This window comes from Jatropha curcas, chromosome 8 (genome assembly GCF_041381405.1).
Source record: "Jatropha curcas cultivar XTBG-Jc1 chromosome 8, XTBG_Jcur_1.0, whole genome shotgun sequence".
Classification (NCBI taxonomy): domain Eukaryota; kingdom Viridiplantae; phylum Streptophyta; class Magnoliopsida; order Malpighiales; family Euphorbiaceae; genus Jatropha; species Jatropha curcas.
The window spans coordinates 27800259-27869628 of NC_143158.1; the positions used below are offsets into that span (position 1 = coordinate 27800259).

Sequence of the window (69370 nt, forward strand, 5' to 3'; positions counted from 1 at the left end):
TTAGAAAAGTTGAGGAGAATTGCTACTACAGGCCTCCCTGAAGGAGGAGGATTACGCGCCACAACTTGGAAGGTAGACTTTCTAAGTACTGTTTAATTATATTGTTTCCCTTATATTTCAAAATTTCAAGCTGAAATTAACTGATGAATTTTACTTCAGTTGTATTATAATGAATGCATTTTGTAGTGGGTCATAATTGTGAACTTTATATGCAAGCGCTGACAATGTTACTTCTATGGATTAAATTGAGAGAAAGCCTTAAACCATCCTTGGGAATTCAAAATTTGTGACTGTGGATAATCAGATTTGTAATGTAAACATTATTCTTGCCTTGTGTTTTTCTTTTCGACGATGGGGTGAAATGACCTATACTATTGTTCATAGGACAAGATTGCTAGAAAGAAAGAGATAACGGTGAGGCTCGTAGAAATACGATTGTGTCAGGGAAGGTCTATGGATTTGCATACAGGCAGAGTAGATCATTTCGTACTTAGTAAATACTTTAGAGCATATGTATTACAAATAGTTTTTGAAATTTGAAGTTTGTTCTTAGTATAATGTACAACTAATAACAATTTTCACAGAAAATAATTACTTACAGTACTAAATTAAAACTAATCTTTAAATACTCCATTTTCGAGTGTTTCCTGAATATCCTCAATTTCAAATGTTGACAGCTTCTTTTAGGTTATTTACCTCCTTCCCGTGACTTGTGGGAAAAGGAGCTGACTGATAATAGACAAAAATATGCCAAGCTAAAAGAGGAGCTCTTGTTGAGTCCTGTAAGTTTTTGATTGCTGTATGCTATTTGCTTATCAACAAAATTCTTAATTTTAGTTAAACAGATGCATTCTTTATTGCACATATTCAATTCGGTACTTTTTGGTTGGTGCCTTCAGTTGTTACCTTGCACTAACCAAAAGCTTAAATCTAGACAGTCAGAGCTCACTAAGGAAAATGATGATGCATTGAATTCTGATGGCTTAAATCGTGAAGGTGACGTTGCTGGACCACTTAAGCGACAAGGAATTTCTCATGAAGATCACCCCTTAAGTGTTGGTAAGGCCAGTGCTTGGAATCAATACTTTCAGGTAAAATTTCTGTCAATTCTAAGGCATCCTCAACTCCTTGTACTTAGCTGGAGCCATTAATCATCATATGTGCACACTTTGTTTATATAGCATACGGAGATTGCAGATCAGATTGACCGTGATTTGCAGCGCACACACCCAAACATAAAATTTTTCTCTGGGGACTCATCATTCAGTAGAAAAAACAGGGTAAAATCTGGCACCACCGACTCTTTTTCTCATCTTTCAATTTCATTCTTTTCAGCTTCTCTGTCCTTTACTGCTTTTAATTGTAGCGAGGGAGTAAGAAAAAGATATGAGAATGAATTCTCCACGACTGAATCTGTAACCTATTTTCTACTGCAGAATGCAATGAGGAATATTCTTCTCCTATTTGCAAAGCTAAATCCTGCTATTTGTTATGTCCAAGGCATGAATGAGGTCTTGGCACCAATATTATATGTATTCAGTACCGATAGCAATGAGCAAAATGCTGTAAGAAATACTATAATTTTTTTTTGGTTCTAAATTATTTGAAATTTTTGTTTTTCTATGAGATAATTTGCTTCACATTTCTAAGAATATACATTTAAAAAAACGAAATCAAACTATTGTATATTGAATTTATCCTAAATAGAGAAATAACTTTATTTATTCCGTTGTTCAATCCTTCAGGCAAATGCAGAAGCTGACAGCTTTTCTTGTTTTGTTCGATTGCTAAGTGACTCGGTGGATCACTTTTGTCAACAGTTAGATAATAGTCCAGTCGGTATCCTATCCACACTTTCCCGGTTAACAGATTTGCTAAAATTAAATGATGAAGAATTATGGCGGCATCTTGAATTCACAACCAAGGTAAATTAGGTTTGTAATAGATGATAGTTTGGAACTTTTTGCTTACATTAAATAATAGTATAAATTACTTTCACAAAATTTACATGTATTCGAGCTTTGACTAATTTTGTACTAGTCATTTTATTTTTCTCGGGTGTAATTTGTGCCAAAGTCTTTTCTACAACTCATACAGTCATCATGTTTGCACTGTGCTAATTTTCGTTTTGATCATGGAAAGCTTGATTGTACCTAGTCACCTAATTCCAGGTTAAGCCACAATTCTATGCATTCAGGTGGATCACATTATTACTTACTCAAGAGTTCAATTTCCAGTCCATCTTAAGAATTTGGGATTCTATTCTGAGCAACCCTTCTGGCGTTCAGGTCTTTCTTTCACTCTCTCTCTCTCTCTCTCTCTCTCTGTGAAACTCTTATTTGTACGCTCTCGCATATTGACTGAAATTGCTCACTTGAAATGAACCCAGCCTGAATGAAAATTTATGGAAAGCGAAATTACTTTCTGCAGGATATGCTTTTACGGATATGTTGTGCAATGTTGCTGTGTGTGAAAAGCAGACTATTAGGTGGGGATTTTGCAGCAAACTTGAGGCTTTTGCAGCACTATCCTGAAATCAACATAGAACATCTACTCCAGGTAGCGCGGGATCTTAGTCCTCAGGATGCTTCATGCTATCCCTTGTCCATGTAAATGAACGTCCTGACATTGTCTTTGTATTCACTTTTGTCTCTTTCAATAGTAATGTAATGATAAACAATACTTGAGGATATGGTAAAACTAGAATTGCCCGAGTTTCTTACGGAGATTAAGCATTTTCTGTTTCAAAAAAAAAATTGTTTTTTAAACAAATGAGACCCACTTCCTTTTTTCTCCTTAAGAAACTATAAATTCATACGTCATACAACCTGTAATTTTTCACGTCAATTCGGATTCTGATAGAGCATATTAATTTTATCTATAACTAAATATAGTTAAATAAAAATTTCAATATTTAATATCTTATTTGAAAGATGAAGCTTGAAAGTACCAGTTCTTGATGTCGGCCGGATGGGTGGACTGGTGGTTGTTGTTTGACCCAGTAGAAAGCGTGGAACTTCTAAAGAAAAACAAATGCAAGCTATCGAATGTTTTTTTTTTTAAGATGAATATAATATATAATCCAACAATGGATTCAGTAAATTTAAAAAAAAAAATAGACGAATTTTCTTGTAAATTTAGTACCGAATGTATTGGAACATCGCTGGCGCCAACATACGTAGAATGAAATAAAAATAAAATAAAATCAAGTTGCTACAGAAAAACTATAATATATAACATAGTAGTTAATTAACCTGCTCCATCGCCTAATCACTTACCTGCAAAACAATTGGCTTGTGACCTTTTCATTTAAAATTGCTTCAACTTCCATTCCGCGAAACTCTTCATATTCAGTTTTTCCAAGAAGAACAAATTATTACGACCAATCCCACTAACCGTCATTCTTCTCTTTCTCTTGGTCGTTTTCATATACATTATTTTATTTTCTATGAATATATTTAAGAGTTTGAAAATGTTTATATATATCCGTTAGCTGAGGTACTATTTGATATAGATTTGAATCAAGCTTGGTATTCTGTCAACAATGGCTTCTGTTCTGCTTCATGGAATACTCCATGTTACCATCTTCGAGATTGATAGGCTTTCTGGTTCAAGTTGCTGCAACTTTTTCTGCAAGGTACACATATATGTTAGTTAATTATTGAATCATCTTTATTATCAAGCAATGTAACATATACACCAAGTTTTATCCTTCCTCTTGTTCTTTGTACACTTATTTTTAAAGAAAGCATGCATGCATGGATTGTATTCAGAAGAGATTAGAATTAGGTTTCTGCTTATTTCTTTTTAGGGTTTCTTTTTTACTTGATCTTGTATTCACATTTCTTTTACTACAAGTTAATAAATATTTTTGTCTTAATATTTTTTTTGGAGTGTTGGGGAAGGGGATTCAAATTGACTCTATTGCAAGGTAACACATGCATTTACCACTGGGTTATGCCTTGGTTTGTTTTGTCTTAATATTTATATTTAAACTTTGTTAGATTTTATAGTATAATTCATTAGAAATATTTTTTTCATTGAGTTTCGATTTCATAAGGATGTTTCTTTTTTTTGTCATTGTCATGAAAATTTCAAAAATATTAGTAATTTTCTTATAATTTCAAAAGTTAAATTGTTGAATTTATTTTAAATTTTAGCTCAATAAATATTGTGTCTTTAAACCTGCAGAGCTAGCTGGATTTATGTTCTAGTAGTGAAAAAGAATATGGAAATTCTATATCTCACTTTATCATTTTATTATATTAACTGCCTTTTGCGGTTGCTAATAGTTAGAGAATTAAAAACTTAAAAATTGTTAAAACGAATCAATTGAAGTATTTAATTAGCTACATAAACTAGCTTTTTTCTTGCAGATAGTTGAAAAATGTGAAGGGACTGTTGCATGTGGAAAAAGTATCTCTAAAATATATGCTACGATAGAGTTGGAAGAAGCAAGAATTGGCCGAACCAGAGAATTAAAACATGCAAGTTCTAATCCACAATGGCATGAATCTTTCCATATTTACTGTGCACATATGGCTTCCAATGTTACGTTCTCTATCAAAATCAAAGATCCAATTGGATCACAAGTGATTGGAAGAGCTTCTTTGCCTGCTATGCAAGTTTTAAATGGAGAAGCACTAAACACTTGGCTTAGAATCTTGAATAAGAAAAATAAACCTTTACGTTCAAAGATTCATGTCAAACTACAATTTTTTGATGTCAGTAAAGGAAGCAATTGGTCTAAAGGAATTACAAGCCCTAACGTTTTGGGTGTACCTCACACATTCTTTCCTCAAAGAAATGGTTGTAGGGTTACCCTTTATCAAGATTCTCATTTTCTTGATAATTATGTCCCCAGGATTCCTCTTGCCGGGGGCAAGTGCTATGAGCCTCATCGATGCTGGGAAGACATTTTCGATGCGATTTCTAATGCAAAACATTTTATTTACATAACAGGATGGTCTGTATATGTTAAAATCAAATTAATAAGGGATTTAGAAAGGCGAAAAGATGGAGAAGATGTGATTCTTGGAGAACTACTAAAGAAGAAGGCTGAAGAAGGTGTTAGGGTTTTAATGCTTGTTTGGGATGATAAAACTTCTTGTAAGTTATTAAAGAAAGATGGAGTAATGGCTACCCATGATGAAGATACTAGAAGCTATTTTCATAATTCGAAAGTCAATTGTGTTTTAAGCCCGCGTAAACCAGAAAATTGGAACAATATTATACAAGATATCGAGGTCTCCACAATTTTCACTCATCATCAGAAGACTTTAATAGTAGATAGTGAAATGGGAAATGGAGAATCGGAAAAAAGAAGAATTGTGAGTTTTATCGGGGGAATTGATCTTTGTGATGGAAGATATGATAATCAATTTCATTCCCTTTTCAGGACTTTGGATTCTGATCATAAGAATGATTTTTATCAACATAGTATAGCGCATGCTGCGATTGAGAAAGGCGGACCAAGAGAGCCTTGGCATGACATACATTGCATGATAGAAGGACCTGCTGCTTGGGATGTTTTGTTTAATTTCGAGCAAAGATGGAAAAAGCAAGGTGAGAAAGGTAATTTGCTTGTTCCGGTTAAAGAACTGAATGACATTTTTACACCTCCATTTCCTGTAATTTCACCGGAAAATCAAGAAAGCTGGAATGTTCAGGTTTTCAGGTCTATTGATGGTGGAGCAGCTTTTGGTTTCCCTGAAGATCCAGAATCCGCAAGAAAAGTTGGTCTTGTTAATTGGAAGGATAATATAATTGATAGAAGCATTCAAGATGCTTACATTAATGCTATTCGAAGAGCACGGAATTTTATTTATATTGAGAATCAGTATTTTCTTGGAAGCTCATTTAGCTGGAGGAAATCAAATGATATAAAGATTGAAGAGGTTGGTGCTTTGAATCTTATACCTAAAGAATTGTCTTTAAAGATTGTAAGTAAAATTGAAGCTGGAGAAAGATTTGCGGTTTATATTGTAATTCCAATGTGGCCTGAAGGAGTACCAGAAAGTGGTTCTGTTCAAGCAATATTGAATTGGCAAAATAGGACAATGGAGATGATGTACAGTGATATAGCTGAAGCCCTCCATGCTAAAGGGCTGGACTCAAATCCAAAGGACTATTTGTCTTTCTTTTGCCTCGGCAATCGTGAGACGAAGAAGACAGGAGAACATGAACCTCCTGAGAAACCTGAACATGATTCAAATTATAGTAGAGCTCAGGAAGCTAGAAGGTTCATGATCTATGTTCATGCCAAGATGATGATAGGTAATATAAACAAAGTTAAATTATTCCATATTCTAACTTTATTAGTTTGGTTAATTAGTTTGTCATTTCTATATGTACATATTTTCCTGTTGCAGTTGATGATGAATACATAATTATTGGATCGGCAAACATCAACCAAAGATCAATGGATGGGGCAAGAGACACAGAGATAGCAATGGGAGCCTACCAACCACACTACTTAGCCACCAATGAGCAGGCTGCAGCCAGGGGTCAAGTTCATGGGTTAAGAATGTCATTGTGGTATGAGCACTTAGGGATGCTTGATGACTCCTTTAGCCAACCTGAGACCTTAGAATGTGTTAGAAAGGTTAACCTCATTGCTAGCAAGTATTGGGACCTCTACACTTCAGATAACTTAGTACATGACTTGCCAGGCCATTTGCTTACTTATCCTATTGGGGTTACTCACAATGGAGAGCTTATAGAGATTCCAGGAGCAGAATTTTTTCCTGATACTAAGGCGCATGTTTTTGGATCCAAATCTGAGTTGATTCCTTCTATTCTCACTACCTAATCAATTATAAAGCCAACACGTCAGATGAGTTGGTGATAGGGAATAACTTGTTAGTGCTGTTTATTTTTCTGACACATTGTTCAATAGCATATTTTATAAATTTTTATAACCAATCTTGATCTTTTTTCTTTTTTTTTGTAAAATAATTTTCGATGTTCTCTATTTTATGTGTCTTGGTTGCTGCCTTGCTTCATCACAGAATTGAATTAGTAATAGAATTATAAAAATTAATTTTCAAAATTCAAAATTTATAGAAAAAACTAAAAGAAAACTAAAATTCAAACTTTTCTCTGATATTTTCAAGTTCTACAAACCAACTACTGCTGAAATAAAACCCAAATATGGACTGGATTGGTCAATTTAATTGGGCTGTACAAACAGATACAGGTCAACTAAACGAGGAAACTTCCTATGAATATTCCAGCTAGCGACAAGACGAAGTCCTTGTGGTAGTCTATATAGGTCCCCACCACCCACCAACGTATGATAATTTCAAACCAGAACAATTTCCAAAACCTGTTGTATGAATCGGTAAGTATACTGAACTAATAAAAAATAATTGATATCGAGGAAAAAAATTAACAGAAACAACCTTTTTAAACATCTTTGCGTACAGGTAAGTCTTATCCGGTTCCAAACGTAAATGGATTTCACATCAACAATGTTATCGTCTAACCTTATAATTAATCAAATATGCCACACTTTCTATTGTTTTTCTTAATCTCCACATCAATTTATGATTTGCTATAGATGAGAGACTCCAACTTCAATGACATTCTTAATTTCATTACTAATTTCTGCAATTTCAGTGCCAGCTCCTTGGTTTTGAGATTCCACATAATTGAATTTAAAGTATTATGTGAAATCTTTAGTTTTTTTGCATCAACGTCCAATCTCTCGAAAAAGAAAAGGTTCTATCGAAACAATTATTTATTTCAGGGTACCTTTAAATTGCTCTTGATCTCCAATGTTTCCATTATTGTAAAAGTATCCTAATATAAGAATTCCATGCTTTTTGAAGAGTACACGCATGCATTGAAGCAGTTTCCACATCCTACCTAACCGGAAAATACACTTCCAAGTTCATGAACTAGTGGAAACATCAGTCACTCTTCTCTTTTTCTTTTAATGTATTTTTGTCCATGGAAAGAAGGAAAAGGAAAAAAAAAAAAAAAAAAAAGGAATTCATTTATGATATGAAAATTGTTTTTTTTTTTTACTTGTTTTGTTGAATTAATGAAAGATAAAAATTTAGCTTTAAGCAATTTCGGTAGTTCTCGGAAATTCATGCAAAATTATTATTGATTTAGTGGCTTTTTTAGTAGAAAATATATTTAGTATTTACTAAATTTCGGATTAAGAACATGATTGTTTATAATAGAAAAATAGTTCACTTTTCAATTAATAAAATTAAAAGAATTTAGTAAGATTATAAAAAGTGTTAAAATTTAGAATTTTTTTTTTAATTATTGGACCATTTTAAAAATAGTTGTAATTATTCGTATTTGATACAGAATAAAATGAAATGAAACAATTATTAATCAACTTTAACTTAATTACAAAAAATGAATGTTCTACGAAATGAAATAACCACTGCTGAAAAGTTAAGATGAAATTATGCAAATTTGAGAAATTTGAGTAATGGCTAATGTATAGTTAATTATGTAACCAATCATCTTTTTTCTTTTTCTTTTTTTCCAAACTGAAATCAAATCAATCAATCTACTTTTCTTTCAATTTTCAACTGAAAAAACCTTTTTTAGCAGAAAGATGGTGCCACAACTATTCTGTTGATAGTTGTGTGGATTAGGACACTTTCAATGTCGACATCATGGGGATCTAGAAAGAACTCAAAAAGCCTAAGAAAAAAGAAATGCACTTGCACCTTTTTTTTTTTTTTTTTTTGTATTTTTGGATTTTACAAAAATGGGAAAAAAGACTTTCACTTTGTTATTAGTTGTCAAAAAAATAGCATCCCTATCTACTCTTTTAAATAGGAGTTGTTGCTTTGCTTTCTAGTTGCTACCATTGTCAATAATGAGATCTTTGTCTTATTTCACATAAAATTGATTTGCAAAATATTTGATTTTCTTCTTTATAGTTATTACTATCGTGAATCCAATGTTTTCAATTATTTTTTACTTTGGAAATCAATAGAATGCATTTAATTTCTATGTTGAAATACTTAAGTTTTGTTCGGCAAAATTAATTATTTCTGGCACTTATACTAATTACTTAAGTTTTATTCCGCAATAATTTTTATATAGCATTTAACATTTTGATCAAAGTCAAAACACGATCACTATTATTCATAGTGTTCGATAATGTCATATTATTTTATTTGAACGCCCAATTAACAACTGCTAAGACAATTAATAGCTATTAAAATAGTTAGTCGTTTACAAAATCCCATTTAAAGGGACTTCACGACTTGATCCTGTAATCACTAGGATGGCATCTAATGCACTTCAATCACTAGATCAAGCTATCTTGGATTACAATTTTAAAATTTTAAAGATAATTCAAGCACTACTAAATTATATTTTGTTAATATAATTGTATTTAAGCTATAGAAAATGAAATAAGATATCCCATTTCATTTCATCCATAAAACCTATGATTTTGTCTTAATTAATTATGTTAATGATGATATGTTTTTGTCTTAATTAATTAAGCACCTCTGCCCGGAATATATGACCAACGGTCGTTGGGAGTTGGGACCAAATAAATAAATTACTATCATTAATATAATAAATTACGCACCTTTGTAAAATCAAGCACTAATTCCATTGGTTGCAAGTCGTTTTCCTATCTTCAATTGGATCTTTGCCTCTAAACTAAAACAAAACCTCCAATATTTTGGCATTGGAGACACATCATGGATGACTCAAACCAAGCATATCAACCAAACACAACCTTAACGATTTGGACATAGCACCATCATCATGTGCACGCTTTTATTTGCATGTATAAAATATTAGAACATGGGAATTAAATCATCTTGAACTTTAATTAAAAAAAAGTTTCTACTTTCGTATTAAATTGAATGTATATGTCTACTTTCAAATTCGAATTCGTCACCTGTATTTAAAAATTTACTAGATTTCAACTATAATAACGAGTTGAAAACTCTAAAGTGACTCTTCAACGTAATAAATTCGTTATCTAATATTTGAACTCGAGATATTTGATTGATTAATTAATTAAAGGGAGAGCACTACTTACCACTTCATCACAATTAATTGTAATGTATCCGTTAAATTTGAAATTTGTCATTAGTCTAACAAAGTCTAATGGCCAAAAAAGGGCATATAAGGAAACATTTGTAATATACGGTTGGGTGACCGGGACGTGGCATACAAGCGCAGGCGACATTAATCTGTCATTTTAGTAAGACTAAGAATAGGATATTCCAGGTCCAGTCATTTCCTAACAAAGAAGTGACATCAGCCAACACAAAGCTTTCTCCGCCGTGTGGTACACGACCAAATGTTAATGAAAGTCCATCTTCAATAAGAAACGACCAAACCGCATAAAAACAATTTCCAATATGTTACATAATTATACCTATTTTCTTGTTTAATACGAGAAAACCCCAAGAAAATATTTTTTTTTCCTATTTTCGTAATTCAGGATTCAAGTCTATGTATATGTAGAAATCATTAAATATGTTAAGGATCTATAATTTTCAGAATTTAAGTGAAAGAAGATGTAAACTACCCCTGTATATTGCAAATGAGTCGAGCATAAGATGAATTGTTTGAAATTCGAATGAAAAAAAAGCTCATTTAATGAGATTAATGAGTTGAGCTCAAGCCTATTTATCGAGCTTGAGCTCGATAATTCTCGATTTAGGTCGGCTCAGCTCAGTTTGACTCGTTTATAATTCTATGGTTAAATATTTTATCCATAAAAAAATGATAGTTTACTTTCTTTTTTGAATGTTCTAAAATAATAGTCCTATTTATATTTTTATAAATATCTGTATTTTTTTTTACTTACCTGCAATGCCCTTTTTTATAATAATGTGTGTGAATAATTAACAATGATTGAATTTGCTAAATAGCGAAAAATTTTTTAAGATAATTAAATTTAAAATTTTGATATACTAACCATTCATTGTATTTGAAAGTTCAGGTCTCAAAGAATAATTAATATATAATTTTTAGGATCTCCAAGGGGTATATATGAAAAAATAAGAAAAAATTATAGTTAATTTAAATAACTATTTTAAATTATGTGACAAAAATTGAATTTTTTTTTAATTCATAGGAGACCAAATACACTGAAATAACACTGCGAGCTACTCTTCTCTTGACTCATCAAATTGGTGAAAATAACTGTGGTCGAGAGGTTTCGAACTCGAAACCGCTCACTCTTCACATAATTGAGAAGACTAATTGGTAAAAAAAAAAAAAAGGTTTAGAGTTTAGGGACGAAGGGAGTGACATTTTATTATCTTGACACTTTTTTAACTTTTCACAACAATTGGGAAAATGATTGAACCACTTTAATTCAAGAGACAGATAAGAGTACACGACTAAATTATCTTTTAACTATTTACCAAAAAAATTATCTTTCAAAAATAGAAGAGACAAAATTTGATGGACATGTCTAGATAGTGGCAATGTGTATTGAAATGATCAATACTACCTTCATTTTCTATTAATGTCAATTAAGTAGAATAAAAAGAAGTCAAAAAGTGTCAAAATTAATGGAGTGGAGAAAGTAATCAAGCATTCAGTTGAACTACTCACTTCGTTCCATTATATTCATATTCGACAGTTTTTAACTTTTTATAAAAATTAAAAAAAAATAATTGAATTGTCTTATTTTTAGAAAAAAGTGCTATTAATATTCATTTAATTGAGATAAAATTTAATATAAATATTTAGATAAGAGTAAAGTTGAAATAAATAATTAATATTATTTTAATTTTCTAAACATGTCATTCAAATGGGCAAAAAAAAAAGTTTAAAATTGTCAAATTTAATGGGACAGAAAGGGTAGTAAAGTGTACTAAATTTCGAAGCCGAGTTACGTATAAACTTAGATTTTGAAATTTTAAATCACCGTTATTAAGAGAGTTTTACATAAATATAATTCTAATTTCAGTGCAAAAATAGTTGTAGAAAAAAAAAACTTTTTAGATTTTCAAGTATATAATGTGAATCGGATACATCTTTTTTAAATTATAAGGTAGATTTATAAATAAAAAGTTACGAACTTTACTTTAAAATAAAAAAAAATACAATCTAATAATTGAACTTTTGTAAATTTAATTTAATATAATTTAATTGCATTGTATTCATTATTTTTTTTAAAATTTGAATTTTAGAATTTGGATTTCTGAGATCAGAAAACACCACCAATTCAATTTTTTTATCTTAATAATATTAAAATAATAATTAATGTGCCACAAGGTTGTGATTGGGAGTATTTTACAATTTGTTGACATTTTAATTTTCCACTGCCACCCACCATTCTCTTTATTTATTTATCCCTTACACTGACTGTCCCCATGTAAAGGGCAAACCCCACAAAGCATATTCTCCTTTTCCTACACTTTAATTCAGTTTTTTTTCTTTCTCTCTTCTTCTTCTACTCCATCATCCATGTCCTCTATTCTCTGCTCACAAGGAGTGGTTCTGGCCACAGCCATGGCTGTTTCCGGCACCGTAATTCTCCTCGCTCTCCGCCTTCAAAAATCTCTCCCCGCTTCTCTTTTAGACCAAATTCCTCAATCTTCACATCAAGTTGTTCTACGCTCTTGTATCTCCTCTGGTACGCCAAAAGAATAAAATATCTTTCTTGATTTCTGGTTTTTTTTTTCTTTGTTTTTTATTTGGGTTCTTGATTTTCTTTCTTTCTTTTATTTTCTTTAGAGGGGAAGAAAAAGAAGAAGAAAAGAGTGCACTTTGCAGAGGATGTGGTGGATCCAAGAACGGATAGTAAGGAGTTCAGAAAGCAACGTGGTGGCATTATTCCTGGCAAGAACTCTTCTGCTCCATCGAAATTGAAAAAAATCGGTGGTGGACCTGGTGGTGGAGCCGCTGGCGGTGACGGTGGTGCTGGCAGTGCTAAAAGTAGAGGAATGCCTGCAAATAGAGTGGCTCTTTATAATGGGATTCTCAGAGATCGCGTGATAAACCGATTGGCTTATTCTTGTTAATTTTTTTTTTCTTGTGTGTGTATAATATTTTGTTTTGTTAATTGATTTTTAGTGCATAGTGTACATAAATATATTTTTTTTTCCTAATTTTTCTAGGTGGTTATTACAAGTTGGGAGGAGAGAGGGGTCCATAGTTCTGTAATTGGCATGGTTTTCCTCATTAGCTACTAATTGGAATTGGATATATATGGCAGTGGAGAGGAGTTTGTTTTGTAATTTTTAGGTTAATTAACAAAATTAGTTGAATTTTTGTTCATAATTTTGAAAAATATAAAGAATTCTGGCTTTTCTTGCTGCTTTTGTTCTTCCAACTTCTGTGGTATATACTTCGTCCGTAGCTAATTAAAGAAAATTCATATTTACACATACATGGAAATTAAATTTTCTTTTTCAGCCACTTTATGTGCATTTAAAAATTACTTCTAATATAATTTCCAGTGGTAAAATGGGATCACAATGATCATTTTTCCTTAATCAGAACTTTTCAGTTTCGAGTATGGAGTTCCTTTAAATACTTGAAAGCGCTTTTCTCCTTTTGCAGGCTTACCGACGCGATATATATATATATATATATAAAAGAAATGTGGATTGTCTTGTTTGATTTCAATGATATTTGTTAAGAATGTTTATTTAATCTAATTCAACTCAATCCAAACTCTGTGGATAAAACTTGATATATTTATGAATGATAGATTAGGACGTACATAATTTAAGTCAATTATTTTTTTTATATAAAAAATAGGCTCCTTTTATTTATTTTATATGTACTTATCTAATTTGATTCAATGAATTAAAATCCGACCCATTTAATACAGGAAAGTTACCCAGCAGATATTATTTTTTTATTGGAAAATTGAATACGAATATTGCAAAATCGGACTTGAACTCTATTCATGATCATCTCTAACATTTATATGTTTTTCTAAAATCAAGATAATCTACTCCTAGATTAGAGAGGAAAATCCATTTAGAATCAAGCAGGACGCCATTAATCTCTTTATGAATAAAAGAAAATTCAACTCAATGTTTGCTTTTTCCATAATAATATGATTTATTATAATAGTTGTCAATTGTTTTAAGCATTAGCTAAAATTTAATTAAGGTTAGCGTTTCATTATCTATTCCTTTAATCTCTAAAACCTTGTTCGACAACGATTTTTATATAGATTACAATTTTTTGACTAAGTCAAAAAGTTGCTTTTATTATTTGCACATTTTTTTTGTCCTTATAGCAATTTGAATTCGGAAGATACGTTTTTATAGTTTGTTTTTTTTTTGAAAAGAAAATATATATTTTCATTAGAAATGGGAAAATGCAGCCAATTGCCATTAGGTAGGTTTATACAACAGATATTCACATGGCAATAATTTAACCTACAAGCCATCACTGAAATCTTTGAGCTATCCATGAACTTGAATCAATGTTCACATCTACTAACTATTCCCAAACCAATTTGAGACTTTTCACTCGTTATTAAATGTGAGAAAACTGACAGGCTCAAAGCATTTTCAACGCTAACGTGGATTACTGAGTGATGTATTATATAATAAGTGTGAACGATGATACGACTGAATGTCTATTTATAAACGTTGAACTTTAAAAATCTCTCTCCAACAATGCACTACTTTCACGTTATTTTCTATCCTCTTTTTTCTTTTCTTTTCACGGGCCCATAATTAAATATATAATCAATACTAAAAAGCAATGAGTGCCGACATCATCTAACGGTCTCCCTAGAAATAGAGGGTGTAGTAGATAATATCTATTTATTTTTTTAATACATCAACTTGACATAACAAATAGACATTAACATTAGAAAAATTTTTCCATTTTTTTAATATGATAATTAAATAAGAGCAATCTACGTTAGCATTTTCGTATTAACTCATATTATTAGATATAATCTTAGGATAGCTACACATGTTATGTGGATGCTATGAGTGCAATATTCTTTTATTAAAAATACCTTTTTTTTTTATTTTAGCTATTTGAATGGCTTCTTACCATTTTCGAACTTGAGACTTGTGATTGGAGAAAGAAGCAAATCATGTCATTTCATCTGACGGTTGGAAAGTAAAATTATTTTATTTTTAATTATATAATAAATATCCATAGATAGCCAAGATAAATATGGCAGAATTTGTGGCCAACCACGTTGGTGGTGGTAGGTATTAAAGACGTCAAAGATGGTAAGAAAGATAAACAATCAACTGAAGGTAATCAGACTGTATTGTCACTGCTCTAATGGTCTGATTATACAGTTCAAAGTCACAATTTCATTGCATGCTGAATGACACCAGAAAAAGTACACTGACATGTCTTAGAATAATTGTGCTTCTCTGGTTCACAATGAAAACCACAAAAAAGCTTGCACTTTAGGATAATGCATCTGCACATATATTATTTCTAATTATTTATCAAATCTCTCGTAAAAAAATTATTTATCAAATATCATTAAATTTTTTTTCGACAAATGATAAACAAGAAATATCAGTAAAATTACTATTTAGTCACTGTGAATTGACAAAATTAATTACTTCATTTCTATGTTTTCAAAAATAGATAAATAAGTAATTTCCAAAAAAATCAACTAACTAATTCTTCTGTTTATTAAAATCATTTTTGAAAGTAGTTAGCTTTGTCAAACCACAAAAATTAAAATATTGATAGAGTACTTGAACTCAAGAACTCTCACTCCTCCTATAAATGAAAAGACTAACCAAACCAACACCTGATTGGTAATTTATATATATCTTTTATTTTTATAATAATTGTGAATTTCATATTACTATTATCTGAAATTCAATGAATGTGATCATTAAAATTAATGGTATATTGGCACGCGACATAATAAAAAATAAGTTGCACAGTAAAAGATAATTTTCTTTTGTTGTAAAATTTTTTTATTTTTCTCCAATATGAATATAATTAGGGATATTTTAATTAGAAATTAAAAAATAATCACGAATTGATGATAGAATTTGGTTAAATAAAAAAATAATAACAATCAATAATTGTGTGTATGGACTTTCCACAGCCACAAGTAAGAAAGGTGTCCCAATTGTATTTGTTTAATGTTGGGTTCGAGAGACATGAAGTAACCCACATGTAGAATGAAGGTTTCATTCCTACACAAGCATGTGCTACGATGCTTCCTTTGTCAGTCTCATGAATATATTATATGTTTCCCATTAAATATTGAGAAGAAAAGACTCCAAACTGCATGTCAGATCTTAATATTGAACAGCTGAAGTACACCTTCACCGTTTATGGTGGTTGAATTTAGTTAATTTTTCTGTTAAATTTGTATAAATTTATTTAATCAGAACCAATTTGATTTATTAATGGCTAAGCCATTAATTTTATCCTAAAACTTTTTACCTAGTTTCAATTTCACTTCGATTGATCTTTGTTACTTGAACGCTCCAAATTACACGTTTAGTGGCAATTTAATTTTAGGGTGCAATGTGATTCAAGGCGCCTAATAAACAAAAATCAATTAAAAGTGACACCGGGACTAGTCAAAATTAGAGCAACGAGACATGGAGTGAGATTGTCGAGCATTAATAAAGAGTTGCAGAATTTCATACCATAACTCAGTTATCTCAGATGTTTTAATGGCGGCGCTGAAGCGAGCAAAGACTCACCAACGCCGTGGCTAGAAAAAGAAATAAGCATTAAGATGGAAAACCATAATCGATAGAGTTTGTGTACAAATTTACTTAGAGAGATGATAGTTAGGGTTTTAAGCGAAGAGCAAGAGATTAGAAAGAGAGGGGAGATTGGGATGGAAATGAGAATAATTTTTAAGGTGTATTAAGAATAAAATTTTAATTTCTCTCCTTTGATCATCGTTTTTTGAATTTAATTGATAGAACATACTATAAAATTAGACGAAATGACACGTTAGTTTTACGTTACAAAAGATATGAATTTCAAAAAACATTTCTAGAAAAGTAAGAATGAAATAATTATATTTGGATATATCCACGAGTGTAATAATAATTTTTCCTAAATAAAATTAAGGTTAAAAAGTGGGGTCAGCATAGTAAAGAATAGAGTGGCAAGCAATTATTGGATACAAGAAAAGCATGGAAAACCATCTAGAAATTAAAGAGGATGGGCAAGTGAAAATGGGTTTGCTTTGATGTGGGAACAGAATCTAGATATGTGCACATATCAGCTAGCTTGTCTTTTTAATTTGGCTTTTGGCAGTATATTTATAATATCCCTTTTTTAGGTTTTGTTGCCAATCAATTAATTGCTATTTTTTTTTTTTTAATTTTAATTGCTTTTCTTTTTCTGTCCCTATTCTTTAGTGGGCAAAACCAACTCAGGTATGAATGAAATTCCAGAAGGGTTGGTTAACTAACTTTGCCTTTTGAGTGTTTGACCAAACAAGAATACTAGAAAGCAAAACAAAGAGGGCTCAAAATGGATAATATCATCACCTTATCTCCCTCTCCCCCCAGCATGCTTGGATTCTCATTGGACAAGCCATGTGAACTCTTTAGGGCATTGGCTAATGTAAAACCAGGCACCAAACATATTTCCTTGGATATGTGGGGAATGTGTGGTCTATGAATGTTATTTTAAGGAGAGGAAGGAAAAAGATTAAGGATTGCAGATCATGTGTAATTTGATTAATATTTTCATTTATGTGAGGAGTATCAGGTATCGAGTTCGAATTCTCTCGACCATAGTTGTTTTCATCAATTTAACGAGCCAAAAGGAGAACTACCCATATTGTATAGTCTACAGTGTTATTTTGATTCATACTCACATTTAGAGGATGATCGAGGACCTGAAAATCCACGCAAGAAGAGGCTGAGATTTTATTGATGGCATAAGAGAATACACCAAAGGAGGACCTACCAATTCTCCTTTGACCATTTTAATTGTTGTCTCATTATCACATTTAACCTCAATTGCCGAAAACCCACGATTATAAACAAGCTGGATAACTTCATAAAAAGTATTGAATATTTATTTTGTAATATTGACTAAAGATTCAAATTTAGAAAATATTTTTTTAAAAAAATTCAATATAAATGAGAAATATTTTTTTCATGATATTTCATTTTTCCAATTAAATTAAGATATTTTAATATTTTCAGTAGAATTAATGTTAGAATCTGCGCGATATGCAGAATAATATTAATATATTGTACTTATTTAGCATAGTGTGTCCTAAGAGTGTGGATGTCTTATTTTTTTTAAAATTGTCGTATCGCGCACGTTCTCGTATCTCGTGTACTATGTCCATGTAACCTCGCTCATAGTATATGAGACTATTTTATACATCAATCTAATCAACAAAGGCTTTTTTTTATTACTAAGAAAAAAATGGAGTGTTTTGTTTTTTAATTTTTTTTTGTCGTTGAATACTGATATTTTTCGCAAATTAAATTTAAGAAAAAATAAAACAGAACTAAATTTTGGATATAATAGAAAAATAAAATTAATTTTTCGGCACAAACTTATTTTTATAGTTTTTTATTTTTGTTTTAATTTGAAGAGAAAATTATCGAAATTGAATATTGACATTTTTCGGAACTAAATTTAAGAAAAAAATAAGAAGGAACTAAATTTTGGATATGAAAGAAAAATAAAATTAATGTTTCTGTACAAATTTATTTTTATAGTTTAATTTTCCTTCTAATTTGAAGAGAAAATTATCGAAATTCTTTTCCCTTATATTCTTTTCTTATTTCCAAATAAAATAGTTTTTGCTTATTAATATTATTTTTGTTTTCTTTTTTTTTTTTCTATATAACATTATTTAAAAATATAAAAGAACTTATCTTCGTATAATCGTTGTCATTATAACTTCTTAACTTTTTAAAATTATGCTAAGTAATTGCTCTCCTTACACTTGGCAATTTAAGATATTTATACTTAGCTGTCATTTAAAATAGACTTTTCTGCTTTTATATATTAAATAGATTCTAATGTTGTTGGATATTGCACATTTTGAAAGAATCGAAATTTTAATCTCAATATAATTGCAAAAATATATATAAAATTTTAATTTCAATAGAAAATAGTAACCAACAATCAAAATTGAAAAAAAGAAAAAAAAAAAAGATTTGAATGATTGATTGTAAAAAGAGAGATATATGAAATGATATTTATAGGTTTGATTAGATTAATTGATTTGATGGCTTAGGAAATTATTAAACGTAACTAAATAATGATCTGCTAAAATCCAACCATGTAGACTCCATTGCATTTGCAAGTACAATTCTTCTTCTTCTTCTTCATTTTTTTTTATGTGGGCAGCAATTTTTGGACTGACTACCAGTTCTGATTGTTGAATTTATGGATGTACCAGGTGTATGGTGTACCAATTATACTTTTTTATTGTGAATTTGGGAAGAGAAATGTAAAAGAATTGCTTGTATTGAAATTCAATTATAATTAAAAAATAAATAAACAAATGGATCAATGATTGGAAAAATTAAAGATAATGCTTTGAAATTAACTTACTTAATTGATTGATTTGTCAGTTGATTTAATTCCTTTTAAACTATCTTGCTACATACGCTTAGTTAAATATTTTCATTTATTTAAGATTTTAATCTAATTATCAACAATTATTAAGAATAGTAATTCACTAAAATAATAATACAATTAACTACAATAATTATTAAAATAACATTTAAATACCTGCGAATTACGGGATTTTGACTAGTTATAAAATAAGGACGTACTAATTAATTTGGAATGGATAGACATTGAGCCATAAACACCTTCATCTCCAATTGATGAACTAGAAAAAAACAGAAAAAGGAAAATCTTATCCATCAGTTAGGATCAAATCTGGTTGGATGTAATCTTCAAGCCATAGAGACTGGAGTAAAATCTTTTACCAGCCCATGCTTAGAATACTGAACAATGAACATCATTGACAAGATACATACAACACGTTTCTGTTCTTTTTCTTATCTTATCTTTCTGTTCTTCTTTTTTTATTTTTCTTCAAAAGAATACAAAATATTATGCGATTTGTAACATTCACTTGATTGTGAGTTTTTTATGTAACGTATACCGTGATATTCGTTTCTTTGAAGAAGTATTTTCTGGTTTAAACTCTTGATTTTGCTTGAAATTAATGTGATGAGAAAAAAAAAAAAAAAAAGACAGTAAATAAATATAAATTTCGTTTTATGGAAGTTTTCAAAAGGAAAAATCACAGAAAGTTATCTATTCTGCTAAATTATCTCTAATTAAAATATTTCAATTTTCTATATTTATATTTTTTTATTTTTCTTATAATATTAACATGTATTTCTATTATAATTTTTACTAATGAATTTACCGATTTTTTTTTTTTTAAATTCACTTTACACAAGGACAGGAGTTTGAAATTGGAAGCGTCGTTATTGAAAAAAGATTTATCTAAATACTATTCTTGGTCCGAGCATGAACATACATGTGTAAAAAAATATATAAAAAAATATTTTTTTTTATGTTTTTAGATGTTATTTATTTTTGAAATTCAAAAACAAAAAACCTAAAGGAGTAAGTTTCAGTAAAAAAAAAAAAAATCTGAGCTGTTATAAAAATAAATAAAAATAAAAGAAAGAAAAGGGAAAAAAGTAATCCCCTTATACAGAAAAAAAAAATTGTAATATTAAATTAATAAATAAGTCTCTAATTGGGAGATGAGGAGTAGAGCATGACACGTAAACATCCATTAACAATGGTTGGACTAATTAAAAAAGTAAATTAATTAGTAAATATCACATTAATAAAAATTTAATTATATGACATATGCCCACGTTAAGGCATATTCCAATAATAAATATATGTACAGTCAATAGATCTTCCAATATTGAAAAACAATTACGACAACATAATTTATTTTTCCTAAGCAAAAGAAAGAGGTAGCTTTTGGGAACAAAATAATATTTATTTATTATTAATTAAGGCAATAAAAGAGCCAACTCTTTTTGCCTAACTATTACATTAGCATCTCTCTTTCAACCAATCAAATATATATATAAAATTACAAAAAAGGTCACCCCCCCCCCGTAAGTCTTACCTCATTCTTGGTTGGCATTATGTTTCCTTTTACCAAGAAAAAGCACTAAGATGGCAATTTTTCATTAGTTTAATTGTCAATGATGTTTGATTAGTCACATATTATAATGTAATGTGTTTTAATTAAGTTAGTTAATCATTTAAAACACTACAAATGACGTCATTAGGTCTTTGTTAATTGGGTGGACTTTGTCTTTGCCCTTTACACTGTAAGATTCAATTGGTTAAATTAAGGTGGTAAAATATCTATATATGAAGATAAGGATTAGTGACGTTAATCTTTATATACTCAAGTGTCTTTTTATTTTATTATTGAACTTTTTTTAATTATTTGTACTGACGTTTGCTTGATTTGGGTTTGGTTAAATGTTGGAACTTCCCCAAACATGATTTTTTCTTTTTATATATATATATATATATTCATCTAAAAATGCCGAAATTATATAAGAATAATTATTTTCTCTAAATAATTATTGTTAAATTAATAAAAAGTATTTAAAATCTATTTTTTTTTTATTTTTATAGAAAACGAGAAGACTGATATAAAACTATATCTAATTATTCTCTTCTAATTATTCTCTGGCATAAGTCTTTATTGTTAAATACTAATAGCTTTTTATTAATCATTTAACATATCTATCTATCAATATCTATATAATCTATATAAATATATAATTTCCACGGCTTAAATGCTTATGCGACAACATATTAAAATATTAAACGGATGACGTGTTATTTTATTTTTTCATTATAATTACTATTTTTTACATTTAATAAAAATTAAATTTTTATGAAATAATGAGGTTACAAACTAATAAATTTAATAGATGCTTTCATTATAATTAATATTTTACATTGAATAAATATTGAGTTTTTTATAAAATAGTTTTTATCTGTAAACAAAACTAATGGAGTTATAATAGAATCATAATTAAAAAAATGAATTAAATAATGTAGTTACATTCATGAATATAATTAAAATATTAATTTCAATTCACTAAAATTTTATTTCATTAAAATTAAATATTCTTATACCTCTTCTAATTTGAATATATGAGAATTTTAAAGAGAATAAATAATTAATTAACTATATCAGTTGAATTAAAATAACTTACCTACAATGACTAATTGTGCTAATTAATATTTCAAGTCATTGCTTGAGAATTTTTAAAAAATCTTATAATTATAATTATAATTTTTTACTTGAAAATAAATAAGTAAATTGTTTAAATTAAAGCAACATAAATATAAGTTACAATAATTTTCTTGAAAATTATATTAAACTTAATTTAAAAAAATATAAAATTATACAGTTCGCGCATCATGCACGCAGGTACATGGCTATTTCAATATGTTAATACTTCTTTCCAACCTTTTTTTTAAATTATTTTTTTGATTATTAGTTGACATTTTTGTCATATTTTTAAGGCAAAAATCATTATAACATTAAAAATATAAATGAAAACTTATTTTAATTTATTTATTCCTTATCTACAAACTTAAATACTTGTTTATTTATTATAAATACATTTGCTAATTAATTACTAGTTATTCTTCCAAGAGGAATGTTAGTTGCAGTCGCTTTTTTAAAACTATCTAACAATTATTTTTTATTGATTGAAATTAATTGATTATTTTCAAATTAATCTATTACCTATCAAAACATGTAACCTAAAAACAATATCACTTTTTTTAATTCTATTTAAATTAATCGGTTACATATTTTAACAGGAAATAAATTATTTTAAAATAATCAACTTATGTCAACCAATAAAAAAGAGATCATTAAAGTTAGCAAAACGGTGGTTTAAATCTTTTGTGTTCATCAAAAGCAATTAATTCATAGATGTTAGGCCATGTACAGAAGATTCAAAGAATTTATCTGACTAACCACTTTGAAGATTTATTAATTCTAATATTTATGAACTTCTTATTAGATCAACGAATAATAATTGTTTTAGTTATTCAGGTAGAGCTCGATCTCATATCATACGACACTTGATCCAGCCCTCATAGGAACATACCATTTTTGGGTCCATGTTGATTTACGTCAGCCCAGTTAAGTTTTCAACGAACATAACACTGTTCCATGAACAGTGTTTTTGGTTTTGCTTTTGGTATATAATGATAGTATAACTATTTTTAAAACACATGTTACTCTTTCAGTGGCGCAATACCGATTTATCCTGCACTCAGAAGCAACAGAACATAACCTCCGCTCATAACAGTAACCCCTAATCTCCTAAACCTTAGTCTCTCAACTCTAATCGAATGAACTCGAATTCCTGATTTCTCAATCTCAATCCGTCAGAGACGATTTCAAGGTCCCTTTACAATTCAAAACGCAACGCACCCCGGTTCTCAGCCGCCAATTGGTTTGTTGCATCTCCTTCCTTTTGTTCTTCCTGATCTGCGTCTGGGCTGAGTTATTTTCGTTTTTTTTTTTTTCTTTTTACTTTCTTTTGCATTGAAAATTTCATGAGGTCGATTAAGTGTCTGCAAATATGTCTTTGGAAATCAAATTTTTGAAATTTTTGTCGATTGATTATGTTTGTCATGTGATAACTAACTGAGCAACCGTTGCATCAGTTAACACCATTAGCTCCAAGCACTTTGTTTTAAGACCTGTAAAAATTGGGATTGAAGAGGAAAGATTTTAAATCCTTTTCTGGGATTTTAACCATAGCTGGAAAATGAAGGTCTAAGTTTAATTTTAGGGTAGAAGAAGGGTGATGGCAACAGTATATAATCCTGCCAGATGCTAACCTTTTCTGTATTCATTTTATTGTACATGCATTTTGATAAACTATTTATTTCTTTTCTCTTCAGTAGCCATGAAGGTGCGATCATCTGTGAAGAAGATGTGTGAATTCTGCCAGATTGTTAAACGCCGTGGACGTGTTTACGTAATGTGTTCTTCCAATCCTAAGCACAAGCAACGACAAGGCTTCTTTACATTTGCATATGAAGGAACCACGTATGTTATCCGTTGCTTTCTCCCGAAAACAGACATGCACACATATTTATTTGCATTGCACATATTGTTTGTTTTCATCACTGATTTCTTTCTATTTATATCCTGGATTAAAATGCATCTTAAGCATTATATATTATTATAGAAGTTTAAGTATTTCAGAGATTTTCTCTAAAGAAAAAATACACACACACACACACACACACACACACACACATATATATGTAACAAGATACTTGTTACACAATGATTACAGTATACTTGTCAAAATTGAAGTGGGGAAGTTTCTTTTTCTTTTCTTTCTCTCTAGGTGATTAGTAGATATTGATATTTTTTTTTTCCCTTTGATTCTTTGCTAAGAATCTTTCTTCACTGTCTGAAGAAACGGTTGGCTGTTACAAAGGAATGAATAGGAAATTAAACATATTTGTTAGGTTATAATATGGGTTAAGAGTTCCAAGACAATTTTCCAGTTTTTAAACTGAGTTGTAGGTCTGGAGATGTTCCCAGTAATGTTCAAGGATATAGTTATATGCACTATTAAGATAGATTAAAGGGATAAGCATATATAATTTCCTGAAGAATTGGAAAATCTTCAACAGGAATCCCTGTATATTTAAAAGAAAAAAAGAATTCCTTTAACATTGCTAAGTTCGAACCTTGGCCAACCTAACATTTGGAATGCTCTTTCAACCATCTTGCCTCCTCCCTTCCTCTTTCTAGATGTTCAATAAATTCTTTTCTAGCCATAATAACTGGATATAATTTTATCACAGATGCCAGTTTGTGTGGAAGATTTATGAATCAAGAAGCTTAACACACACTGCAATTTGTGTGCTTTTAGTACTTTACTCTGACCATTATTTTACTCTCTTATTTTACTATCTTCCTTTCTGAACTCTAGATCATCCCATCACTTGACTCAGGTTAAGAATACCATTATGATTGTTTTAAATGACGTCTTGGATTTGAAACCTTAATAAATTATCAATCAAAACTAAAGAGATTGTGATGTTTGTTTTAATGTTTTTGGTCCTTCACAATCTCTAGTTGTCATAGGATTCATGGGCTTGATGTTGAAAAGATGCATGATGCATGGTTATCACTAGTTAAACAAATTAGGGTGGAAACTGATTTTTGTAGAAGGCAATATAACCATGTAGCCTTTTAATCAAACTATTGCTGATGAAAGTTTTGATTCTATTGGCATCTTTCCCAGGTCGACAGAGATTAGCGCCAATCAGGGAATTACATCCAATCACGATATGGGGATTGGTCTGGCTTCTATCATACCCAAAAATATCGTACCCAAAAAGCATGAACCATCGATGATTTATGGATGGAGTGGAAACCTTGCATCTCTGCTTTTTAAACAAGGGAAGTAACAAAGGAACATTACTGCTGAGGTTGATTATCAACTGATAGTGTTTCTGTAATGCCAAATTGGGTCTTGTTTCAATTTGTTACTGCCTTTATTTTCTTATTGTTGAACTTTTCATCGGAATTTCTGGTTTTGCTGTGCGCTGCTGCTAAATACTCATTAATGATTTAAGTGTGTGCATTCTGGCCGGCCCGAAAAACTGAAGTCCAGAAATTTACTAACAATTCAAACCGTTTCAGTGGAAAAACCAAGCCCTGCTGAACTGCAAGTTTCGATTTGGTCAACTATGAATTTATCAAAATGACCCCATTAATTGGTTAACTGAAGAGGACAGGACAATTTATGAAAAATCCTATTCAAATTTCAAGTTGTCGTTAAATATGAAGCTCATTGAAACAAAACAATCTGAAAATGATTCAACTCCAGTTTTGTTTCAACACACCAAAAGTACCCCAATCCAGAAGAACACCAAAGAACTTTCACAATTCACAAATATTCCAGCATAGACAGTGGCAAAAGGTTAAAGAAGAATTACAAAGTACATGAACGGAAAAAAAGATTAGCCAGACGCAAAAAATAAAAATATTCAAGTTCATAAAATTTATCAGAAAGAAAACACAAAAAAAAGGAAGAATACAAAAGCAATACTTGAACAAGATGCCAAGATCCGCCGAGGAAAGTGGCGTAGAGAGAATGAGAGCAAATTTTGCGGTTTGGCTTGATTAAACGAAATCAAGCCAAATCGGAAACATCCGATTCGGCTCCATTTTCTGATTTATTTCAAAGTTTGCTTACTCGTATTGATGCACATTCTTTTCTTTCTTGTGACCATCTTATGGTGTATGCATATGAGAAAGCATGGGATGTTGTAAAGCTGTCAACGTTGTGATATGTTGACTGAGAAGCCGATCATATGGAATAATGTGAAATTTGAATCTGATTCCTTGAGCTAATATTAATTCATAGTCTCTCCTATTTTCTTATTTTTAGTCTAAAAGACAAGTGAATTGTCCACGTGGATCAACCGAATTGTAAATTTACCCCTAAACATTTATTCTAAACCCCTAAACCCTAAACATTAACCCTAATCTCCTAAACACCACTCTCTAAACTCTAATCTAATGAACTCGACTTCCCTGATTTCTCAATCTCAATCCCTCAGAGCCGATTTCAAAGTGCCTTTACAATTCAATACACGGCGCCACTGCGGTTCTCAGCCGTCAATTGGTTTGTTTCCTCTCTTTCCTTTTGTTTTTTCTGATCTGTGTCTGGGCGAGTTTTTTTTGTTCAGTTTTTTTTTTTCTTTTAACTTTGTGTTGCATTGAAAATTTCATGGGATCGATTAGGTGTCTGCAAATATGTCTTTGGAATTCAAATTTTTAACATTTTTGTTGATTGATTATGTTTGTCATGTGATAGCTAACTCAATGGCCAGAACTAGTTAGCCATTTCAATGCATTAGTTAACACCATTAGCTGCAAGTAATTTGTTTCATTAACTGTTGAAATTGGGATTGAAGAGGAAAGATTTTGAATCCTTTTCTGGGATTTTAACCATAGCTGTTCTATTTAATTTTTTGAGTAGAAAAGAGGTGATGGCAACAGGATATAATCCTGCCTGATGCTAAACTTTTTCTATATTCTTTTTTTTTCCCCTGACAATCTTGAATATTGTGCATGCATTTTGATAAACTATTATTTCTTTTTTCTTCAGTAGCTATGAAGGTGCAATCATCTGTGAAGAAGATGTGTGAATTCTGCCAGATTGTTAAACGCCGTGGACGTATATATGTAATCTGTTCTTCCAATGCTAAGCACAAGCAACGACAAGGCTTCTATACATTTGCATGTGAAGGAACCGGGTATGTTGTCTGATCCTCTCTCTCTCACGAACACAGACATTCACACATACGCATTTGCATTGCACATATTGTTCGTTTTCATCACTGATTGCTTTCTATTTATGTTATGTAGTAAAATATATCTTAAGGATTAGATATTTAGAAGTTGACGTACTGCAGAGATTTTCTCCAAAGAAAACAAATATATATGTGCATAGTGTTTTCATTTACTATACGATTACAAAATACTTGTCAAAGTTAAAGGTAATTTTTTTTTCTGTAGGTGATTCGTAGATATTTTGGTCTTCTTTCTCTTTGATTCTTTGCTAAGAATCTTCAATGTCTTAAGAAAAGTTGGTTGTTACAAAGGAATGCATAGGAAATTAAATATATTTGTATGACTATGGTATTGGTTCAGAGTTCCAAGACAATTTTCAAGTTTTTCAATTGATTTGTAGGTCTGGATATGTTCTCAGAAATGGGTCGAGGATCTAGTTATGTATGCTAGTATTAAGATGGAACAACTGGATATGCATATATAATTTTCTTAAGCATTGGAAAATCTTTAAGAGCAATCCCTTTATATGTAAAATAAGAAGGGCCTCATACGGGCGAAGCTACATGTAAAGGAAGAGGGAATTGCCCCTCAGCCCACTCTTTTGTAAAAAAAATCCCTTAACATTGCTAAGGTTTGAACCTTGACCAGCCTGAAATTTTAGTGCCCTTTCATCTATCGCCTCCCCAAAAAGAGGATCCTAGCTTCACCCCTGCTCTGACTTGCTCCGGTTCTTGTGGGCTGTATCACATACTCAACCAGAAAAAAAAGGCAGCAGGGTTGGGTGATTATGATTCTGTCAAACCACCATGAAGGTGAAGCAGCGCATTTTCCTAGGTAGCAGAAAGGAAAACAAATTTCAAACAATTGGCTTTGCATTTATTTGGGAAGGCTTTTAGGCTTCTTCTAGGAGTTCATTGCAATGACGTTCAATAAATTATTCTCTAGCCATAACAATTGGATAAAACAGACGCCAATTCGTGTGGAAGATTTATGAATCAATGAGCTAAGATTTATGGATCAAGAAGCTCAACACCGTCTCCAGTTTGTATGTCTTTAATACTTTACTCGGACCATTACTTTACTCTCTTCCTTTCTGAACTTTGAATCATCCCATTACTCGTCTTGGATTTGGAACCTTAATAAATTATCAATCAAAGTTAAAGAGATTGTGATATTTGTTTTGACGTTTTAAATAAGATTCAAGGACTTGATGTCGAAAAGATGCATCATGCATGGTTGTCACCAGTTAAACAAATTAAGGTGGATACTGATTTTTGTCTAGAAGGCAATATAACCATACCCTTTTGATCAAACTATTGCTGATGAAATTTTTTATTCTGTTGGCGTCTTTCCCAGGTCCACAGAGACTAGCGCCGACGAGGGAATTGCATCCAATCACGGCGTGGGGATTGGTCTGGCTTCTATCATACCCAAAAATATTATACCCCAAAAGCATGAACCATCGATGATTTGTGGGTGGAATGGAAACCTTGCATCTCTACTTTTTAAACAAGGGAACTAGCGAAGGAACATAACTGCTAATGTTGATTATGAACTGATAGTGTTGCTTTAAGGCCAGATTGAGTCTTGTTTGAATTTGTTACTGCATTTATCGCTTGTTATTGAACTTTTCATAGGAATTTTTGAGTTTGCTATGCACTGCTGAATACTCATTAATGAACTTGCTTTCTTTGTTGTGACCATCTGATGGTGTAAAATGGTGTATATATATGAGAAACATAGGGTGTCTTGGATTTTGTTGAAACAATGTTAATTACTTGCCTCCTTACGAAAATCTAACCACTTCTAATTTGTGATATATCTTTAATAAGTGACATAAGACGGTGCTCTAGCACCGATTGTGGCATCCACCGTCTGGTTCTCTGGGATTGGCCGGTGGGTGTTACAGTTGTAAAGCTGGTAATGTTATTTGTTGACTGACAAGCAGCTAGGGGGAGCATTTGGTTAACTAAACTGAATCAAACCAAATTAGCTCGGTTTCGATCTATCCGAATATATGTTTATGGTAACCGTATTTGGAACCAAATATCTAGTAGTCAATCAAAATCAAAATAAATCGATTTAGATTTGGTTATTTCAAATCAAATTAGCTATTTTGAGCTTAAAAATAAATTCAGTTAATTATATATAATAATCAAACCAAAAATTGAAATTTGTTTTATGTATTCAGACCGATTGATAATTAAAATTTTAAAAGAGGTATTCAAATCCAAATAAAATGAATTAGTTTGATTTGTTTTTGGTTAGAAATCGAGAATCGCTCACCGACTAACAGCTAATCATATGAAAAGAAAGCAAATAATACATGGGATGATAGAAATTTAGAATCTGATTCTTTGAGCTAAATAGTCATGGTGTCAATTATTTTCTTATTTATTTATTAATTTCGACAGGTTTCTTATTTTTACTCTAAAAAACGATTGATCTGTCAAAGTAAATCATAAGTAAAATGATATTTGATTTGATTTATAAGTTAAAAAATTTACTTAAAAATAAATTAGAAATCTTACTTCTGATTAACTACTTATTTTAAAAATGTTATTTGACAAAGTAAATAATTATTCTAATATTTTTTTTTATTTGTTGGAAATCCGATGGGCCAAGCTAACACTACATGCTATACAACATGGGGTAATCTTTTCTTAACTTATCAAATTGATGAAAACACTTATAGACGAGAGGACGACTTAAGACCTCTTACTTCTCGTATAAGATTACACCGAATTTACATTATTTTAATAACTTTTAAAAATGCCAATATTATCATTTTTAATAAATATTTAGACTTTATATTTAATTAATTTTTTTTATTTGTAATTGTGTTAAACTAAATTATATTTTAAGTACTTAAATTATCAAAAAAATATTTTAAAATAATTTTATCAAACATTTAATTATTTAAAAAATTAGAAAAAAAAAAGAAAAATTTAAAGAGTAGATTGCGAAAGCGGATAAGCTGTTTCCTTAGGTAATTAGATAATGGATGACGAGGACAGTGTTCAACATCATTATCACTAAAATCACCAATAATACATTTACTAATCACTTTACTTTTGACGCTTAGCATTCCTCCATGCTGCCTGAGAGCCAATTATTACTTCACAGAAAGTAAAGCGCGTGAAATATAAGCTTTAAATGCTAAAACACAAATCAAAATTCCATCCACAAATCCAAAACCCATCCTTAATTATTACTCTTCATCATTCCTTAATCACTTACTACTGCTCTACCCATCTCGCCGGAGAATAAAGAAACGAGCTTTCTTACCGTAACCGGTTGTTTTTGTCTCCTCTGCTCCATTTTCCGGTCACGGGAGAAAATTAATCGATGTTAAATGGTGAGCCTTAGCACTTCGATTACTTCTTGGATCCGTCACCTTCTCGCTTGCATTGGGTAATTCTTTCGATTTCGCTTTCTTTGATTTCTGGGAATGCTTTTGATTTGTTTATGGAAGCTTGAAAAAGTGCTTCTTAGAAATTTTGGATTTTCGTGGATTTTTTTTTTTTTCAGTTATACTTCATTTATGTTGAATAACTGTGCAATCCTGTTGACTTAAGTGTAGAAATATTTCTATTTTTGAGGCGTAGTTGAGATTCATAGTGGATAAAGATTTATTCTTGGATTTACTATTTATAGAAGATTTAATCTTCGATTTAAAAGTTCTCTTGTTTTAGAGAATTTAATTTTTTGGCTTATTGAAATAAATTTCTGCATTGAAATAAGATTATATTGAGAGCTTAAGAACTAGTAATAGGAGCTTGAAACAAATGGGATCTGGTGGGATTAAGGGAATCATTTCATAGCTACAAAACAAACTCAAAACACTTAAGTTGCCATAATTTTTTATTTCAAAGGCTGAAACTCAGTTACCAAAATTAATTAAGTTGCTCAACCAGAAATGAGGAGGAATTATTCAAGCTATATATTGTATTAATTGCTTTCTATGAAATTGACTTTTCAAGAGAGAATTGATCAAGGGAACATTCACTTCTTTTAATAACTCAATTTTTTGTTTACATGAGGGGTGTTTATCCCTCCCTTCTGTTAACTCCTTCCTTATTGGGCATTTCAGCTCTCGTTAGATACACACAGAAGAACTATATTTCAGGAAAAAGTTGATTAGGTGCCCATTTTTGTACATCATACATTTATCTTTTTTATTGACTTCAGAGCTAAGTCTCAAAGGCTCAACTTTATGTTATGTGTGTTGCATAAAATGGAAGTTGTGTATGGATTTTTTCTATATAATTGATGCTACGGTTTTCCACAAAAAAATCAATTATGTTTCTGAGCCTCAGCGATTTGATGATTTTGAATTTGTATTTGAATAATGCCGTTATTTCCAACGTAAGATAATCTAGATATTTGATGTACATTAAAACGACATTTTATTACTATTGCCAGTCTTAAATCTTATTCTGCATATGGCTCAACTTCATTTTTGTTACTATCTTTTATTGTATGTATGGTTTAACTTGGTTTGCAACAGAGCAGTGGTTGTTTTGGATGCTGCACTAAACCCGCTCCAATTATTGCTGTGGATGAGCCATCAAAAGGATTAAGAATACAAGGGAGAGCAGTGAAGAAACCTAGCATATCAGATGATTTTTGGAGTACCAGCACATGTGATTTGGAGAACAGTGCCATTCAATCTCAAAGAAGCATTTCATCTATCAGTGTATCAAATGTGAATCTCAAAAATGGCGTTGGTGCCGTGAGCAGCAATTCTGACTTTGTCAACCATGGTAAGTTACCTACTTGTTTCTTATCATTGTGTTGCTTTTGGGTATTTGATGATTTTGTTTGCATGAATCATTCTTGTAACTCAAAATCTAAAGGGCGGTTACCCTTAACGCTGCTGTTCAATGTAATTGTAGCCCTACTAACAATTAAACTATAATCATCATAATATCATCTGATTTTTTTGACATTTTGTTACTTGCAGGACTTCTTCGCTGGCAACAAACAAGGCTACAATGGATTGGCAGTAACACTTCAACAAATCAAACACGACGGAAATTGGAAAGCAGATTAAAGTAATTTCTTTTCTTTTTTTTTTTTCTTTTAAACGGTCAATCAATTCTTGTAGACTTCAGTATTGGTTGGAATCACACGCTCCGATTAGATATCAACGCGAACTGCAAGAAACGCTTTTTCCTTTTAATTCAGACATGTTAACTGAGTTTCTTCGAGAACCTTCAATGGATTACATAATCTTTTTTCCATGTGATGGCTCATGTTGACTCTATATCTTTTCAGTTGGAATGCAACTTATGAAGGTTTACTTGGAAGCAGAAATCCTTTCCCCCGCCCTATTCCTCTGTCGGTAAGTCTGACCCATTCACTTTTTATTTCTTACAGTATTTCATTATAGCAGAGCAGCATAGTTTAACATTTGTTGATTGAATTTAACTGGCAGGAAATGATTGATTTTCTAGCAGACGTATGGGAGCAAGAGGGGTTGTATGATTGAAGGCTTTTCATTCGGTATCCCTCATCTCTTTTAAGTTTGACTCGTAAGAGGCTTCTGCAAATAGAAATGGGGAAAAGAATTGGAAAAAGCAAATGTTTCTGTTCAATTGTAATATGCCATATTAATGTCAATTCACTTTTTTTTTCTTGTGTATTATTATTTCTACTAATTCACATACATGCAATTCGATCCTTCGCTGTCGGGAATAAAAAAATAAAGGAGCAAAATAATAATAAGAAAAAAAGAAAAGCAATAAATTGTGTCTATGTTAATAATAAAAAAGAGCAAGAGGTTAAGTGTTTGATTCCAGTGAATGGAGAAAATTTTCGTTAAAAGTTCTTTTCCTCTATTTTATAATTTGTGTTCTGGTTTGATTTGCACATGAATTAAGAAATTATAGTTAATATGGTTAAATAATAATTTTTGTTTCATTTTTTCTTAATATGCACTTGTGTTAGTATTCATAAAAATTAAATGATTCATATTAAATTGTTCTTGAAATTTATAAAAACATTTGATTAAATAGAATTCTATTGAAAGATTAAAAATTGATATGTTATTTATATTTATATTAGACAATATAGTAATTTGACTATTTTTATTTGCTTAGAAAGAAGCATATGGTAAAATAGCAAATATTATTCGCTTAAAAAAAAAAGGGGGAAATAGGATCAACAAGGTGTTGGTTGAGACGGTAAACGATCTCAGTACAAGTTTAATCCCGAAGGTAAACGATCTCAGCACAAGTTCGATCTCGAAAAGTACACTTTGCTGGGAGCGCAAAAAATATCTACAGCCATAAAAAAAAAAAAGAAGAAATAGAATAATAATTTGGTGCGAATGAAAAATGAAAGTAGAAAACAAGAAAAAAAAAAAAAAAAAGGAGACAAATTGCGAGACAATTTTGGACGATGAAAAAGGAATTTGTAATGCAGACGGGAAGGCTGAAAAAGCCCAACACTATACGTAAGCCTCAAAAAGAATTTCCAAGCCTGTGATTTTTACCAGTCACTGAAAAAAAAAAAAAAATTATTTGTTTACCTAAATCTGGAGCATCCTTCTCACTAAAAACAAAATAGTGGGATCCATCTGTAGAAAACCATTGCTCCTGGCCTATGTAATAACATACACTTGGCTAGTTGGCTTGGTCATAGCACATAAATTTTGTATTCTTCCAAAAAGCTTAGTCTCATGCAATGAATATTCTTGCACACTAAAACAAGAAATGAAAAGTTTCCAAGTGGAACATAAAAACCTTATGAAGATTATTATTTTTTCCACAATATCAATCCTTTGGTTAGTTATAATTTAAATCCTTATCTAATCGAACCCAAACGAAGTAGTTCAGTAGCAAAGAACAGTTTGAGATTGATCACTATGGCTGGTCTTAGAATATGGGTTTAATTCTTCGCAAGGCAAACTCTCCATCTTTTGCCTCCAAATATAAATGTACATCGGTATAGCTTTTCTCAACTTCACAAAATCCATTTGACTTAACCATCTCTTGCCCACTTTTTTTAAGTCCAATTTGTTAACCATTCTTATAGAATTGAAGATATTCCCCCTCATTTGATTATCTATTAGAAAGTAGAAATCTATTTGATTAGTTCTTTATTGATGGATCACCATGTTTGTTTTCTTTAAAATAGAAAATTGTCTAATCTTATAAATAAATAAGCATTTTCACATCAAAATATTTTCTTATAAATTGTTTTTTATTAAATAAAAGGTAAGTAAGAGTATATTTTTCATATCGGCATTAATTTTAAGATTCAATTTTAGATAATTATGAAGTGGCTCCAATCAAATCGAACCCTAATTGATAACGGAAGAGTACATATACTTATCAATTAGACTAACTCTATTTGATAGAATTTAATTTATAATATCACTTATTCACAATCATTTAAATATATATATATATATATATATAATGCTACAATATCACATTAGTACAAAGGAATATTTAACACCACAAATTAAAATTAATAGTTTATAATATTACCAATTGATTGGTTTGGCTAGCCTGAAATCCAAATTGTTTGATCCAAAATTTTCTGAGTTAGGTTCTATTAATGAGTTTATTTTTATAATAATTCACAAACAAAGCAAAATTCAGTCATTTGATGGACAATTTGACAACAAGCGAATACTTTTTTGAAGTTTTCTTCATTGAAAAAAAAAAAAAAACAACATCGAAGAAATTTCAATCTAGCCATTATCTCAAACATGACATTTCCAAGAAAATTGTGTTGTGACTTATCTTCTTATTTTACCAATTCCATATGAAAGATGAGCAAACGGGAAGGTGGCTTCACAGAAAATAGCTAGATACAGGCACTGGCTGCTTTCACATTAACTTTCCAACTTGCAAGACCTACACATCCATGCATCTTCACACTTTTATCCCATCAATATGAACTATAAATTACAATCTATTTCTGTATTATTCTAAATATATTAATTTTACATTTTGTCTGTCTTTTTTTTATTTTATTTGGACCACATACTCAGTGGATGAGACTTTCGTATTTGAATTAGTGTAATATTTACATAAAACTCTCTCAATAATAACGACTTTAGATTTCAATCAGCTAACCTAATATATCATTAAATGACATAAAAATTTCATGACAAAATATTTATATGAATAAATTAGATTCGTTAGATATGTGAAAATATAAATTTTAAGTGCCAAATATATTTTTTTTTTTAAAAAAATAAAGGTTCAGGACTTCTATATAGATTGTCCTTATTAGGTAGCTGGTAGATTCCAATGAGATAATATCAGATCAAATCATTTTTAGTTCAATGCTGAAATATAATAATGTAGCAGTTAAGATTTGATACATTTCATTTTATATCATATACACACACCTGTCTTTCGGAAAACGTATATGTCATATGTTTCTCTTTCATTTCATTTTATATGATAAAAAAATCAAAATTTCTCTATTAATCAGTTCTATTTCAGCTAGTTAGATGTTTATTTCTAGTTCAACATTCATCTGTATTGATATATTACACATCAAAATCGAATCATTTACACGTAATTGAAAGTGTAACAATCAAATTATATACGTATTTTTAAATAATTTTTATTAATTAAAAGTTGTTTTTTATAGAAAAAAATTGTGGACTGCAAGGAATGAGCTTCAGTGTATGAATCTTTATAGGCCTAAAAAATCATAATAATTGAGATATTCATAATCTTTTTTAAATAATTGAGAGTAGAGAGAGGGATTCATTAGATGTATCCATTTGTGTGGATCAGATTTTGCACTTCCATTTGCATTTTGTATTATTGATGATTTGTTTCTATTGCTTTAGTCTTTTTTTTATTATTATTTATTTATGAAAGAGATGCTTTAGTCTTATTTTGATCTGGGTAAATGCAAATTTTTTGAAAAAAAGAACTAAAAGACAATAAAAATTAATAGTGTTAGTTCGATCGAAGCTCCCGTTAGGAGTGAGCATTCGATCAATTCGGTGCCAATTTCAATAATCACACTGAAGTTAAAGAAACTGAATATCTAATTAACTGATCGATTTAATCAAAATTTATGATTAACCGAAATTATTAATCACTACTTAATCAAAATAAAAAATGAAATCTTTTTAAATTTTATTATAGAGAAAAAAAAAGGGAGGTGTCTATCCCATGAAAATTGGCAAATTGCACAAAGTGAAACTTTGTCATACAATGAACATTTCATTATATATGAATCGAGTTAAATACACATGTGAAGACTGAAGAACCCATTCACTATTATATGTTTTGTTTCAGAACATCCATACCTTAACTAACATTACCTTAACAATAAAAACTATTAAAAAAAAATAACTAAATAAATTTAGAGAAGGGAAAAAGAACAATTTTGTCATTGCAGGCTTAAAACAATGAATGAAATGAATGAATATGGTCTTCTTATAATTATAAATACCTTAAATTCAACAAAATCATTTGACCAAACAATTTGATGTGTCCTCATTTCACAATAAATGCTGACATTTCTTTTTATTTCTGCCTGAGATTTAATAAAATAATATATCTGCAGGCGATGCCTGTGCCGACCTCTCTTCATTAAATATTATTTTATTTTATAAGTGTAACTTGCATTGCATGAACCATGCGTGCATGTGTTGTTTAATCCTACGATAGGTGTATAAAGGAGACTTGCTGACGGAGTTTAGGTGCATCGTAAGTGCTGAGTTGATTGTAGGGTCTGAATGAGCAAGTGCATGATTGTTTGTTTCTGAGATTTTAGAAGGACAATGGGCAGCTGGTGGTATGGTATTATACCAGAAAAGAAGAATGAAGAACAGTGGATGTCCCTGACAGCGATTTGCCTTCTTCACAGTTCATATCTCAACTTGCTCAAATTGATTTTATATTTTACTATAATTTAAAACAGCTAATAATTATGAAACATACATGCATATAATTATATCACATGCACACTGCCATGCAGACATAAAACATTTTGCAAATGAAAATTTGTAGAGTGATGGGTTGAATGATTAATTAATACAGAAAATTTTAAAATTTTCTACAACTATATATGCTCATCATTATCCAAATTTAATGAAATTCAAATTTCAGTTTTTTTTTTTTTTTTTTTTTTTTTTTGGTACAAGAAAAATTTTCAGAGAGTATGAATAATCAGCATACGTTCTTCTAAGATCCTACATGACAAAATAAACACTTGATTGTTAAGAAAATGAAGCTATCCATATTATATTTGAAGGTAAAATTGCAATTTTAACCACCAATTAATTAAGTTAATGCATTGGGAGTAATCAAGTGATTAATACACATAATTATTTATTAATTAAGTTAAATTCCTTAACACTTCTTCCTTGCAATTAATACACATAATTATTTATTAATTATTTCCAGTCATTTTCATTAGTATAGTCAAAAATTGCGGTTGCTTAGGGTGGAAAAACATATTAATTAAATACTCTTTTAGTTGGCTTTCATCAGGATTTGTAAGGGTAAATTAAAGAAAATATTTCCTCTTAATTCTAAATTTCTTTTTAAAATTTGTTTTACAAATTAATTTTCAATTGTAAAGAATATAATCTTGCTCGCGTCATAAAGAGAAAACATTTCTAACAGAAATTTTCTTCATCCATAAAGATCAAACACTGAACTTTTTATTTAAGGAATTTAAATCATTTTAAAAAGTAACCCGATTGATAACTTTAGAAACGGTTTTAGTACCATTAAATTAAAAATTATCGATATTTATTTTAGTTATAAATTCACAACTCTTTTGGAAATTTCTCAAAAGTTGTATATAAAATTCTTGAAAATGAAAAAAAAAAATTAAAAAATCTATAGAAACCTAATAAACCAAAACCCATCTTATGTTTTAGATTTATGTAGAGAGTTAGAAGATTCAGTGACTCTGACCATGAAAATGATAAATAGAAAAACTTTTTCCAAGTTTGATAATTTTAATTTACGTACCAAACCGTATAAATATAAGATTGGACCACACATCATCTTCAACAATAATATTCACATATCAAAAATTCATTGTATATCTCAAAAACAATTATTGTCCAAGAGGAGAGAACCAAAAAAAGCATAACATGCCTGTACCTAAAGACATGGGTCCCTTTCCCTTTACCATTTCCTATTTATTTATTTATTTATTTTTGTATTTTTATTATGTTTTTTGGTCAGCCAACAAATTAAGTTGTGCCGTTTGGGCTTTGTGGTTGAGAAGAGACAAAATGACCAATTGGGTTAATATAGTTGACTTCAAGTCCACAAATTTGTTGGCCAACTTGCTTCTTTTCTATTTTCTAAATTGGCCTACTTATTAACTTAACATGTTTAACAAGTAATTTTCCTTCTATATTTTTTAAAAATTAATTCATGCTCGACCCTAGGTTTACTAGAGCCGAGTTTGAGTTCAAATTTTTTCGAATTGAACGCAAATCTCAAGATGAGTTCGAACCTAAAATTTTCAGTCTTATCGAATTTTAAGTCGAATTAAATTCTATTGAATTGAATTTCAAGTCTGACAGATTTAAATTCGACTCGTTTACATGGATAGTCTCACACATAATATATTAGCAACAATCAAATGGAAAATTTCAATCCTTTTGATAGATTAGATGATTTACGCAGTTTTTGAGTTTTAAAATTTGGCTATAAAAGGGTTGAGTTTTTTTATCGATTTATTAATGAAATTTCTAATTACAAATATAGTAAAGGCCGAGTTAATTGAATTTGGACGAAAATTATATGGAGGAGATAATTGTTATGAAAAAAATATAATTCTTTTGATTTTATCAATTAATACTTTGTTTTTTATTCTTCACTTTTTCATTTCATCATTGTTATCCAACTGATATATACATAAATTCATTTTTGAATTTTCTTACTTTAATTCTGTGGCACGCTTAATTTTAATTTAATTTATTAAATATTTTAATTTATAAAATTATACATATTAAACACTTTAACTTGCAAGATTATTTTATTGAACTACTTTTGCTTGCTAATTAGATCAATTAAGCACCTATTAAATAGTTGCAAAAATGAAAGTTAGTATTCCAAAAGTTATACTAACTATACATCAAATTAATATTTTACATGTAAAAGTTAAGCTAAAAATTATTACTATTAGTATATAAATACGTGTTACTATATTATTAAAATTTGCAAATTCGAGCATATAATAAGTTATTCACAAAGTACAGAGTGTCATGTGATTTAAAATTATAAAGTTTAGAGTTAAATTTATGCATTCAGCCTTATTCAAATTCAGTTGATATAAAATTTAAAACTAATAGGATAAGTCTCACACGTAATATATTAGCACTAAGTGATAAATGCACTAACAATCAAGTAAAAAAAATTCAATCCTTAGATAATTTACGTGGTTGTTACATGATGGTTGAGTTTTTTTTATCAATCTATTAATGGAATTTCCAATTAAATATATTGTATATGGAAGTTCATGCTGTCTGTTTTAAAGATCGAATCAATTGAATTTAGACGATTATTATTTAGAGAAGACAATTGTTATGAAAACATAATACTATAAGATATTAGATATTGATCGATAAGATTTTAAAAAAATAGACAAAAAATGTAAAAAGTACCAAAATTGAAGATTTTCTTTTTTAAATTTGCCCTTTAAAATGGATGGGGCATGGAATATTTCTTAACATTCTAATTAATTATTTCGAGCTAGTGAGTTACCAGTTTGAGTTGTTCAAATCCTCGTACTACTTATTTCATTTTTTAAAAAAATATTTTAGAAAATTTTAAAGAAAATAAAAATAATTTCAGAGATTCTCTTTTTTTAGTCTTAAAATTATTATTAATAATAAAAACCAGAAAAAACTTAACTTATAAGGATTAAATATTTAAATTATTAATTTAGAATTTCCCTTTTTTTTAGTGGAAATTTAGAATTCTCTTAAAAAAAAAAAAAAGCTAAAAATATGATATTTTGGATTACAAAACAGACATTTAACCTTACATTAAAAACATGTTTATTGCTTGATTTAGGAATTATTTTGTTTTTGTTAGTTATGATATACATCTTTCCATTTCAAGTGGACAGGAATTAGGAATAGGATTTTAACGGGACATTGTAATTATTAAAAGCTGAAAGTAATCAGCTAGTTTTCTTTTTCTTTTTCTTTTTCTTTTTCTTTTTCTTTTTTTTTCACTTGTTAAAGTTGTGGCTTATAGCTTTGCAATTATTGATTAATTACAGTCAAATAACCCATTCAATACAATACTTTTAATGCTACTTATTACACCGTATGTTCCAAAATATAAATAGTTTAAGGTTGTTGTATAAAGATTAAGGAAACAATTACAGATTATAACAAACTTAAAGGTAGATAATAATTTATTAATTCACAAATAACGGTTTGCTGGAAAATACAAAATAATAAAGTTTCTGGAGTCGACTTTATCTTCGTATGCTAACAACGAAGTATCTATTAATTAGAGGTTTAATTTCGTTATAAGCGGTCTTGGAACCAATTCACAAGTAATTAATAAAAAAAAAGTAATTAAATTAGAATTATATTTTGATTAGTGGACAATAGTCCCTTATAAAAAGTCATTGTCTATGGGTTGGTAGCTAAATTTAAAAAGTTTAATACAACCTGTTTAGACAATTTGTCTAACAAGTACAAGTTATTATGAAATTAAGCAAAGTTAATTAGGGAAAGATGATAAAAATGTGGGAGCTCCAGTTGTATTCTCAAATCCCAAGTACTAATATTGTCTAAATTAGTACAATTTGGCTAACCTATTGGACATATACAATTAATCAAATATATATATATTTAATAAAAAATAAAAAAGATTACACTTGCTCAACTTGTTCTTTTGAAAAATTGCACATTTTTGCACCAACCTGCCAATTGCACAACTTGTTCTGCTTCATCCAATAGAAATTCATTTGTAAAAGATATGAAAAAGAAGCAAATCTATCATTGTGGGATTGGGGGGAATAGTATTATTTTCCTTTTAAGAGCAAATTTAAACATTTTAGCAAAATTCCAAAGTCTTAAATTGTTCTTTTCTATTTTATACCCTCTTCAATGCCTTTTGGTACTTGTTGATTTAGATCCATTTCATTAATGTTATAAAAAAAAAAAAAAAGAAAGACAATACCATCAATAACATTTGTTTTCATAAATAAGTGAAAAAACAAAAAATTTATGAAGATGTGAAAATAGCTCCTAGAATAGATTAGTAAGAATAATGATAATTGTTATTATATTCCTAAGTAAGACAAAAGAATTAAATAAAAAAGTTGATAGCTAGCCAATCAATAAATAAAAAGAATAAATAGTATTGAATAAAGGAGTATCCGGTTTCCGGTAAGCTGGACTTGGCAAGGTGGACCGTTGGACCGAAAGGAATAACCGGTTTTGAGGAAGGATTCATTGCATGTTTCTAAAGCCAATGTATCTGTGAAAGCAAAACCTCTCATATATAACTGTACACAATTCTCAACCTAACCCAACAATTCCGTAAACAAAGAACAACCAAAGAGAAAGAAAAACCTACATTCCTCTTCTTCTTGTTTCTCTTTTTTTGCCCTACTTCGTTAGGGTTTCAAGTTATTGACCTTTTTTTTTTCTTGGTAATGCATTCAAGCTTTCTTGGTTTATTTCTGATCTTGTTTTTCTTCGCTTATTTGCTTGTTATTGCAAGTTTTTCTGGTTTTTGGCCTCTTAATCAAGGTTTCGTCTTTTTTGTGTTCTCCGTCTTCTTCGTCTTCTTATTTGGGATTCAATCATGCCTACTCTTGTCAACTACAGTGGTAAGTTAACTTTTTTCTTTTTCTGTTGATTTTGAATTGATCTTTATTGGGTTATGTTTGGTTTTGACTTTTGATCTATTTGTGGTTTTTTGGATTGAGATTATTGATGATTGCTTTTTAGTTATTGAATTTCTTATATAAATGAATCAACTTGATTTTACTTAGTTGATAGGCTTCACCTGCAAAGATAAATAAATAAAAATGTTAGCTTTACTCGTTTAAGATCATAATCTGGGGCTTATTGGAGTTTATTTTCAACTGGGATTTTTCAGGAGACGATGAGTTCTATGCTGGGGGTTCTTTATGTACAAATTCCATGCTTTATTCAATTGGCTCCCTCGTTGATATATATAGCCCTCCTTGCAAGAGGGCACGCACTAGTTCCCCATTTCTTTTCGGGTCCTCTGATTTTGAGCAGAATAAGCAGCCATCAATCGACGTTCTACCAGATGAATGCCTTTTCGAGATCTTCAGGCGAATTCCTGGAGGCAAAGAGAGGAGTTCATGTGCTTGTGTCTCCAAGAGATGGCTTTTGTTATTGAGTAGTATTAAGAGGGCTGAAATTTGCGAGAGCAAAACTTTAGTTGCAGATAATGAGGTTACAGTTTCTGTTTCCAATGATGTTGAAATGATCTCTTCTGATGAAAATGGGAAAATTGAGAGTGATGGGTATCTTACAAGATCTTTGGAAGGAAAGAAAGCAACTGATACGAGACTTGCTGCAATAGCTGTTGGAACTAGTGGCCATGGTGGTTTAGGAAAGCTTATGATCCGTGGAAGCAACTCTGTTCGTGGAGTCACAGACCTTGGTTTGTCAGCAATTGCTCACGGCTGCCCATCATTGAGGGCTCTTTCTTTGTGGGATGTACCTTCTGTTGGTGATGAAGGTTTGTTTAAGATAGCCAAAGAATGCCATTTGTTGGAAAAGCTTGACCTTTGCAATTGCCGGTCAATTTCCAACAAGGGCTTGATTGCAATTGCAGAGAATTGCCCAAACTTGATTGCACTAAACATTGAGTCTTGTCCAAAGATAGGTAATGAGGGCTTACAAGCTATTGGAAAGTTTTGCACCAATTTGCAATCTCTTTCTATTAAAGACTGCCCTCTTGTTGGGGATCATGGAGTATCGAGTCTATTGTCATCAGCTTCTGGTGGGTTAACCAAGGTCAAGCTTCAGGCTTTGAATATCACAGATTTCTCTCTTGCTGTAATAGGGCACTATGGCAAGGCTGTTACTAGTCTTGTTCTCAGCAGTCTCCAGCAAGTGAGCGAGAAAGGCTTTTGGGTCATGGGAAATGCTCAGGGTTTGCAAAAGTTGATGTCTTTGACAATTTCTTCTTGTCGGGGTATAACAAATGTGAGTATTGAAGCTATAGCAAAAGGATGCACGAACTTGAAGCAAATGTGCCTGCGCAAGTGCTGCTTCGTGTCAGACAATGGATTGATTTCTTTTGCCAGAGCTGCAGGATCTCTTGAGAGCCTGCAATTGGAAGAGTGCAACAGGGTTACACAATCAGGGATTGTAGGTGCAATCTCAAATTCTGGAACAAAGTTAAAAGCTCTTAACCTTGTGAAATGCATGGGGATTAGAGATGGAACATCAGGAATGCCATTGCTCTCACCTTGTAGCTCTCTTCGATCCTTGTCCATCAGGAACTGCCCTGGATTTGGTAGTGCCAGCTTGGCTTTGGTGGGCAAGTTGTGCCCTCAGCTTCAGCATGTAGATCTCAGTGGCCTTTGCGCTATTACAGATTCGGGACTTCTCCCACTCTTGGAGAGTTGTGAGGCAGGACTTGTTAAGGTGAATCTTAGTGGCTGCATGAGTTTGACTGATGAAGTAGTTTCAGTCTTGGCTAGGCTTCATGGTGGAACTCTAGAATTGTTGAATTTGGATGGATGCAGGAAGATTACTGATTCTAGTGTGGCAGCAATTGCCAGAGGTTGTTTGTTTCTTAGTGATCTAGATCTGTCAAAATGTGCTGTCACTGATTCTGGAATTGCTGTCCTAGCAAGCGCAGATCAGCTCAATCTTCAAGTCCTCTCCCTATCAGGTTGTTCTGAAGTATCAAATAAGAGCTTCCCTTTCCTAAAGAAATTGGGCAGAACCCTGCTGGGGTTGAATCTTCAACACTGCAGTGCCATCAGCAGTAGCACAGTTGACCTGCTTGTTGAGAACTTGTGGAGATGTGATATCCTGTCCTAATCAGGAAGCGGAATGAAATGTGCAGAAATGAAGATATTGGACCGTTTTCTAGAGTTCAAGAAATCCAGTTGGATTTCATAGCTTGTACAAGAATTAATTTTCATATAGTCAGCTCACACTGGTAGCAGCATTCAGCATAGGTTTTTTGGCCCATCAGTATAGTGGGTACACTAGTAACTCCGGTTTGGTTGTTTTCCAGGGAACTTTGGCAGATCACTCCTTCGTTTCACTTTTTGCAGGCTTGAAAGCTTGTTGTAACTCTTTAGCCCCCATTCCTGGGAGGCATACTCATTCGAAGCCATGGTCTCTTGAGAATACATTTACCAAACCCTAGTTAGATTTTCGCCTGCAACTACTCCATTCCTTATCTCAAGTGCTTGTTGTCCTTTGCTGGATGTGAATACACACTTTGAATGTCAGCTCGTCAATTGATGTTTGATGGCATATTGATAATCGATCCCTCGACCAAGGTTACTTTGTTCAAGTCATGTGCAGTCTCTTGTTTTAATAAGTTTATCTCAGTTGCTAGTGTCTTTATAAATATTAATAATGCTTGAAGCTCTTGTTACTTTGTTTATAAAGTAACAAAGGTTTATAAGGGTTACTTTGTTCAAGTCATGTGGAGAGTCTCTTGTTTTGTTAAGTTTATCTTAGTTGGGAGTGTCTTTATAAATATTAGTAATACTTGAAGCTCTTGTAGCGGTCGAGGTTCTTGTGTGTCCTTGGTGTGTAAGGTTGCTTAGGGCAGTTCTGTGTCTTGGGGTGCCTCAGATCAGCAGGCTTTGGCAGTGGCATTATGGGTGATAACTTTGTTTTGTATTCTAAGCCAGGCTTGATTTTTCAGGTTCTCTTTGATTATGAATTGTTCTCTGCAACTGCTTCAATAAAATGTAATATTTCCCTTTCTGTTGTGTAATTCAGTCCTTTGGAAGGTGTTTCTATGAGATATTTTTCACAATTGCTCCTTTTAGAGCCTAATCCTAAGTTTCTGATTTCTGATGCAGATGCTAAATTTAATGTTCTACTGAAAAGATAATTGAATAGTTGAAAAATGCTGGATGTTCATAGTTCAAACTTCAAACTGTTAAACCCTAACCGTTTTTTCTGAGAAATTTAAAATATTTATATATTAATCTGATAGATTGCTGAGCTTTTCCCTGTTCGCATCTGTTGCATAGAGGACCATGGCTCTGAAGAGAGCTATAATGGCTGGCTTCTTTGTAGAATCTTTAATCAGTAATTCTTGAGGTGTCTGTTTTATGCCATACAATAAATTTTCATCAAGATCACAAATATTAAAAGAGAAATCATCAAATACAAAATTACAAATCCCAGTATTAAAACAACTTCTCATCAAATTTTACCTATTGGGTTTGCACTAAAACAAGTTTTTGGCTACAGGGACCAGATTCAGTACCACTTACAATGCTTGCATATTATAGGCATTTGAAAGAAAATACAAGTTTGCTACCATTTTGTTGTTTTCCTAATTTGTCCAAGACAATAACGGTAACTGAACTGCTACCTAAAGGCTAGAAATAGAATAGTGCAAACTTCAATTCAATTATTTTTGTTAGGATAGCTGTGGCCAACCATCCGCTTGCATTTATTGTATTAACCCGTGTAATGCATAAATTTGCTTCTCAAATTTACATGATTTGTTTTGTGACACTCTAAAATTTACGAGAATCTATCATGAATCCACACTTTTACATTTCATTAATAACTACACTTTTTGTCCAAATGAAATGACTTTGTAATAATTCAATCATCATGAACATGCATTTTTATATTTTACTTTGACGAATGACGTAGTTATTATTGAAATGTGAAGTTAAGGTTCATGACAAATTTGAGGCTACCATAATTCTATAAATGAGTGTATGCAATATAATGAATTCTACAATTCATCAAAAAATTAAAAAAAAAACAATTCATTTACAAAAAGATCACAACAAAATTCATTTGCAAATAAAATGTACTTGGGGTAAATTTATTTTAAACACAATATAAAGATAGTTTTTGACAATTTCTTTCTGATTAGAAGAAGGAGAAAAAAAAAAAAGAAAAGGAAATTGCACATTCTTAAAGGAATTTTCATTCCCACATGCTCAAAGTTTCTCATAATCTGAAGAAAAAGCCAAAAGAAAAAAAAAAAAAAAAAAAAAAAGGAAAGCAAGCAAGAAATTGAAAAGTAAAGACATGTTAAAACCAAATTATACATATATAGTAGAGAGTAAGAAAAGGAGTGGCAAGCTTAGACACATATAGTATACAATATTTTTGTTTTTGCATTTTGGAGAGAAAGACAAAACAGGTGAAGACAATTAGTGGTTCAATAATTTTAAAAAGAAGTCAAGTCATCAACCAAGAAAAAAATGAAAAAAAAAAAAAAAATGTAACTTCAGTCATTCACACTGAAACCCTGAACACACTGTGACTATTGCTTGAAAAGAGACTTCAAGAAAAAGAATAAAGGCTATTCTTTGTGGGACCAGTCTCCATGCCAGTTGCCACAAACAATTTATATGGAGTATTACTTGAGATTTTTTTTTTTTTTTTTTTTTTTAAGTATATAGAACTTGAAAATAGTTTCTATATTGAAATACCTTTTTCTTACCCGTTTAGAAGAAAACTGAAACAAAAACAGTATTTTTAATAACTCCAATAGATCAACATATAGCTTCCCACTTTCTTCCATACCCACTTGATAAGGCCTATGGCTTCATTAGCTTCCTACCCAAATGGGCTAAGAATTGTTGCAGTGGTCACTCTGCTTCTCATCTTTTCAGGTAAAACAAAAAAAAAAAAAAATGAAAGAAACCCATTTTAGTTTGAGTCTTTTGACACTACAAGCTGAAACTACACTACAAAGATAAAAAAGAAAAGAAAAGAAAGTTCTATCTTTTTATGAAAATTCATACCTTGTTGATTTGTGGCAGTTGGATCATCATCATCATCAGGAGGAGGAAGAGGAAACGAAGAAGAGAAGCAAAGAAAAATGCACTTAGGTTCAAAGCCTCCCAACTGTGAGAATAGATGCTGGAATTGTAGACCTTGCATGGCTGCTTTAGTTTCTCCTCCACATCATAAAACGACATTGTCGTCTAAAGGAGATAATGAAAATTATTATCTGCTCTCATGGAAGTGCAAATGTGGAGATAAGTACTTTCAACCTTGATACAAATAACAATAACAATAAATGTATATTATAAATAAACCCGTAATTTATAGCTAGCTACTTGGCAGCTTATCTTTCTACCTCTAGTTGATCACTTCTGTATCTGTAAATTCTTCTAAGTAAGCTTTGAGAACTAAATTATTAATTAGTATTGATCAAATGATTCTTTGATTAAGGGTTTGTTCGGTAAAATTAACTATTTTTGTAGCTAATTATTAGCTGTTAATTGTTTGAGTAGCTTTTAATAAAATACTATAAAATACTATCTTAACCTCTAAAAAGTTACTTCAAACACTACAATTATTTGCACATATTAAAAAAAAAAAAATAGCGTTTAACATGTTGATAACTACTTAATAAGATATTGCCGAACATAGCCTAAGTAAAATCAAAATACTTCACTTGTGCAAACAATTAATTTGTCAACTCCAAACGTATTAACTGTAATTGTAATTTCTGTTTGTTATGCTTACAACTTAATTATGAAATTAAGAGAGTGATCTCTTGATCTAATTTTTAATAATATGATTAATTTTCTTTTTGTTCTTTAAACTTTTAAAGTTACTTAAGATCTACACCATCGTATAGGGCATATAGGCCTATGGAAGACGAACAAAAACTAGCTTATCTCTGGTTTTGTTCGATTCTAGTCTTGTTATATTATTTCTTTATTTTCCCTCAAGAAACAGATCGAACAGGCTTTTGTTTGAAAAGTTCAGGACAGCTTCGGTCAAGTCAAAGTTCCCCTAGTTTTTTCTACTCAAATTATTGAATATATACCACCCAGCAATGCTACATTAGATTACAGATTTAACTGTATGATATACAAGTTATGATCACTTCTATGGCCATAAAGCAGCTAAATTGCCGGTTAGCTGCTCGAGCCCATTTAAACTCGTTCCACATAAGTCCAATAGCTCGAACTCGAAGCTCGAATTCAAACCCGTAAAGGGACAAATTTCTCTTTTAAAACAATAAACGTATAAACAAATTGAATTTGAATTTGAATTTGAAATTCACTCAAATTGTAGATTTTTAGAATTTAAATCGAGTTAAGTATAAATTTATCGAGTCAAGCTCTAATTCAACAAATCTCATGTTTTTATAGCCCTGATCACTTCTAGGGTATTCGCTTTCACACCAAGGTTGCAGCATTAAATGGAAACATTACAAGGAATCTTTTTATCAGCACAGAAGGAAAAGGAAATAGATGAAGTGCAAAAATTTCTAAACGACAAGGAATCTAAGTATTACATCCTTTTTTTTTATTATTATTATTACCATCTTAACATTGGAATTCGCATTACATATATGTATATATATGGCTTCTAAATGCAGGGTTGATAGGAAGGAGCATATGACTATTCTCTGGCTTTGCAAAATTATTATTTTGCGCCGATCAGAATATACAGAAGGCAGAACATATGCCACAGATACTACATTCTACTCATTCCCGTTTGCCAAGTTATTTCCGAGTTGGACTATCTACCCTCAGCGCCTTGCTTGCTGATTAGCTTCATATCCACATTTGTGGATCAGCAACTCATTGTTGCAAGCAGACTGGAATTCACATTTTCTGATGGTTTCCAGATAATATGTTCTAATTTAGCACAGAAGTTCTTGTAGAACTGCAAATGAGAGTTACACATGATAAAAACCGCGCGCATTAGTAAATATATGGAAGTATTTCGATCAGATACATGCTACTGCATATTCCAAAAATAAACAAAGCGAAAGCAAAGCTGATGTGTTGAGGCAAAGATAAAATCGCACATAATCTTCTAAGCATTTACTTTTTTTTTTCAGGCGATATAATCACTTACGGTCCTTGATTGGTCATAATTGGGAGAAAAATCATACAATTTTTACATCTTTTTTTCTTTCTTTTCACCTGTTTTAGCTGAATTCTTGAATCACAGCTTTATTTAGTCAAGTTGAATGCTTTTTGGCACAATAAAAATCTATAGAAGTTCACCTAGCAAAGTGACTAATGCTTATATCATATAAAATGACTTGTGTCAGATGAACACATCTTTTTCTCATGGCTAGATTAGCTGGCTTCTTACACACTTTATTCTGCACTCACAAATCATGAAACCCACCTGAATTCGAGGAAGGTGGATCCACATTCATGTGAGTGAGGCGTATTGTGTTAGTACCAGGAGCACACAATACTTGGCCAATTTTATGTACATTACATTATCAATGACACTATGATTATAAACGCAGCACGGCATGAAGATGAATAAAATAAAATTTATGAATAATATGATGCAAGTACCTTGTGATATTCAAGAGTATCTCCAGAAGCCTTTCGGACATCCACCATGAAAAGTGATGGTGCAACTTCATAGACCTGTGGCAATTTAGAAGCGGTACTTGAAATGAAACCAGTGGAAAATTAGCTTTTATAAAATACAACTTAGACAGAGAGAGAAGAATTATATGTGCACAGTTACCTCCAGGACAACTGCAAATGGTCCAGCTTTATTAGCGGAGATTCCTTCTAGTCTTGTCTGTAACAATAATTATTTATTGGAATCAATTGTATAATATGAAGATATCAAGGTCAAATAATTGCACTAATTAACATATCAAAATTCAGTCAATCAATTGGCCTCTATGTTGGTGACTTCTTTCACAGGGATTGTTCTAATTGTGTGACACTGTGACTCTTGAGTTATGATCAATTGGTTTGCTTTGTCAACTTGTTTGTATTTTCTCTTGACACGAAGTCTATCCACTTTCTTCTGTTATCAATACGATGATGTTCCATTCCTTAGAGAACAAAAGGAAACAGAAAAAACAAATGAACAAATATTTCCTTGTATATTCGCAGAGATGGCAGCATCAAACCTAAAGTCTTTTCTGCAAAATATACTTTATGTAACCAACTTCTGAGTGGTTTGCGGAATAAGATATGTTAACTTTATCCCTAGTCATAAACTTTTCTTATCAAGAAACAGGCCATCGACACATATTGCTAGAAGCACCAGTTTAATCCAAACCCAGCAAAACATTTTTCATTAGAAGATAGGGATACTAAACCAAACACAATTTTTTCTTTTTTCAAGAATTTCAATCAAGTTTTCGAAAACTCTCAACCTAGAATCCTTAGTTATCATGGAATCAAATGAATAAATTTAATCTCAAAAATGCTTCCACATGCAAAAAGATCCTTCAGTTTAGAAGAATGAATTAAGCGCAGGTCCATTACATAACTAAGACAGATATTTACAAGAATGGGTGAATGATTAAAAAATCTCAAACTTCTTGCATAGTTTTTGTAATGGCGATTTCTTTCAATGTTATTAATTTTGCATTTTGTTGTATCAACAGTAGCACCTGTTTTCTTCTTCTTATTCTTCTTTTTTTTTTTTTTTTTTTTTAAATGACATAAAGCAGTAATTGGAATATTGTGCCTGCATATTGAGACTCCATATGAAATGACTAACATGATTAATTTGACCAAATGTATGTTTTCTTAGTCACCTAAATTTGCCTACCAGTGACCCAACTAGCTGTTAGAAAACCAACTCAACTAATGGAATAGCATGTCATGATTGATATATAAAAAAAATTCACTATGATGTGGGGGAAAGGTACAGACTTTTTTGGTCATTAACTTCTATAAAAATAGGTCATGCAGAATCTTAATTGCGCACCACACAGCCAAAGAAGCTGTTGCATTATGATCAGAAAACAGAACAACGATTTAAAGTAACATAAATTCCTGTTAATAAAATAAATTGTAGCTAAGAAATGTTCCACAACAAGCCATACCTTGTAATTTCGTGTATGAACCTTGAGATTCATTGATTCTGCAACAGCTTCAATAGATGAAATTATAACATTTGCTGGTTTGCGGGATACAAAACGGGTTTGTCTTTTCACATAATCCTGCCATTAGCCAACAAACCGAGGCACTTTGATAATTGCAACAGTTATAGAGAAGCCATTTAAGGATAAAGAACAAAGAAGAAAAAGGAGATTGCATCAATGTTGGTGCAAGAATCACCAATAACCAGCTAACAGATGGAAACTTCAGGCCCTACGGATTTTAGCACATCACTTTTAATCATGCCTCCAACATATATATAAAAGAACCTGGAGGCTATGATACCAAACTCTATTATTTACTTGTCTTCTACCGAAAAATATATATATATACATACCTGTTGCCTATCAAACAATGCTGATAAATTCAACCCCTGGGACAGGGTAATCATCTCAAAGGCATTCATAATTAAAGGACGCCCCTGACTTTTATCTTCTGATTGCTCTGCTACATATTTGTCCTGCAAAATACCAAGAAATTGCCAATCAAAAAGAGGAAGACCCACCCAAAGATGGCCAAGAAACGGTCTACAAGACATTAGGCTGCGTTTAAGATACAACAGAGAAGGAAAGAGAGGAACTCAAGAAAAAGATATCTGAAGTCAAGCAAATTAATGCACTCATTTCTAGAACCCATCAATTCCAATTTTGGAGTCATGTGAGCTTACTCTTTTATTTTTATTATGGATAAGAAATAATCGCTAACCTCAATGTCATCAAAAACTGCACGAACATCATCCAAATTCACTTCCTCCTCTTTGTTATTTTTGACAGGCACATAGTATTTCTGAAACCATGGATCCCTTTTAATTCCTTCAATCCCTATACGCTGCCCAAAGCAAACTAATTATGGAAATGAGAAACAAATATCATAAGTATCCTCAAGTTCATACCAAATGTATATTTTGCCATTTATTCATGGGTTTGCAACATGCACTCAACTCAAGCCATACAATGAAAGCTTCCGCAACATAATTCTAGTTCGATAGTAGGTTTTAAGATCTCAATGAACAATAGAAAGGAACTCTTTTATCCTCGTGCCTGAACTGCCTGTAACTTGTATACACGAAAAATTTTTACAAGAAATCTTCTATAAAAGATCAGTACAGCAACAAGTTCTCGCCTCGTTAGTCTTCTATTTTTGCAAGGTCATGCTATATGCTTTGCACTAAAAGCATGCAAAAAGTCATTCAAATACATCAAAATAAAACCAAAACATAAAAATGGTAATAGAATCCATAGGCTAATCTAAGCCAATCACTGCGGCTCAGGCCACTAAAAACTATTGCATATAAATGCATCAATTCTGATTCACCAACTACTTGATATGGTGAATAAAACACTCACAGTTTTAGGGCTACGATCAAGTATCTTGTCTATCAAAGCCTTTGCCCCAGGAGAAAACCAATGCGGGCAACTATATTCTGCAGCATTTATCTGAACACAACAAGAAAACCAGTTAAAAAGTATCTAAAATATATTTGTGAGATATTAAGTACTTACAGAGTTCTCATTTAGCATAACAAAAAGAAGTCCTCATGGGAAGGATAATAATAGTAATAAACAGGAAGGATTTCACAGCTCTACACATTTCATGCATAATAAGAACAAACACAGAGGTAAAAGTGCCTCTTCAGAACTAAAAACCTCCATAAGTGATGCAGTTACGGATATATGCAAGACCAGTACCTCGGGATAACCAAAATAAAAGAACATAAATATGAGTCCATGCATAACAGATATGAAGAAATCTGGGGCAAACATGCAAGGAAATTGGCAAAACTGTTAATTTACATAAATTTACTTTATAATGAAAATGAGTGCCTTCCTGAACAGGCAAGGGGGATAAATATGAACATAAGTTTGGATATTTGGAGGAAATTCATTAGTTTAGAAATATATGGATTACACTACAAAATTCATAACCTGTTCATTTGACCCAAAAGAGAATTGATAGCAACTAACCTTTTTGTATAATGTTGGAAGGTCTGCCTCATCAAATGGAAGATAACCAGCCATCAGAACATAGAGAATGACTCCACATGACCACACGTCAGCAGCTGCCCCATCATAACCCTCGTGGCTGAGCACCTGATAGGCAGTCCTTTAGTTCAAGAAATTCAGAAATACTACAAAAAACAAGACCTTTTTCCCCACATGCAAAGATAATTGGCCTCACTAAAAGTTGCACAAATGCATCCACCTTGTCACAGACAATATTCAAGATATAGAAATTCGTGATATATCACAATCACAAAGAAAATGGTTACCAGGAAAATTATGAAAATTTATAGCAATGAATTGAAAAGACAGCCACAAGGAAAAGCTGACATGCAACAGCTAAAAAGGCCAGTGGCGGATCTACTTCAGAAAAAGGGGGTTAAATTAAGGCTTCTTCTTTTGTAAATTCCCTTTAGATGCATATATATATTTTCTGAATTGGACCCTCTTCTTTTGTAAATTCCCTTTAGATGCGTACATATATTTTTCTGAATTGACCCCTCTTCTTTTGTAAATTCCCTTTAGATGCATATGTATGTTTCTAAATTGACCCCCCTTAAAATTAAGATTACACCCTTTTTACAATACTCCCTCTGTCCCATTTTGTTTGCTTGTTATTCTTTTTTTAGATGTCCTAAAATGTTTGCAAGGTTTCTAAATTTAGATATGTAAACAATTACTTTTCCCATAATAACCTTTATGATTGTTCATTAAATGAAGGATTTTTATTAATATCTCAATGAGTTAAGGGTAAAAAATGGCTAAATAACTTTTATTGACTAAATTCTTAATATGCGTGTTTTGTCAAACCATGCAAACAAAATGGAATGGAGGGTGTATTTTACTATATATTGAAACCAGAAAATTTTCTTTCTAGACCCTGAAAAAGGCAATGAGTTCCATAGGGCAAATAAATTAAGCATCATACAGTTTCACATTCAGTGATTTTATCCACTCCTTCACAATCATCCCTCAACAAGAGTCAGCAAGACATCCATGTGTCCTCTGCCTGCACCCCCTATCCACAACAAAGAAAAAAAAAGTAGGTTGGGCTTCTTAATCTTAATAGCTTCTGGTATGGTTAAAGTTGTCGAGAAATCCTATATTGCAAGTAGAAATTCCTCATGCAATTTTATGGTCATTAAAAAGTTGCTGACAATGGGAAAATGACATTTTAAATGTCTAAACTTATCAGGAATTTCTATTAAGTGCCCAGAACATGACGGGAATCACCCCCAACAATCCCCATAAGTTCAGGCAAAATATCGTTATCCCCCTTACATTCTCCACAACTAGCCCATGGAATAACTAACTAAAACCTAGTAACCTAATAAATGATAACCACATGAGCTTGCCAAGTTTGCAAGCTGTTTGTCCAATGCATATGATGAAATTCAAAGTTTGGGACAGAATGAAGCTAGGATCATATCATGATGTAATTTTTAGGATCAAATAATGTCAGAATTGTGTTGAGCAGCAACACTCTCGTGCAAGAACCTAGGACCAAAACACGGGGCACGCATGTTGGCTAATTGAGCTGCAGTCGCTAAATGTGAGGGAGAAGGAGTGGATAGGAAAAGGCATCCAAAAGGAAGTTTTATTTAAAAATTCAATAAAACAGATGCATCACAGCAGTGCGAATCATTAGAAGGGCAGGAGGTGAAATGCTAGCATAGATGGAAAAATATAATAGCCGACACCAAAATCCTAGATGCGTATAGAACACTTGAAGAGAATACAAAATCTAAAGAGAACATATCATATTGCTTGTTTTTTGAGAGCATACCTCAGGGGCAACATAATTCGGGGTTCCACATGTGGTATGAAGAAGTCCAACCCCCTGGAAAATACATAAAGCCATAGTGAGGGCACAAGCAATGAATGTTTTGCATTACAGCTCAGAAACAAGAATTTCTGATGCCAATGGAGTCAAACAATAAGATTTTCAAGCTTACTTTCTGGGGCAATGCACTAAGTCCAAAGTCAGAAACCTTCAAATTTCCAACAGAATCAAGGAGGAGGTTTTCAGGCTACATAAGAAAGGGAATTAATCAGGATTAATGCATGACATCATGAAATATAAAACCATCTTACAAAAGAAATATGTCAACTACTATCATAACTGATCACCTTCAAGTCTCTGTGATACACACCCTTACTATGACAATAAGCGACTGCATCTATAAGCTGTTGAAAATATCGCCTTGCTTCATTTTCAGAAAGCCTCCTTTGAACCTGTTCAACCTGATGAGAGTGATATAAATATATTTTCCACAAGTCAACTAAGTAAGAATTGGTATTTTGGAGAACACAAGGCAACAGCAATTAGCTGTCGGGACTTAGGAAAAATGTACTATCAATTTTAAAATTCTTTGATCACGCTAGCAAGAAGGATTTCAAAATTTTTTAAGGATATCAGGACAACATCGCCTTACAATTTTATCAAATAGCTCCCCTCCAGTAACGAACTCAAGAATAATATATATCTTTGTCCGGCTTGCCAGTACCTAGAATTTGAACATGAATGAAAAGGAAAAAAAAATGTATGTTCATAATCATATATCAGAGAAAGTAGCAATCATACTGAACTACTACTAGATGGAGTTTACTAATGTTATAAGGATAATTAAAAAAGTCAAAATATATACCTCATGCAACCTAACTATGTTAGGATGTCTAACAATCTTCATGATTGATATCTCCCTTTTAATCTGGAGCCAAAACAAGGCATATTATTTATACAGGGAAGGAAAATAAATAAACTCATAACCCATAACGTAATTCGTATTAACTCCATTACGATGAATAGTATCAAGCAAAACAAATTAACATCCACCCCCTAGCGTTGCCATAACCTTAGGCAAAAACACAGTTGTCTTTGGCAGTTTTAACAGTTATAGGAACTCAACATTTAAAAGAATCTTGGTTGTCAAATTTTAGGCAGGAAGGAGAAGAGCTATTGTAGGTTCTCCATTAAAAACTATTGAATTTACATCCACCTTTTACAAAAGTACCTGATCAACCATTTTATGCTTGAGAATGGTAGTTTTTGCCATAACTTTCATGGCTACACTCTCTCCTGTTTCTCTGTTCTGTGCAAACTTAACCTTGGCGAAAGTTCCCTCTCCAATGGTCCGGCCGACCTCATACTTGCCTACCTTCCTCGTTAAGTTCTTCATGATTCCTTTAATTGCATTTCACGCACCAAATCCACTCAAATACTGCAAATAGAAAACAAAAATTACACAAAAAATCAGTATTAAAAGGAAGAATTGTTCATCAATTGTCAAATTTGGTAAAGCTATAGGAAGCTGTTAATTGATAATGGAATTGAAATTCAAGCAAAAGAAAATGAGAACACTATAGAGAATATACCAGTAAAATGCTAACCGGAAATTTAGAGGAAAGAAGAGTGAGGATTTTGCCAGGGAAATTAGATCTTCCAAGCTCAAGCCGGAGAATTTAGCTCGGTGAAAATCGGCTCCGGCGAGCGTTGACAAATAACAAGAGTTAAATGTGGAGAGAAAAAATGTATGAATTATATACTTCTATACCCTTCTACGCCACCAATAGGAATGGCTTGACCTCACCTGTTTTTTTATATGTTTGTATAATTTTTTTACACTAATTACCATTTCATCCTAATTTTTAATTTAATTGGCAAATTTTATTTTGAAACGGGAATTAATAGATACTCAGTATTTAATTAAGCTGATTCATATTAGTGGGTTATAGCTAATTTGCTAATTTAAAGCTAAAAAGTGTGTAAAAAAGTTTTAATTTCCATATTTTAAAAACTAGTCCATCAGAAACTTGGCATGGAAAGCATAATAGATTGTAAAATAAATAAAGAATGCGCTTTTCCTAAAAATGGTGGCTTTTTTTTAGAATATTATATTATATTTTCGTGGTACAAAATGACTGGCGTGATCAACTTTCAACTTCCTCATTCTTAATGATTTGGGTGGTGCGTTTCCAACTCAGCCGCAGATGAGAAATAGCAAGGCTTCAAAAGCTTTATCACTTTTTTGAATGTAAATGATTTTGATTTTTTTTAAAATGAATTTGAATAATATTATAAATGGATTTAGATTTGAGATACCGTTTAAATTAATTTTTAATTTTAGAGATTGAGATAGCATTTAATAAAAATTATTTAAACAGTTAATAGCTACCAAAATAATTAATTTTACCGAACGGACTCTCCTCGTTGTGCCAGATAATTGAGAACAAATTGTAAAACAACATATATGGCTTAAGTGCCAACAAAAGTCAAGTTGATAAACTCTATTAGATGCCATAATTAAGCCATTGATTATTGCTTAAATGAGATTATGCATAAAAATATTAATCAATACTATGTATAGGTTGGATTAGATCAACGATCTTTTTATTGATATTTAGCCATATTTTTTAAATAGATTTGAGTAGTTCTATAAATTGTTGAAATAATTAATTAGATTAAAGCTGAGTTTTGGGTTCAATTAAATATTGCAATTGATTATAACATTCAGGCTCCATTATTTCCAAAAAAATAATTTATTTTTGAAACATATTTTTTAAATGATTTAATTTTCGTTGTTTGATTGCAATATTAAAAATTAGTTAAAAAAATATTAAATTTTTAACTTGTAAAACCATAAAAATATTAATTAAGGGTAATGATGAAGTCATGAATGCTTGAAATAAATAACATATAAAAATGTTAATTAAGGGTAATAATGTAATCAAGTATATTTTTTTTTTTTTTTTTGTGAAAATTTTTTTCAAAATTTAATTATACAAAATTGTCTTATTTTCTTCGAAATTTGCAGTTGTCATTCAAAAAAATACAATTTTCAATATTCCTATAATTAATTTACTGAAACTATGTTTGAAAAAGATAAAAATGTTCAATTTCAATAATGAACGCCTTTACTTTGAAATTTTTGACTTATAATTTCAAATGGATTTTGACTTAATTGAAACTGTTAAATTATATAAGACAAGTCATGTACCCACGCGATATGTGGATTGTATAATTTTATATTTTTTAATTAAATTGAATGCAATTTTTAATAAAACTATTTTAATTTATATTTATATTTCTTTAATTTAAATAATTTATTTATGTATTTTTTATTAAATAATGGAAAGGTAAAATTATATGCTCTTTTTTAAATTCTCAAATATTAAATTGAAATATTAATTAGCACAATTAATTATTATAAGCAAATTATTGTTATTCAATTGATATAATTAGTTAATTATTTATTTTTTCTTTGAAATTCTCATATATTCACATCCATGACATCATTTTCATATTTTAATATGTTGCCATATAAACATTTAGGCCTTAAAAATTATATATTTATATAGAGATAGATGGATAGATAAATATTAGAAAAAATCTATAAGTACGAAAAATATAAAAATAAACAACAGAAAATAATTATGTCTAAGTTGTTAATATATATATATAATTAAACAAGAGAAAATAAATGTAAGATAAGAATAAGAATATTCGAGATTATATATTAGCAACGTGCTATAAATAAGAGAATATTTAAATTTGAGGTAGTAGATGTGTATTTATTTTATTTTAATGTTAATAAAATTATTAGTCATTGTCATAGCTGAAGGAATCTAATTTTCTTTTGGTTTGTACGCAATACTTTGTAATAATAAAAAAATTAATAATTATTAACTGCTGATTAAGGCTGAAAAAAATCTGTATATTAAAATAAGATTAGATTAGCATGTGACCGCATGAGCATCAAAATTCAAAGTCATGACAGCCAAATTATGGTGGGGTTTAAAAGTATTTGACAAGCGCCACTTTGATTTGTACTTTTTTTTTTTTGGGCTAGTTGGTTGGTATCATTTGTATGTCTTCTTCTTTTATTTTTTTAAATCATCCGCCAGCTCGGGATTTAATTATAATTAATATTGTTCACCTCTCCGCGCAGGTATGTGTTAAAAATCACACATCGGTTAAATACAAAATTCACAAATGACATATAAGGTGACAAGCTAACTAGTTAATTAGTTAGTACTAACATTTTAGCATTTTTTGGCCCAAGTAAGCGTACATCATATATTTTCACTTAATGGACGCTAACCTCCTGCCCAGTTTACCTCTACTCTTTTCACCTCTACCCTTTCATTTGTAATAGTATATTTACTTGGAATAGACCCTGAAAGCTTTCTCTTCTCACATGCACAACTTGCGTTGCCAACTGAGTTATAACCCGTAGGTTTATATGTCTTTTTTCTTTTTTAGTTTTTATTTTTTAAAATTAAAAATGAAAATGACTTTATTATTTTCTTTTCTTGACTTAATGACAATTTTTTTTTCAATTCAATTGGAAATCCAATAGGCTGAAATAATATTATGGACTATATAATAAAATAATACTTTTCTTAATTCATTAAATCGGTGAAAACTCTTATAATGCTAGAAAAATGTACATGTCTGATGGAAGAGCATCCAAAATCACACTTGGAGGACTTTGAAGAACAAGAACAACCATGGAAGAACTAATAGCCCAATTAGCTAATTTGTCAAGTAACGTATTTTTCTATTTTAAAACATCAACCAATAAAAGGAATATAATTTAATAATAATTTATTTTTAAAAATGTCTAGCAAAACTTATTAAAACATCATTCGTTGAAAAGAGCCATGAATTTACCTTGTGATTTGGATTAAAAAAGGAAAAGGAAAGCTGAAATCTTTTACTCATCTGACCTGTAGCTTGGCCTGTGGTGGTTGTTCCGTTGACATCGGAGAAAAATAGTGACCGGAGAACGGAGAGCAGGGACACCGGCATAGACCAACGGTTAGGTTGTTGGTTGAAACTTGAAATACAATATGGCTAAGGCAAATAAAGATGGGCCAATAATGTTTTACGGGCTTGATCAATTGCTGTATCTTATGAGAGCAAAAGCCCTATTCAATGCCTGCAAGTCGAAAGAAACTTGAAAATTTCAGCATATACCATGTGTTCTATTAAACTAAAATAATACAGAGAAGGATCGGTCATACAAAAGTTTATTATTAAATTAAAATTTTAATTAATGTTTTTATTTATAATACATTAAAATAAAAATAATATATTCATGCTAATCAAGTGTGATTTGATTGGTTTTTCTATTTCTTATAAAAGATGTAAAGAGCGAGAGGTCTCAAGTTCGAGTTCTCTCCACTACAATGTCATTCAAAGGGGAGGGCTACCTCATGTTATTCCGGTTCATTGTATAAAAAAAAATATTCATCTTAATAAATATATATCATTATACATCATGATACATAAAAACAATTATGCATTTAATGGTCATTTTATATTTTAACGATAAATATTATTAAAATTTTACTAAACATCAGTCATCAATTATCAACGATATGAACCACGGAATTAAACGGGCCCTAGTATCATAGTGGCCCTAAGACTCTTTAAACCCTAGGTTGAATGCAAGACCTTGTTTCAGAAACTGGGTCTGAGCTAAATCTTGGACTTGGCCAACACAGTCTTAGGCTTCTTGAAATGGCCCAAATGTACACAATAAAAGACAAAAAATTTCCTGGGTAACCTTTTTTGGGCAAGAAACAAAAGAATCCCAATCAAAAATCCCTTCCCCCTCCTCCCCGCCCCCACAAGAGGAGAGGAGAGGTGGAGAGCGGATTCCCTATGGTCAATTATATAATTAATGGTAGGCTAAGCGTCAACCCCCCCAGTCAATTCTTTGATTATGATCTAATTGACAAGAACATCATGGAAAAGACCTGAGGAGCACGAGTCATGGGCCCTACTTAATGATCTTCCAATTGTAATTGGAGGGTTAGAGAACTAAAAAACAAATTGATCTTTTAAAGTGGAGGAGAGGATGGGCTGAATTTGATATGCTTTAGTGATTTTTCTTTTTCTTTTATTATTATTATTATTATTATTATTATTATTGGAATTTATGGACGGCTTTGGTGCGTCCATGATGTCGAAATTCAACTCGAATAATTCACGAGCGTGAATAGTTATATGGCATAAAAAAAAAAAATTTTGTATTTTAGAGATAATATAAATAAGATTATCTTTTCTTTTTCCTCTTTTGTAACCTAACTTTAAGGGACAATGAACGCAAATCTAGACATGGGGCGTTAGTAGTATTCTCTTGGCCCCGTATATAAAGTTTTGGTTTTCTTTTTTATTTTTTTTAATTCATCGAATGAGTTCAATAAATTAAAATAATACTATGAATTATAAAACATGGATAGTTTTTCTTTCTTTCATTAATTTGTTAAATTGATAAAAATTAAAATTTTCGTTTTTTACATAATTGAGAAGATTAATCAGACTACATCTGATTTTCTTTTTTATTTGTTCATATTATTGTTCTACTTTCAATTTTTTAAAATTCCTAATTTACTTAATTTTTTTATGTTATTACTAATTTAATGACATAATTTTTTTTCACCATACTAAATAAATTTATTTTGATATCGTATTTTATTTTATGCGTAAAAATTGATTGATATAATTTGAATTCTTATTATTTAGCTTTTTAATGTACCATGACATGTTAATTTATTTTTAAGTGAGTTTTAATTCAGGCGATTGATTTATTTATTTTTAAATAAAATTATTCATTTAATTTAACGACTTATATATGTTATAAATTTATCTTTAAATTATTTTATTTGTTATTCTCATGGTGCTTATATTGTTATTATTCTTATCTATAAATATAAATGTGTGTGTTTATAGATTTATGGATGCATCCCTAAATCTGAAAGACGAAGACTAACCTATGGCTATAAGAGAATACGAGCTAGATAACTAAAAATATTTGTTGTTTAAGACAAATTAAATTTGATTATTTTAGAATTTGAATATCTTATTAATTTTAAATTTGAGTATAGAAATAAAATTTAAACCGTCTATACGTTTCACACGTGTCGACTTCCCACTAGTTGAAAAATCCCCAATAAAAAGGGAACAATCATTATTCATTAGCATCAGGACAAAAATTGAAATGATACAAAGTAAAGTACAGATAGAAATAATTAAAAAAAAAATCTCACTCCGCAGTATTATTCTTCATATCGAATTGACAATTCTACCTCCACTCCGTCCACTTGCATCGCTCGTGGACAAATAATTCACTAGTTGTAGCGGGGTCCACAAAAATATAACTGGTGGCTACACCAGCCAACCTGAAAGACGTGACTGGTCATGATCACACACCACGAAGACTCACCGTTGAATCGAGCCGTGGGCTCCACCAACAGCTAGCCCGATTTGCTATGGACCCACTAAAGTAAGGGCAGCCAGTTGAATGTACTAGTGGCAAACTCGTTAAATTTGGAATAACTTGGGCTTTTTATAGTTTCTTACTAAAACTGCAGAAAAATCCTGCCCTTTCGCTTTCTGGAGTCGCCAGCAGGAAATGCCGAAACGCCTGTAGTTTTCTAGGAGAATGCCGTCACATTGTGAGATTGAATCTGTACCGTCAAAGTACTTTTGCGTAGCCAATCGGACGGCTATAATGGGTCCCAACTCACGTGACCATTCTTTCTACTGGGTCTACCATAGTGGAATGTCAACCGTATAGAGCCTTTCCAAGTGAGGAAAGCAAATATGTGTTTGTTAGGGCGCGTTTGGCCTTTCACATAAACTAAATAATACTTCTATTAACGGTGCGTTTTGAGGAAAATGTCCCTGAATTTTGTTGTTAGAAGTGAGAACTAAATAGCATAGGTAAATAAATTCTCATTGGACATGGAAATATTGACATTTTTCAGAATCGATAATGCAGAAATTACTTATATGTTATAAACATGATCAGAGTTCTAGAATCGCCATTTCAATTTTAAAACTTCCGATTTCGATTTTAAAACCGCTGATTCTGATTATAGAAAATGTGAAATTGGAACATAATTTTTTTAAAAACATGTTTTTTACGGTATTGAATTTGAATTATCGATTTTAATTTAAAAAAAATAAATAATTGAAACTGAATCTTAATTGCACGGTATATAAGCGTTGCATATACAAGAGAATAGTTAAATAATTTCCTTTGAGAATTATTGTATTTTTGAGATTTATTAATAATAAGGAAATTTTTTATTTATGATTTGAAAAATCGATTAGTTAATAAAGTAGACAATAAATTATATTCATTTCTCTCCATTTAATGAAAATATACATGTTAAATTCTTTAAAATTATAATATTTGATTCAATAAAAATCAAAACTTTCTATTTGCAACTGAAAGGATCATGCTACTTCAAATTAATTTACATATGCATTCGCCTCATTTTGATTTATATTTTAAAAAATAAATTAGATAAATTGAAATAGAAAAAGGGAGAATGCCCCTGCTATGTAACGCAATATTATTTCGGTTACATTTGAGCCTTCCATGTATATTAAAAAAAAGAGACCAAAAATATAAGATAAACTTATAATTATGAAAGGTTTTATTTAATAAAAGTTCTAATTATAATGGCTTTCGAATTAAAGTATTGAACAATATATTTAGTTATTTAGAATTAATCAAAATTTTCCAAAATTGTTTATATTTTTTTTTTTTGTAAATAAGTTATATGATTTGTAAAATTTAGATCGTTTAGAAATGTTAATAATGCGAAAAAAGAAAAATATTAATGTCAAAATGACCAACTTTCTTAACGTAGTTAAAAAAGAATGAAAACGGAAAAATCTATTTTAAGCTAATAACCTTCCAAAAGCATAAAATATTAGTAAAATGTTCGACCAACCAAACAAGTCCTTGCATAGCAAATAATATAAAAAAAACCATGTGCACCACAAAAGTGCTTTCTCTTAAATACGATCGACGGTAACGATTAGATCCGTACTCTTCCTCTTCCGCAATATAAATAAAAATCTTTGCTTTCGCCTTTTGCACAGTATCAGCCATTGCAGAGTGAGAGAACTCAGAGGAGTGAGAGAAAAACGATGCTTTTACGAAGCGCATCAACGCCTATTTTAAACTCATGGATCCCTTACACAAAAGAACCCTCTCCAGAGCCTGAAATCTTACATCAAACCAATAAAACTCGATCGCTTACTTTAACGGTTTATTCTTCTTCTTCTTCAAGTCCATTCTCTTCGGCTTCCATTTCTCCTCGTGATGAATCAATCAAAAAAATGACCAGAGCTCTCTCTGAAACTGATCTTAGACACCTTTCGGTGCCTAAGAAGAAACCCATCAACAAAATCATGAATGAGATCACGGTCGAAGAGGAAGAGGAAAAAAAGTTGTCGTCGGATTCTGGTTTGTCTTTGGGATCTAGTGTGTTCAATGAGGAGTGTGAGGTTTCCACGGAAGAAAATAATGGGTTGTTGGGGCTTTTGGTCGGTGGTGGTGTTGGCTGTGGCGGCGGGAAGATCTATGGCGGCACTGGCGGGAATGGTGGATCGGACGGTGGAGATAATGGAAATTCTGGGTTTTGGGATTCAAATCGTGGAAGTGATAGTACAGATATTTATTATCAGAAGATGATCGAAGCAAATCCTGTGAATTCTCTGCTTCTTAGCAATTATGCAAAGTTTTTGAAAGAGGTATATATGCAAAAGAATTTTTTTTTTTTTTTTTTTTTTGTTATTGAATTGCTTTTATGCCTGTTTGGATCATGCTGTTTTGAATTTCAAAATCTGGGAAGCTAATCTTTGTTTGATGTTTGTATCTCATCCTACGTTCGGTGTAATTGCTTTTATTCTATGTTAGCGTCTGAGAAATACTAGTTGCTTTTTATTAATATTCTTAACAACCAGAATTTTTTTATTTATTCCATAAAGTTTCTATTTTTTCCCTCTTTTTTTATCGTCTCTCTTTTTGGCTTAAAGATTTACTATTTATCAAATTGGAATTTAATGTAAAAAAATATTATCTAGTTACTAAGTCTATATTTGTTAACTTACTAATCTTACAATTGAGAAAGGCATTCCTTTTTGTGCATTAAAGATCATTTTTTGTGAGAACTATCTGATATAAGGTAATTTCTATACAATGAATTTGGAGTTTCTTGTTGTCATGTTTGGTGTGAATTGTATTCTTTGATTTGTAAGTGAATTCTTTTATATCGAACAAAGATTAACATTAACATAATTTGTGAATGGATTAATTAATCTGAGCCAATCTTGGTAGCTTTGATTTGTTACTAATATAATTCTTGTGGGATTTTGAAACAGGTCCGAGGAGATTTTTCAAAGGCTGAAGAGTACTGTAGTAGAGCAATCTTAGTAAACCCTAACGATGGAAATGTTTTATCAATGTATGCTGACTTGATATGGCAGAGCCACAAGGATGCTGCTCGTGCTGAGACATATTTTGATCAAGCTGTTAAAGCAGCTCCTGATGATTGGTAAGATCCTTTCCTGCCTTCATGCTTGTTTTTAGTTCAAACATTAGTGTTTAAACATATTTGCATAGATAATTCTAAGTTCCATAACGGACTTTATTGTTTTAAAGTTAATAATGTATAATATAATGCTTTCTGTTTTGTGGTGCAGTTTCGTGCTAGCATCTTATGCTCGGTTTCTATGGGATGCTGAAGAAGACGATGTGAGGCAACAGGTAGAGGACATGAGCAAATCGTCCCCATCAACTTTTTCCCATGGAACAACTCCTGCTTTCCCACCTTTGGCTTCTGCTTCTTAAATTTACTTCAAATCTTGTATCATAGCTGGGATATAACTTCTGACCTTTGTTCATAGAGTATTTCTTTTTTTTTTCGGCCTTCCCCTCTGTCGAGATGAGAGTTTTTCACTTGTTTAACGACTTCATCTTTTACTCTCTTTTGTTGGTCCATATCATGTAGAAAGGAAAATAAGAAATGGAATAAATTTTTATTAGAAAACTCCTGTATCTGTTTCTCATGAAATGCTTGACAGAAATCAGCTGCAATGGTATTGGCTTGTATTCACCATAAATTCTCTTGTAATGAAAGACCGTGAACCTCCATTATACTAAAGTATCCAACAATATCACTGCAATTTTATATTTTTTTGAGTCCATTGTACTTTTTATGTAGATCTATATGTTTCTTTTTCCTCCATAGATTAGCAGAGAACATATCAGATCAATTTTAGATGATGGGTCGACTTTAGATTAAAATGATTAAGATTTTTCCTTTGTTTATTCTTACATATAACTAATTTTCTATAATGAGAAAAGGATAGTTATGCAGGATACCATGAATTTCTACTGGAAATGAATTTGCTGCTGGTTTTTCTGGAAGGAATTTAGTATTTAGTATTCTCATGCTGCCTCATGAATTCTAACATTAAAGACATCAAGTTCATAACAATCAAACTCACAGTGAATTTCCAAAGTGCAGTTTCATTGTAAGATGCCCTGGTTTACATGGACATGACCTATGTTGCATGGACACCGAAATGTGGAAATGTTTAATAGAAACATTTTTGAAATGCGGAATCGCTCATGGCTGGAAGTTTCCGTGTATCATAGGATATGACAATGTCAACAGCAATTGCTCATCAGTTAGGCGGAGCCTGTCAGATTTGATTGTAGGCTTGTTAGTTATTTTTCCCCTAAAATTAGAAAAAGGCTCTATTGCCACTATTATGTGTCCTAACATAAACGCATTCTTCTTTTTCTATGGAGTATTCTTTTTGTCCTTTTATATTTCAGGTGAGGAATCGAATACTGGATATCATACAGCTATTTTATCAGGTGGGAATGGTAAGTATTAACCTCCAAATTTTCTCTGTTGTATTGGCCTTTTAAGTACCAAGAATCAGAATATTTTAAGTTAGGTTGTTGCCCAAGTTTCAATTATACTTGTATTAAAGAGCAAATCAAAATTACTTTATTAGTCCAGAAGGGATCATACCATATAGGACAGAAAATCACCAGGTCAGGAAATTGCAGACTCATATTTCTCAATTTTTAGCAATAGAAAATTTCAATTCACTACCCTGTATACTTCATCTAGGAATAGACATTAGTTATTGAATATCTAACTACGAGTTCTTGCTGTTTCAGGATCAACTAGCCATGAATAAAACCTGAGAGCTCAAAATTGCTCATACGATCCAAAACCAGCCAAGAACCGACCCACAAACTAATCCAAGTCCTAGAAACACAACCAATACTATTGCAGATAACTCGGCTTCGGAAACTGGAACTGTTTTAGGGGTGAGGATCATGATGACACTTGTCAGATAGCCATTGGTTGCTCCAAGCATAAATGTAAGTACTACAACAGGCATTTCAGTTCTCAGCCATTTAGGTCCATGTAGGCAAGCTGCAAAGAGTGGATAAAACAGAAGTCGAAGAATGCAAGCCCATGTTGCCTTATTGATGCTCTTCAGAACATAAGTTGCAGTTAAAGACTTGCCTATGAAATCTGAAACGTTATACACGGTTATCAGTAGAACTGGATACCAATCCCGCAGCAACTTGGATTCAAGGCTTTCAGCTATGAATCCAGGGAAAATTGAAAGAGTCACAACATAAATTACTAGAATTCCAAAAACTGGCCACTGGATTTTTCTTGCAACAGCCCAAAATTTTGGCCTTGAAGTTTGTGAATCATCATCTGGAAGAAGCTTGCAATGCTGTTCCATAACTGGTAACTTGTATAACAAGTTGCAACACAGAGTGCAGAACAGCAGAATAATTGTGCTAACCATAAAATAGAAGTGAGCACTTGTTCGCAGACCTTGCGGTGTCTGTGGAAGCGATGCTTTTGTTATAATCCTCAAGGCGGAGACAAGAACACCTGTGAGAAGTTAATTAGAACTAAAATTTGTATGACAGAAACTGCTTAAAAAAATTACTTCTAAAAGGCAAAAATTGTTTCCTTTGGGATGCTCTTGTTCTTTAAATTCTTTCAAACAGTAGAATTTTTTGACAAAAACAAAACTATATCAATTAACTTAGAAAAGAACAACATGCTTCATCATTTTTACAACTTTTATTGTCCTATTTCTCTGTTACTATATTCCTACTGCTTCCTTATTTGTTGAATCATAGGAGAAATGAAAAAAGGGAAAGTTGGGAACGCAGCTTGCATGTACACTTTAGTGTTGTTATATCATTAAATGGTACCTGAAGAGGCAGTTCCAGCAAACACAGCCTGCATATACTCTTTAGGAAGTTTTCCTGCTGATCCTATCAGACTTCCTCCGATTAACCCATCAGCTAAACCACAAACCACGATCGATGCAACTGTAAAACCATAAGCTCCCTTCGGTCTTCCAGCCCAGTCTAATATTGGAGCCACCATTGAAGAAAGAACAAACATGGAAAATCCCAAGTTCATTCTAATCCTGTAAGTCAGTTTCTTGCTCCAGCCACCTCTACTCATGATTATAATTAGAACTAAAACCGAGGAACTCATGTAAGCAACAGAAAACACCTTTTCAACATGTTTGTTTGGATAAAGATTGCCGAAGTAATCCACAGCAGTTATAAAAGAATTCCAAGGAAGTAAATTACCAGCTCCAAGCAAGAAATGGATTATATAAGCAATCTTGTAAGAGTCTCTTATTGGTTCTGGTTGTTCTCCAAGTCCTTTCTCAACTTCCATTTTGTCCATGGTCACAAAGCATCTAAGTGTTGCAAATTTAAGCTTGATATAAGCGGCAACAGAACATTGTGATGTGTCGACCTGTTGATTAGTTAGGCATAAAGATTAAAGAAGCTGAGCTGATGGGACAAACTCTGCCTAACTAGCTAGGCTTGCCAAGAATATGAAGCATTAAGCTCCATTTGACATTGCTGTTTGAGCAAAACATTTGAACTTGAATGTCAAACAGATTACTCGGCTAAACCGAGCTGAGTAGGGCAGTTGACAGCTCTACATGGTGTTTATATTAGATTTGATTGATGGGTTGGTTTTGGAATCAATAGAGCTAATGCAAGTAGAAAATTTTGTGCAGTGTGGGGACAATAATGGATGGGCTGAGTTAGAAGCACCTTTTAGTGTACCAAAACACATGGGTAGAGCAAAACTTGCTGGCACTGTCAAGTTTCCCAGAATATTATTTACAACTATAATTATACTAGCAGCGAAGTATGACCATAAG

The 69370-nt window shown here is 31.2% G+C and overlaps 11 protein-coding genes and 1 long non-coding RNA gene across 16 annotated transcripts in view; 9 read left to right on the forward strand and 3 right to left on the reverse strand.

Moving 5' to 3' along the window:
* LOC105639369 (uncharacterized) overlaps window positions 1-2726 on the forward strand; it is a 3398-nt gene extending 672 nt beyond the window's left edge. Inside the window, exons 2-9 of one of the 2 annotated variants that reach the window (XM_012223401.4) lie at window positions 1-72; window positions 678-782; window positions 939-1091; window positions 1182-1280; window positions 1437-1565; window positions 1746-1925; window positions 2198-2288; window positions 2431-2726. The exon at window positions 1-72 is cut by the window's left edge and continues 21 nt beyond it. In XM_012223401.4, coding sequence (XP_012078791.1) covers window positions 1-72; window positions 678-782; window positions 939-1091; window positions 1182-1280; window positions 1437-1565; window positions 1746-1925; window positions 2198-2288; window positions 2431-2534 — 933 coding nt within the window. In that variant the 3' untranslated portion in view covers window positions 2535-2726. Of the gene's footprint in view, window positions 73-677; window positions 783-938; window positions 1092-1181; window positions 1281-1436; window positions 1566-1745; window positions 1926-2171; window positions 2289-2430 lie in introns of both variants that reach the window. The other variant, XM_012223400.4, reaches the window with a different exon arrangement.
* Window positions 2727-3543: 817 nt separating this feature from the next.
* Window positions 3544-6911, forward strand: LOC105639370 (phospholipase D alpha 1). Its single transcript, XM_012223404.4, has 3 exons — window positions 3544-3637; window positions 4377-6276; window positions 6372-6911. Exons 1-3 carry the CDS (start codon window positions 3545-3547, stop codon window positions 6809-6811), a joined length of 2433 nt encoding a protein of 810 aa, XP_012078794.1. The 5' UTR covers window position 3544; the 3' UTR covers window positions 6812-6911.
* A 5405-nt stretch (window positions 6912-12316) lies between these two features.
* LOC105639371 (uncharacterized) lies at window positions 12317-13281 on the forward strand. Its single transcript, XM_012223407.3, has 2 exons — window positions 12317-12595; window positions 12697-13281. The coding sequence occupies exons 1-2, from the start codon at window positions 12427-12429 to the stop codon at window positions 12981-12983; spliced, it is 456 nt and encodes a 151-aa protein (XP_012078797.1). The 5' UTR covers window positions 12317-12426; the 3' UTR covers window positions 12984-13281.
* Window positions 13282-23213: 9932 nt separating this feature from the next.
* On the forward strand, window positions 23214-25508 carry LOC149494481 (uncharacterized). 2 transcript variants are annotated; one of them, XM_089725273.1, is made up of 3 exons: window positions 23214-23405; window positions 23863-24007; window positions 25224-25508. In XM_089725273.1, exons 2-3 carry the CDS (start codon window positions 23865-23867, stop codon window positions 25387-25389), a joined length of 309 nt encoding a protein of 102 aa, XP_089581399.1. In that variant the 5' UTR covers window positions 23214-23405; window positions 23863-23864; the 3' UTR covers window positions 25390-25508. The 2 variants fall into 2 exon arrangements, with proteins under 2 accessions (XP_089581399.1, XP_089581398.1); XM_089725272.1 differs by having other exon boundaries at window positions 23219-23405; window positions 23860-24007.
* Window positions 25509-26046: 538 nt separating this feature from the next.
* On the forward strand, window positions 26047-28986 carry LOC105639372 (uncharacterized). 2 transcript variants are annotated; one of them, XM_012223409.4, is made up of 3 exons: window positions 26047-26612; window positions 27102-27246; window positions 28640-28986. In XM_012223409.4, exons 1-3 carry the CDS (start codon window positions 26507-26509, stop codon window positions 28803-28805), a joined length of 417 nt encoding a protein of 138 aa, XP_012078799.1. In that variant the 5' UTR covers window positions 26047-26506; the 3' UTR covers window positions 28806-28986. The 2 variants fall into 2 exon arrangements, with proteins under 2 accessions (XP_012078799.1, XP_012078798.1); XM_012223408.4 differs by having other exon boundaries at window positions 26066-26612; window positions 27099-27246.
* Window positions 28987-30371: 1385 nt separating this feature from the next.
* Window positions 30372-32930, forward strand: LOC105639373 (uncharacterized). 2 transcript variants are annotated; one of them, XM_012223411.4, is made up of 5 exons: window positions 30372-30641; window positions 31794-32049; window positions 32250-32340; window positions 32564-32630; window positions 32724-32930. In XM_012223411.4, the coding sequence occupies exons 1-5, from the start codon at window positions 30639-30641 to the stop codon at window positions 32775-32777; spliced, it is 471 nt and encodes a 156-aa protein (XP_012078801.1). In that variant the 5' UTR covers window positions 30372-30638; the 3' UTR covers window positions 32778-32930. The 2 variants fall into 2 exon arrangements, with proteins under 2 accessions (XP_012078801.1, XP_012078800.1); XM_012223410.4 differs by having other exon boundaries at window positions 30379-30697; window positions 31799-32049.
* An 8811-nt stretch (window positions 32931-41741) lies between these two features.
* On the forward strand, window positions 41742-45213 carry LOC105639376 (EIN3-binding F-box protein 1). The gene is made up of 2 exons (XM_012223412.3): window positions 41742-42094; window positions 42367-45213. The coding sequence occupies exons 1-2, from the start codon at window positions 42070-42072 to the stop codon at window positions 44295-44297; spliced, it is 1956 nt and encodes a 651-aa protein (XP_012078802.1). The 5' UTR covers window positions 41742-42069; the 3' UTR covers window positions 44298-45213.
* Window positions 45214-46837: 1624 nt separating this feature from the next.
* On the reverse strand, window positions 46838-47358 carry LOC119370373 (uncharacterized). The gene is made up of 2 exons (XR_005177918.2): window positions 47222-47358; window positions 46838-47081 (listed from the first exon to the last, which is right to left on the reverse strand). It is a non-coding gene; the product is annotated as an uncharacterized LOC119370373 (long non-coding RNA).
* Window positions 46913-47638, forward strand: LOC110010080 (EPIDERMAL PATTERNING FACTOR-like protein 1). Its single transcript, XM_020681450.3, has 2 exons — window positions 46913-47089; window positions 47240-47638. The coding sequence occupies exons 1-2, from the start codon at window positions 47017-47019 to the stop codon at window positions 47476-47478; spliced, it is 312 nt and encodes a 103-aa protein (XP_020537109.1). The 5' UTR covers window positions 46913-47016; the 3' UTR covers window positions 47479-47638.
* A 1084-nt stretch (window positions 47639-48722) lies between these two features.
* LOC105639377 (CBL-interacting serine/threonine-protein kinase 24) lies at window positions 48723-56892 on the reverse strand. The gene is given in 16 exon segments (XM_012223416.4): window positions 48723-49046; window positions 49048-49106; window positions 49760-49834; window positions 49938-49994; window positions 51262-51378; window positions 51654-51776; window positions 52022-52144; window positions 52663-52752; window positions 53281-53406; window positions 55103-55156; window positions 55272-55346; window positions 55447-55551; window positions 55752-55823; window positions 55965-56027; window positions 56331-56537; window positions 56692-56892. Coding segments are annotated over 15 exon segments (1329 nt in total). The 5' UTR covers window positions 56496-56537; window positions 56692-56892; the 3' UTR covers window positions 48723-49021.
* A 7300-nt stretch (window positions 56893-64192) lies between these two features.
* Window positions 64193-66174, forward strand: LOC105639378 (Tetratricopeptide repeat (TPR)-like superfamily protein). The gene is made up of 3 exons (XM_012223417.4): window positions 64193-64876; window positions 65507-65679; window positions 65828-66174. The coding sequence occupies exons 1-3, from the start codon at window positions 64271-64273 to the stop codon at window positions 65973-65975; spliced, it is 927 nt and encodes a 308-aa protein (XP_012078807.1). The 5' UTR covers window positions 64193-64270; the 3' UTR covers window positions 65976-66174.
* A 1020-nt stretch (window positions 66175-67194) lies between these two features.
* LOC105639379 (Nucleoside transporter family protein) lies at window positions 67195-69191 on the reverse strand. The gene is made up of 2 exons (XM_012223418.4): window positions 68391-69191; window positions 67195-68061 (listed from the first exon to the last, which is right to left on the reverse strand). Exons 1-2 carry the CDS (start codon window positions 68878-68880, stop codon window positions 67364-67366), a joined length of 1188 nt encoding a protein of 395 aa, XP_012078808.1. The 5' UTR covers window positions 68881-69191; the 3' UTR covers window positions 67195-67363.
* Window positions 69192-69370: the final 179 nt, after the last annotated feature.

Bases quoted from the DNA above. Each gene is read 5' to 3' on its own strand.
- LOC105639373 (XM_012223410.4), top strand. From the start codon at position 30,639: ATGGTGAGCCTTAGCACTTCGATTACTTCTTGGATCCGTCACCTTCTC. The intron at 32,341-32,563 runs GTAATTTCTTTT...ATATCTTTTCAG, and splicing joins AAATTGGAAAGCAGATTAAA to TTGGAATGCAACTTATGAAG. The intron at 32,631-32,723 runs GTAAGTCTGACC...TTTAACTGGCAG, and splicing joins CCCGCCCTATTCCTCTGTCG to GAAATGATTGATTTTCTAGC.
- LOC105639372 (XM_012223408.4), top strand. From the start codon at position 26,507: ATGAACTCGACTTCCCTGATTTCTCAATCTCAATCCCTCAGAGCCGAT. The intron at 26,613-27,098 runs GTTTGTTTCCTC...TTTTTTCTTCAG, and splicing joins CGGTTCTCAGCCGTCAATTG to TAGCTATGAAGGTGCAATCA. The intron at 27,247-28,639 runs GTATGTTGTCTG...CGTCTTTCCCAG, and splicing joins TTTGCATGTGAAGGAACCGG to GTCCACAGAGACTAGCGCCG.
- LOC105639370 (XM_012223404.4), top strand. From the start codon at position 3,545: ATGGCTTCTGTTCTGCTTCATGGAATACTCCATGTTACCATCTTCGAG. The intron at 3,638-4,376 runs GTACACATATAT...TTTTTCTTGCAG, and splicing joins GCTGCAACTTTTTCTGCAAG to ATAGTTGAAAAATGTGAAGG. The intron at 6,277-6,371 runs GTAATATAAACA...TTCCTGTTGCAG, and splicing joins TCATGCCAAGATGATGATAG to TTGATGATGAATACATAATT.
- LOC105639371 (XM_012223407.3), top strand. From the start codon at position 12,427: ATGTCCTCTATTCTCTGCTCACAAGGAGTGGTTCTGGCCACAGCCATG. The intron at 12,596-12,696 runs GTACGCCAAAAG...TATTTTCTTTAG, and splicing joins ACGCTCTTGTATCTCCTCTG to AGGGGAAGAAAAAGAAGAAG.
- LOC105639379 (XM_012223418.4), bottom strand. From the start codon at position 68,880: ATGGACAAAATGGAAGTTGAGAAAGGACTTGGAGAACAACCAGAACCA. The intron at 68,062-68,390 runs GTACCATTTAAT...AACTTCTCACAG, and splicing joins TGCTGGAACTGCCTCTTCAG to GTGTTCTTGTCTCCGCCTTG.
- LOC105639376 (XM_012223412.3), top strand. From the start codon at position 42,070: ATGCCTACTCTTGTCAACTACAGTG. The intron at 42,095-42,366 runs GTAAGTTAACTT...GGGATTTTTCAG, and splicing joins TACTCTTGTCAACTACAGTG to GAGACGATGAGTTCTATGCT.
- LOC149494481 (XM_089725273.1), top strand. From the start codon at position 23,865: ATGAAGGTGCGATCATCTGTGAAGAAGATGTGTGAATTCTGCCAGATT. The intron at 24,008-25,223 runs GTATGTTATCCG...CATCTTTCCCAG, and splicing joins TTTGCATATGAAGGAACCAC to GTCGACAGAGATTAGCGCCA.
- LOC105639378 (XM_012223417.4), top strand. From the start codon at position 64,271: ATGCTTTTACGAAGCGCATCAACGCCTATTTTAAACTCATGGATCCCT. The intron at 64,877-65,506 runs GTATATATGCAA...ATTTTGAAACAG, and splicing joins ATGCAAAGTTTTTGAAAGAG to GTCCGAGGAGATTTTTCAAA. The intron at 65,680-65,827 runs GTAAGATCCTTT...TTTGTGGTGCAG, and splicing joins AAAGCAGCTCCTGATGATTG to TTTCGTGCTAGCATCTTATG.
- LOC110010080 (XM_020681450.3), top strand. From the start codon at position 47,017: ATGGCTTCATTAGCTTCCTACCCAAATGGGCTAAGAATTGTTGCAGTG. The intron at 47,090-47,239 runs GTAAAACAAAAA...GATTTGTGGCAG, and splicing joins TCTGCTTCTCATCTTTTCAG to TTGGATCATCATCATCATCA.